The following is a 72,089-nucleotide window of genomic DNA, read 5'->3' as shown; positions in this document are numbered from 1 at the left end:
TAACCACTCGGGAGTGATTTTCAGTGTGAGTCAAAAAATGATTGGAAGAAGGTAACGATTAGGACAATGATTAATTTATAGGGATTGAAGATTAACAAAGCTTAACTTTGTTAATCTCAATCAATGCAAAACGGTTATGGGACATAACTCTATTAATTCTAGCGATTTGGTAGAGTTAGTTAGATTGAAAATTCTATTAGGTTAGTGTGTTTCTGTTTAATATATTAAATGAATTTGCTTTGTGTTAATGTTAGATGTTAGTCCATTGTTAGTTGATTTGAATACTAGTTAGTATAGTTAGTATAGTTAGTATTGTTAATGACCGTTATGTGATGAAGTTAGTTATGATGTGCTCAAGTTAGGTTTATGTTAGTACAAAGTTAGTTAGGTGTTAGAAATTAGTAAGGGTTATTTATTATCAGTTGGAAATGAAGTTAGTTAGATTGGTTAGTGATTCAATTGTTAGAGCACTGGAATTCTGTTAGCAATTAGATGCATTTCGGTTATGACAGTTAAAATTAGCCTGCTATTAAGTGAAGATTAGTTTAGTTAAAGTCAGTTAGGTTAAAATCTGTTGGATTGTTTTCCTGCTAAATGAATTTATGGTGCAGTTAATTCTAAGTTATGAATGCATTGTTGTTTTATTATGTTTCTATTATGCAGTTTTCATGTTAGCATGAGAATCAGTTAGTGTAGTGATGGTATGCTAATTATAATGAATAGTAATTGCATGCTTAACTTTGTTGTTAGTTTTGAACTATTGTGGATTTGGAGTAAATTGGTCCATGTATCAACTGTTTGGATGGAGTATGACAAATAGTGTATGGCAATAATTGGTATTAATTTTGTTAATGATTGATCAATGATGTTTTTTGGACTTGTGTGTTCATTGTATGTGGGAGCTGTTATGACATTTAGTTTGAATCTTTAGAGTTAGTATGTTAGCTAATGGAATTAAGATGAATTAGGATAATGGAATGAATTTGTCATAATGAATAACATGTTGAAATATGCAAATGAAACATGGATGAAGTGTGATGTTTGAATCATGATTTGTTTGATTGTGTATTGAGCTTATGATATCATGGTATTGTGTTTCCTAATTGTGTATATGTGTGAATGGTTTGGTATGCATCATGTGTGACCATGTATGGATTGTAACTAATCACGTCATGTTAGATGTTGCATTTGGTTTAAATTGACTTATAAATGGATGAGATTGTTTACCATGCTGAATCATTTTCATATTGTATACAATGGATTGTTATGATGTGCTTGGTTTTGAATTGATGTGGATGGTTCTTTTTGCAGGTTTTATCATATCAAGGGTTGGAGGATGCAACTTTGGGTATAAAGTCAAATCATGGTTCATGGACAAACATGAAAAATCAAGAAGAAAATGAATGTTACGGGGATTCAAACAAATGAGATGTCTTGTGGGAGAAGTAAAACAAGAATTATGGTTAGGATAGTTAGAAACTTAGTCAGTTAACTCTGGTCAATTGATTGACCAAAAAGTCAACAAATGGCAAAAGTCAACTTAGGTCAAAGTTGTATTTTTTTTTATAGAATTGGATTTGATTCTTGTAAGGACTCATGATGTAATGTAATGGATTGATGTTGCTTTTGAAATGGAAATGGATTTTGAATGAAACATGACTTAATAATGTGACTTATATTTTAAGTGACATATGTTTCCCTCTAAAACAAGGATTTTGAATTTGAATGATGAACTTGCACAAATAAACCTTGCCATGTCATTGAAATGAATTTGAATCAAATGAATTGAACCTTGTAATGGAATGAATATGAACCATGCAATTTAAATTATGGACTTGAATGAATGAACTTAAAATCAAATGTAATATAAAGGAATTTAATCACGCAAATGAGTCCCTCATAGTTGACCAGGTGATCTTGATTGATTCTCAGCCCCAAATGTAACACGCAAGAATCAAGGATGCAAAAAAAATCAGAAATTAAGGTTTATGGCCTTGGTTGAGCACACCTTAAGATACTTGGAAACTCGTAGCTTTCATCAGGTACAAAGCAACAACACCTTGAATCCATGATGCATGTCTTCTTGTTTTGAACAATGCTAATGTAAATGAAATGATTAAGTATGGATGTATGCACATGAATTAGGGTCATGGACCAGATGAAAATTGTGAGGGTATGGTAAATTTTGGGGTATGACAGTTGTCCATATTTAATCTTCTCATGCCTAAATATATGAATAGTAACGACTTTCAAACATTCAAGGTAGAAAAGGATTAAATACCAGAATATCCAACAAAATTCCCACTGGGAATAAATGGATCTAATGTGAGGTAAGGGTGTTGGTGAGAAATTGATTGTTGGATGATAGATAGGCTTTTGTGTGTTTATTTGCTAAGGATTAGCTGACATATCTGTGGGGAAAGTAGGTTAATATTTTACAAGAATGCAATCATAATGTTGGTGTTAAATATTCATATAATTTATTTAATTTTAATTTAATTTTAATGTTGGTGTTAAATTGTGGCAAAATATTTAAATTTATTTTTAGAATATTTAAAAGTGTTTTTTAAATTAATCTGAAAATTGTGCGACTAATACAATTGTGTTTTGGCTAATACCAGTATTAAATTACATGATTACGAACAATGTACTTAGCATAAATTACCGACGAATAACTTGTAGCTATTTATTTATATGTAAATAGATGGTGTTTGAAACCGTCATATTTTCAATTTAATAACGCCACTTTGAACAATGTATGATATGGAGGTTTGCTTGACGTTTAATTTTAACCCGCCACTATTATCCTTGCGCAACAAAAATTACGGCGTTTTTAAAAATGTCGTATTTATAATTGTTTTAAATTAACCGCCACAATTTACGCGTTATTATTAATGTGTTCGGTTGGTGATGATGAATATGAAGGTAATTTTTATGATGTATTATTGGTTATGTTAAATTGTTGAAATTAGATGTTAATTTGTAGGTTTATGATATAATAATAGTAGATAATTGATATAAGATGTTAGATTTTCAAAACAAATTGTTATAGCATGTTAGGGTGTGCCTGTGTGGATTTTAGAAATAATTGGTTTTGCTGAACGTGTTGTAAAACTGGTATTTTTGGAAAAATAACTTATGTCAATCGATTGCACCATAATGTTAATCGATTGATCCTTTTAATTCTTTTTTGAAAAATTGAAAGCAATTAATCATTTAATTGGGATAATCAATCAATTGAATCAAACCAATATGTGAAAAATAAAAGAAACAAAATGTATAGGAAAGTGAGAACAAACGTTGATGGTCCATTTCCAGGGCCGGCCCTATGGGGGTGCGAAGAGTGCTACCGCACAGGGCCTCCGATTTTTTAGGCCTCAAATTTGATAGATGTGATCAATATAAATATAAAACTAACTAATATATATCACTAATTCCGTTTTTAAAGTAATGTTGTAGTGTAGCCGAGTGGTGGTCATATTATTTTGATAGTAATATGACCTGAGTTCGATTTCTTGTTCTTACATTTTGTGTATATTTTTACTTCTATAAAAAAAACGTCACCACATTGCTTTTAAACTTAACTTAATGTTGCAATTAACTTAATCAATATTTAAAATTTATTGAAGTATATCATATCCAGCATCCTACAATCTAAATAAATTATATTTAAATTTATTTAAAATTTAATACTGCAATTAACTTAATAAAAAAAATTCTTTATTAATATATTATATAGATCTATAAAAAATTATAATTTCACATTTTTGATTGTTTATTAAATAAAACACTTTATTACTAATATTGTGGAAATTGTTCGAAGATTTTTTTCCTTTTATTAAATGGTATGAACTCTTTTTATAAATCGAAGATAGTAAGAGAAAAAAAATGTGAATAACTAAACTTCGATAAATTAAGTTTCTACATAATATTTTTTTATTATCTTTGTCTCTATATATTTAATTTTATTTATAATTAAACGAAATATATCTTTTTTATTTGTTGTGTTTTCATCTATTAAATATCTAATTTTAAAATAGAACAGGGCCTCCAAATTGATTGGGACGACCCTGTCCATTTCAATCTAGAATGTTAAAAATAGGACTGAGAGTGAGAACAATTGATTTATGGTCCCTTTCAATCAATTGCACCTGTGTAATTTTATTCAAATATTATTTTAATCATAACTTGATATTTGTGACTTCGTTTGAGGCTGATTCGAAGTGTTGGAAAGCTAATGCGTAACACTTTTCCCCAATAATGTTTTAGGGAGCTGAATATGAATTAATGATATGAATATAATATTTTCTTTAGGTGAAATGTTATGAAAGTGTGATTGATTCAAGATGAATTGTTATGATAAGTGAGGATTAATTATGTGGATAGTATATAATCGTTGTTTATTATGGTGGTAGTTTCAAAGAGGGGACTACATTGTTATTATGTTTCATGTTGTTTATGGTTCAAGGGGGATCATAAACATGTGGTTGTTATTGTTGCATAAATTATATGTCATACATCATTTGTGTCGTTATTGTGAAAGATGCGAGTTACGAGTCTAGAAGTGTAGATGAGTAACTTGTCCCGAGTCTAGAAGAGTGGACTCGGGGTTTAGGAGGGTGAACCTAGTTCATATAAAGGACCATCGCTGATTGGTACCACATGCATAGTATCAATGTCGTGAGTCATATTGCATACATATGTATATATTATGATGGAAAATGTGTGAGATTGTAATGGTGTAGTTTCACTACGCCAAATAAGGGAAAAGAGGGCGCTTATTTTGGCCTATAACAGCGCTTTTAAGCACCCTCTAATCTGGCGCTGGCATAGGTAAAGACAGCGCTTTGTTTTCCTGGAGAAAGCGCTGTCTAAAGTGGCCACATTATAGTGCGCTTTAAGACAAAAGCGCCCTCTGGAGTGGTCCATAAAGGGACACCTTAGAGGGCGCTTTCTGGAGAAGCGCCCTCTAAAGTTGTCAATGTAAAGTGTTTAGAGGGCGCTTTCAGGAAAAAGCGCCCTCTAAAGTTGTCAATGTAAAGTGTTTAGAGGGCGCTTTCAGGAAAAAGCGCCCTCTAAAGTTGTCAATGTAAAGTGTTTAGAGGGCGCTTTCAGGAAAAAGCGCCCTCTAAAGTTGTCAATGTAAAGTGTTTAGAGGGCGCTTTCTGGACAAATCGCCCTCTAAAGTGTTAGTTATTTTAAAAAAATTTGTTTGAAAAACAGTGGATATATATTTAATTGGTAACCTGTTCGCATGCTGCAAAAGTGTAAAATTCATATTGATTTCATCCTTTAATCCAATGTTATACACCATTAATCCATTGATATATACAACATGAATCCATTTATATACAACATTAATCCTCCATATATACAACATTAATATATGATTCTTTGATCAACAATATACAACAACATATTCTCAAAGTACTACAATTAAGAGAATAAAACATAGCAACCAACACCCAGTGACCACTGTATCCAAAAGCTGTCTAGTAGTTCTAACCAATACTAAACAAAAACGCTCATCCACCCATGGTGGCAAACATGTTTTGTATATCCAAAAGCTGTCTAGTAGTTCTATCGCACATCCATACAAAATAAGGCTCAACCAAAACAACAGATGGCAGCATAAGTAGTCCCCTGCAAAAAGAACACGTCCAAATGCAAATAACACAGAACTGTCAAAAGGCGATTGAGCAACAAATAGTAAACAATGGCATAAAGTTAAATGACATAGCTAATATTACCTGAATTCCTGCATGGCTGTTAAGGTAAAAATCAAATTCCCTAGGGTGACAAATGCTGGTGTCTACCACGGTTCCTTTGACAATTTAGAACAACAAAATCAGCAAAAAGTGATAAATTCAAATGATAATATATACCAGCTGCGTTGAGAAATATATTGAAAAAACCTGGCATAATATTTCCACTTCTATCGGTCTCTTTGGGGTTGACAGGAAAGAGACGGGTGTGATGTCTCTTTTGGACCACTACAAAAGTAACTTTAGGTAGATACCCATCCTCTATTGAGACACAAGCCTGATGAAAAAAAAATTAAAAATTAAATGCAGAGAATTTAGTGGTGTATTTTATGAACGACAAAGTAACAAGAAATCAACTTTGAGAAGTCCTAAATTCTGCCTACAATACAGGGCTGCAAAGTTGATGCAACAAAAAACATATAACAATATATGGTAAGTACCTGTATCTCCGACCATATTTTTTCTTTGCCAACCTTCAAGTCCGGACTTCTCCAATTATCACATGTAATCGGAATATGTTGTCGAACAAGGAAACCAATGTAACTTGCCAACATTGAACCCTTATCTTTTGAAGATAGAATTGATATATGTTTAGATGGACATGTTCCATTGTCGTAGAGGGATACTTTCAAATATCCAGCATCATCATCTACGCGAATGAGGCTTGACGACAATAGAGCATCTCCATCTAAATAAATATCAATTGATACTTTCGAGCATCCCTTGCCCTTTGCACGAATGATTGACTTCATAATAGCCATTTTACCTGTAAAAAAGAAATCAATTAAAATCAGATGACAAATGTAAAAACAATTAAAATCATAAAAGTCATTTTACATGTAATAAAGAAAACAATTAAAATCATTTGACCTGTACCTTTTTCACTAAGTTCTCTTTCTTTTCTTGGTTGGAATATGTTCTACATGTCTCTTAACAACACGGACGGTTGGATTGATCCAAATACCCTCATTATGATCATTTCTAATATATGAATCATTTGATATAATATTCTCATCTTGATCATTTCTGGTAAACGATTCAATCTCAACATCAATATCACCTTGATCTCCAGTGTTTTCATCAATTACTTTGTTGGAAAAAAGAACTATAGACCATTTCGTACTTTTCGGATCATTGACATAGAACACTTGTCTAGCTTGAGAGGCTAGAATAAAAGACTCATCTTTGTATCCCACCCTATTAAGATCCACTTGCAAAAATCCTGACTTATCCATTTGAATGCCGTTATTATTTTCAACCCACTTGCAACCAAATATAGGAATCTGAAACTTCTCATAATCAAACACCCAAATGCGCTCGATAACACCAAAATACGACAGATTTGCAAATTTGGGGTTTAAGTCCTTCACACTTGATATGTGCATTGCTTCAGCTACCACGGTGACACCACTATTCTGCATAGTACTTTTATCATCTTGTTCTTTGGTATAAAATGTGTATCCATTAATCGCGTATGCGCTATAAGAAAAAACATGGAAACTTGGACCATATGCTAAGCATCTCAACCTTTCTATTATTGAAGCGGGATCTGAATAATACTTTGAATAAATATGATCCTTAAACCAAGGTATAAAACATCGATTGTGCTCTCGTACTATCCAATTTTCATTTCTATTGGAATTTAAACCTCGGAGAACATCCTTGTGAATTTCAACATACGGCTCAACCTCATTCTCATTGTGCAGAACATACAAATGCACTTGATCCCGTTCGACCCTTGATACTGCCACGATTTTATTTCCAATTAGATTTTTTCCTTCTTTCTTTTCGACAAGCTGAGACTTGGGGAGTCCGATTGACTGAACATTAGACAAATATTCAGTACAAAACTCAATCGCTTCTTCAACAATGTATCTTTCAACCATACAACCTTCTGGTCGACTTCGGTTCTTCACGTACCCTTTTAATATTTTCATATAACGTTCAACAGGGTACATCGATCTCATATAAGCTGGTCCACACAATTGTGTCTCTTTCACAAGATGAACAACTAGATGTACCATTATGTCAAAAAATGATGGAGGAAAAAACATTTCAAGCTCACACAAAGTAATAACGATTTCTTTTTGCAACATTGGTAAGATCGCAGGATTGATCACCTTACTGCAAATTGACTTGAAGAAAGAACACAACTTAGTTATAGAGCTTCTTACTTTTTCTGGAAGAATAGAACGTATACCTATTGGGAGAAAATGTTCCATTATAACATGGCAATCATGGGTCTTTAAACTCTTTAACTTGAGGTCTTTCATAGACACAAGTCTTCTAATATATGAAGAGTACCCTTCTGGAACTTTAACTTCACTTAGAAACTTACACAATGTTTTTTTCTCCTTTCTAGATAGAGTATAAGCAGCAGGCGGTAGATATGTTCGTTTTCCTTTCTTCAAGGGTCCTAATTCAGTTCTTATTCCCATCGCTATCAAGTCCTTTCTTGCCTTAAGGCCATCCTTAGACTTTCCTTGTATATTGAGTAACGTGCCAATAACACTTTCAAATACATTTTTTTCAATATGCATAACATCAAGAAAATGTCTCACATACAAGGACTTCCAATACGGCAATTCAAAAAAAACTGACCTCTTCTTCCACCCACTTTTGACAAGTGTGTGGGCAAAAGGCTTGCCAAACTGAGTATCCAAATCTTTCACCTTTTCAAAAATTTGATCACCCGTCAATATAGGTGGAGATCTGCCTTGTTCTGTCTCTCCATTGAACGCCTTTCTCCATCCACGGTAGTGATGATTTGAATTTAAGAATCTCCGATGACCGAGAAAGACATTCTTCTGACCAAACTCCAAGCGCTTCCAATCTGTTTTATCTTCACAAATAGGACACGCACATTGACCTTTTATGCTATACCCTGATAGATTTCCGTATGCTGGAAAATCATTAATTGTGCCAAACAACATCGCCCTCAAGTTGAAACTTTCTTTCCTATATCCATCATAAACCTCCACACCGGTCTCCCACAAAATCTTTAAATCTTCGATTAAGGGCTTCAAGTACACGTCTATGTCATTCCCTGGTTGTTTAGGTCCAGAAATCAACATAGACAACATCATGTACTTACGCTTCATACATAGCCATGGAGGTAGGTTATAAATCATAATAATCACATGCCATGTACTGTGTGAGATACTCTGGATACCGTGTGGGTTCATTCCATCAGTAGATAATGCCAAGCGAAGGTTTCTTGATTCTTCTCCAAATTCAGGATAATCATTATCAATTTTCAACCACTGTGGTGAATCTGCCGGATGTCGATACTTTCCATCTATAATTCTTTCATCTGCATGCCAGGTCAAGTGTCTTGAATCGGTTTCACTACGAAACATGCGTCTAAATCTCGGAATAACAGGAAAATACCACAAGACCTTTGCTGGAGACAACTTGTTCTTATATCGCGAGACACCGCATTTAGGACACTCATTTAACGATGCATACTCATTTCGAAACAAAACGCAATCGTTTGGACATGCATGTATCTTATCATAGCTCATGCCAATAGAGCACAACATCTTTTTGGTCTCATATGTTCGATTGGGAAGAACATTATCCTCAGGAAGCATATCTTTCAAAAGGGCTAATAACTCTGTGAAACTTTTATCCGACCACCCATTGCCCGCCTTTAAGTTGTACAACTTTAATACCACAGACAATCTTGTGAATTTAGTGCAACCATCATACAAAGGTTTCTCTGCATCACTTACCAACCTCTCAAACATTTCGGGACAATCCTTAAGATCTCCTTCAAGTGCTTCTGCAATCTCTTCAACTCGATCACAATCGTATGTATCTGCGCCACTATAGTTTGAGGCATAGGTCGTACTATCCCCCGGTTCAACATTCTCGTTACTTTTCTCACCATGCAAATTCCAACATGTATAACTTCGATCAATTCCATGCCTCATTAGATGCGATGTCAACTGAACTGCGTCAACCCGTTTCCCATAACAACAACCCAAGCAAGGACATATCATTCTACTGGGGTCTTCGGCGTGCGCAACGGCAAACTTAACGAATTTCTGATACCCCATTCTCGTACTCTCTCGACAATCGATTGGAAGACATCCATGTATTATCCATTACTAATTAGAATAAACAAAAAACAATTTCAGAAGAGTTCAAACACATTCGGACCTAGGTTTCTAATGATACTGGTGTTGACACAAAATCATATGTTCATAGGTCGTATAACCCATTGCATCTGCTATCATGGTCACTAAAAACCAACCGTCAATTTCCTATTGCATCCGCTATCATGGTCGAAACAAACGTAGAAGGAGGAAACGCGTAGTAATAAGGTAAAACAGAAATTGGGCAAAGCTAAAACAAAGCAATAACATAAAACAGAAATTAGGAAAAGCGTGTACCTTTGATTGGTAGAAGGAGGAAACGCGCATGTAGATCTAACAGAGGTGGAAGGAAAACGCCTCAGAACCCTAACGTGAAAAAGAACGCTAATAACAGATAGTGAAATAACAAAACGCGCATTATGTTATAATTTTAATGTTTACTAAAGGGGACATTAGAGGGCGCTTGTGGAAAAAAAGCGCCCTCTAAAGGGGGCCTAAGAGGACGCTTATGAAAGCGCTCTCTAAGGCTTTCCAGAAGCGCTTTATAAGCTGGAAATGCACGTGGACTTATAATAGCGCTTTATTAAAAGCGCCCTCTAAGGGTAACCTTAGAGGGCGCTTTCTAAAAAGCGCCATGTATTGTTGTCCCTCTATCTCCTCCTTATTTTTTCGTTTCACCTTAGAGGACGCTTGTGGAAACAAAGCGCCCTCTAAAGGGGGCCTAAGAGGGCGCTTATGAAAGCGCTCTCTAAGGCTTTCCAGAAGCGCTTTATAAGCTGGAAATGCACATGGACTTATAACAGCGCTTTATTAAAAGCGCCCTCTAAGGGTAACCTTAGAGGGCGCTTTCTAAAAAGCGCCATGTATTGTTGTCCCTCTATCTCCTCCTTATTTTTTCGCTTCACCTTAGAGGGCGCTTTGTTACAAAAGCGCCCTCTAAAGTGCGCTGTCTATTGCTCCTAATTTTTCGCTTCACTTTAGAGGGCGCTTTTGTAATAAAGCGCCCTCTAAGGTGCGCTGTCTATTCCAGTTTTTGGCGTAGTGTTTGTGTATTGAATGCGTGATATTCAGTATGTTTATCTACCCTCACATTATTTATGTTGTTTTATATTGAAGTTTATTCTCACGCATTTGCTTTATTTTGTCCACCACGGACCTTTTACAAATAATCAGAAGTAGAGTTTTGTTGGTGTGAGTGGAAGATAGTTTCTTAGAGCTTACATTTGTTTATTTATCGTTCTATTGTATTTTTGTGGTTTAGTGCTCTGATTTTGTAATATCAAGGACGGGATGTTTTTGTTATGTTTTGAATTAGTGTTAAATTGTGATGTTAAAGTTTAGTAATTTATATTTGAAGTTGTTATTATGTTAATTTCAGCTGCATGTTGTTAAATGTTTTTGAAAGTTTTGTTAGTTGGTTGTCGAATTGGCGCCTTAAATTATTGAATAATTATTTTTATATAAGTTTCAGGGTTTAGGGGGTTACATAGTGGATCAGAGCAGGTCGGTCCATCCAACCAAGTTTTTGTAATATCATCTGTTACCTGGTAGGCGACAAGTGTGTGAACATTGTCGGTGTAATGTTTCTTCTAATAATTGTTTGTTGGTCTATGAAAATATGAATGGAGGAAGAAATGAACAAGCTATTGTTGATGCTTTGGAGGCAATGGCTCATGTACTACAGGGTCAAAAGAATCAGATTGACAATGAATTTTATGGATTGGGGAAGTTTCAAAGAAATAATTTGTCGATCTTCAAGGGAATATATGATCTGAAGGTGCACATGCATGGCTCAGAGAGATTGAGAGTATTTTTGAGTGATGACTTACACGGATGAACAAAAGGTGTTGTTTGGCACACATGTGTTGTCGGTGGAGGATGAAGACTAGTGGGACAATGCGTGTTAGAGAATGGAAGATGAAGGTACCGAGGTTACTTAGGATGTGTTCATAACTAATTTTCTAGAAAAGTACTTTCCAGAGGACGTGGGTAGTAAGAAAGAGATCGAGTTCCCCTGCGCCACTATCAACAAGGATCAACATCATAACTCCATGGACCTTCCCTTGAAAACAAATAGTTTACGGTGTTTCACTATGCTTTGTTAGATTATTCAAACTCAGCATACTCATATCACCCTCAATTTTATTATCTAACTTCACAACCAATATCTTACCATCAGAGATCTCCTCATCCCCCTTTTATACTATTAACATTCTTAATTGCTTCTCTGGGAATTGCTAATTCTTCATTTGGCATGTGATCTCTAACAATGCCTTTTTATTAAGAATTAAAGTTGAGGAAGAGTTAATAGAACAATATCAAATGTGTATGAGATTATTGCAACTTTTAACCGAGTAAGAATTAAGATGGTTTATATCAACATGAACACAAATTTTGCAACTCATATAGATGTTTCTATTTCATTTGGTTTTAAAGAAAAGAGGTTTAGAAAAAGATACATTAATAATGTTATGTATGATATCAACTATCTATCCATTAAAATAAACAATCATAAGACTTTCTAATATATTATTTTCTTTTTAAAAAATTGTACTAGCAAAATGACATATTTGGAATTAACAAATACTAAAAAAATTGAAACTACCTCCTTTTGGCACCTTATTTATTTTCCACATTTTACTTTTAACTTTCTCACTCTTTCTCCTCATCTCTTAATTCAAATTTCAAATTTCTCTCACATTTCTTTTTCTCACACTTCTCACTTTCATTTTAATTTTTTCTCTTCATTTTTTCCTATTTTTTAAAATATAAATAACAAAATTTGAACCTCCTTTTAATTTAATGAAGAAGAACGCAGAAAAATGTTAAACTTTTAAAACACGAAATATATCTAAAATAAAAACATAATTATTTTATAATTATATTATATAAAAAATATTCATGATTTATATGATTGTTGTTCTTTTTATAATTAAGTAAATGATTAATTCACGATTTTTAAGAAAATGATTGAATGTGTTGGTTTTGATGATAAAACTAATATCATTTACTAGAATACCCCTATTAATTGTAGTTTAAAAAGTGGTTAGATAAAGTGAAAGTTAATAAGTAGGGGTATGATAGTGGAAAAATAATAATAAATGCTACATTGACATTGTAAAAGAATAATTATTTTGAGATAGATAAAAAATGCAAATGAGACACTTTTTATGAGACAGATGGAGTCACTAATTTGAAATTGACATGTTTATCTAAGTATATTGTATAATGTGTCAAATTGAATATCACGCAATGACCGTGCACACAACTAACTTTCCATTTCACGGGTTACTATCAGGATAATATTTATTTTATTTTAATCAACAATTGTCTTTATTTGAGAGACAAATATTTTATTTTCAAATGTGATTTTTCTTTCTTTCTCCATCTCACGAGTCTTTTTTTATATATAATCATTTAATACAATTGAGTTATATGATAATTGTACATCTTACAATTAAGTAACCCATTATAGTTGATATGTGTATCTAAAAATATTTTATATTGTATCAAATTGAATATCACTCAATAATGGTGCACACCACTAACTTTCTATTTCACGGGTCACTATCAAGACAATATCTACTTTATTTTAACCAACAATTATCTTTAATTGAAAGATGAATTCTTTATTTCCAAATATAAATTTTTTCTTTTTTTCTCCAAATTATTTGTTTCATATGTTCATCTAAATATATTTTATACCGTATTAAATAAATTTATTCATGCGGACGCACATGTATCTTGGTAGTAGTCTTCAGAAAACTCATAGTTGATAACAAGAAAAAGAATAAAAAGAATGGATAATATGGTCTAGAATTTAAGTTTTTTAGGAAAAGAATTTGTTATTTATCCCCTAAGGATCATATTTCATTTAGTATGGACTATTATAACTTTGATTCATCATGATCCAATTAAATTTAAAGTCATTCGTTTAATATATTTAATATTGAACGACACTAAGTCCATTGTACTGTGTATACGAGGTATTGTATGAACACATTGCATTTGATTTAAGGTGGATCAAAACTCTTACAATCCAAAATTTATAATAATATCGTTATTTATATCAAATTCTTAGAATCAACAAACTAAAACCTTTTATTAAAGGTTAGGCTTGAAACAAATATCTCAAACACTATTTCTCAAATATTATAACCAACTACAGTGATTTACCTATTCTCTAATCTACACAATGTAACATTCATATGTTACATTGTTGATCAGGTCAAAGCATGGTGAAAGGTCATTTCTGTAGTAGTGCTTTGTCAAGTTGACAATGGTGTCACCCAAGATTTTTAGCCATTTGATTCCCAACACTATGTTTGGACTATCAAGTTCAAGCAAGTGAGGAGAACACCTAATTATGAATTCACCTACTTCTACCTTCAGTTCTTGACAACACCCAATTGTTTGTATCTGTAAACCATATCCAAGTATAATATTCATGTTAGGGGTGTCTTCTACTGCTCATCTCATTCTTGAAACTAATTTATGATCGATAAAGTTATGAGTTGCACCACCATCAACAAGGATAAACACCATAACTCGATGGATCTTCCCTTGAAAACGAACAGTTTACGGTGCTTCACTATGCTTTATGAGATTATTCAAACTCAACACACACATCCCACCCTTAATTTCGTCATCTCCTTCATCTAACTTCACAACCAATATCTTCCTATCAGAGATCCCCTCATCCCTCTCCTATACTACTAACACTCTTAATTGCTTCTCTGGGCATTGCTAATTCTTCATTTGGCATATGATCTCTAACAATGCGTTTTTTACTGAGAATCAAAGTTGAGGAAGAGTTAATAGAACAATATCAAATGTGTATGGGATTATTGTAACTTTTAACCGAGTAAGAATTAAGGTGGTTTCTATCAACATGAGCACAAATTTTGCAACCCATATAGATGTTTCCATTTCGTTTGGTTTAAAAGAAAAGAGGTTTAGAAAAAGATACATGTTTTTATAAATTTCAACAATGTTATGTATGATATCAACTATCTATCCATTAAAATAAACTATCATAATACTTTCTAATATATTATTTTCTTTTTTAAAAATTGTACTAGCAAAAAGACATATTTGTAATTAACAAATGCTAAAAAAATTGAAGCTATCTTATTTTGCCACCTCATTCATTTCTCACTTTTTACTTTTAACTTTCTCACTCTTTCTTTTTATCTCTTAATTCAAATTATAAATTTCCCTCACATTTTTTTTCTCACACTTTCTCACTTTAATTTTAATTTTGTCTCTCTTGATTTATTTTTTCCTATTTTTTCAAAGTGTAAATAACAAAATTTGAAACTCTTTTTAATTTAACGAACAAAGAAGAACACATAAAACTGTTGAATTTTTAAAACACGAAATTTATATATAAAAAATATTTTATAATTATTATATATAAAAAATATTCATAAATTATATGATTATTGTTCGTTTTATAATTAAGTATCTCATTTGAAATTGACATGTCTATCTAAATATATTTTATACTTTATGAAATTGAAAATCACTCAATAACCATAAACATAACTAACTTTCCATTTCATTGGTCGCTATTAGGACAATATTTATTTTATTTTAATAAATAATTGTCTTTATTTGAGACACAAATTTTTTATTTTTAAATGTGATTTATTTTTTCTTTCTCCATCTCATGGGTTTCTTTTTTTATATGATTATTTAATACAATTGAGTTATATTATCATTGTACATCTTATAATTAAGTGACTTATTATAGTTGACATGTGTATTTAAAAACATTTTATATTGTATCAAATTGAATATCACTCGATAATGGTGCACACCACTAACTTTATATTTCACGGGTCATTATCAGGACAATATCTGTTTTATTTTAGTTAACAATTGTCTTTAATTGAGAGATGAATTCTTTATTTCTAAATGTGAAAATTTTCTTTTTTTCTCCAAATACTTTTTTTCATATGTGCATCTAAATATATTTTATACCGTATTAAATAAATTTATCTGTGCAAACACACATGTATCTTGTTAGTAGTCTTCAGAAAACTCTGAGTTGATAACAATGAAAAGAATAAAAAGAATGGATAATATGGTATAAAATTTAAGGTTTTTAGGAAAAAGATTTGTTATTTATCCACTAGGGATCATATTGCATTTAGTTTGGACTATTATAATTTTGGTTCATCATGATCAAATTCACTTTAAAGCCATTTATTTAATATTAAACGTAAAGTTTTAAAAATTGGACCGAACATGCATATGAATCCGGTTGGGTCAATCTTTCAAAATCGCTAGTGTATCAAAATCGGAGTAGAATCGGAAAAATCGGATTGAACCGTCCAAAATCATTCGAACTAAAGAATCGGAGCCGGTTTTATAAAATCGTCTGGTTCAAAAAAAATTCATCAAATTGTCCATTTTAATTTTTTTTATAAATTTTAATATGTCAATATCAAAACTTAACATACATTTCCAATCACAAAATTTGTTTCCTTATTTTTTTACAACCATACAATCTTCTAAGTTTTGTCACTCCATTATAGTTTTTCTTTCAACCATACTCCATCATCATCGCACCGTCTCTTTCAAACATAGTCACGATATCCAACTCAATATTGATTGTCGTTCAAGTTAATATTGTTTGTTGTTGTCAATTAAGATTTATTTGTCGTAATTCAATTCAAATTCGTTTTTTTTTAATGAAGTATATTATATTATTCATTTTTGGTATTTTATCTTATTTAATTTAGGTATTCTTAATTATTTGAACTTTATTTTAGTTATTATATTCTATTATTTCAATTTTTGTTTGAATTAGTTTAACTTAGTTTATTTTAATTCTTTAATTTGATCAAATTGTTCTTAAATGAATGTTGAAATAAAGTGTAGAACTATGTTATGTTATTATATGTATTATCTATATTGTTGTATTAAATTTGTAATTAATTTTTAAAATATTTTATTTTATTAAGTTGTGAACATATGATTATAAGTGACATATTTATGATATTTATTTTTATATTATTATTTTATTTAATAAACGATTCGACCGTAACTAGTTGAACTAATTGAACCTTAAATCATAAGTTTCATCGGCTCGATTTCCGATCCGATTTTTAAAACATAGATTGAACGACACTATGTCCATTGTATTGTGTTTAAGAGGTATTATATAAACACATTGCATTTGATCTTAGGTGAATCAGAATTCTTACAATCCAAAATTTATGATAATATCGTTACTTATACAAGATTCTTAGAGTCAACTAAGTAAAACATTTTATTAAAGGTTAGGTTCGAAACATATATCTCAAACACTATTTCTCAAATATTATAATCAACTTCGTGATTCAAGCGTTTTTTAATAAGTAAAATATAAGAATCATATTTAAATTATTGAACAAGTCAAAATGTGTTTATTATAAAGTAAAACACCAATATGATTGTATGATAGCATCACATCACATGCCTTTCTAATGTCTTTAAAGTCTATGCCTATATTTTTAGCGTCCTTTTTTTCTTTCTTTCTAACATATTTATTCATATATACCCTAATGAAACATATTCCATGTTTAATTTGAAATTTGAAATATATATTGTCAAAATGATTTTAACTTTACCATTTCAAATACATTGTTGTAAAAACTCATTTTAAATAACATGTGTATCTAAATATATGAAAGAAGCACAATAATTAAAATTGAATAAAGTCAAACTGTTTTCATGTTAACTATAAGTAGTTTCTTAAGCTATCTATTATGAAGAGGTTATAAAAACAAGTCAGAAAAGAGTTTTCTATACATGTGATAAGCTATTTTCATAAGCTTTTCCAAAGAGCGAGTGTTACAGGTGATTAATGCCTGGTACATAAACTCAAATGAGACTATCCCAAGAGTGCCTTTGCTTTTGAAGAAGTTGCTCGTGCCGGTTGTGTTTATGATGATGATCTTCAAGTGATAAAAAATACTCTGTCAATTATCACAAGTCTTTTGTTGGATGCGGAAGAGAAGAAAAAACAGCAACATGCTTTGCGTGAATGGCTAAGGAAGATTCAAAACATTTACTCCAAACATCTCACAATTTCTTTTGCTGTCTTTCCTTTTATCAACTCGTCTACTTTGCTCCATGTTAGCTGCTCCAGACTCTCGATTTTCATGTAGCATGCAGATGTTGTAAGATCAAGCAGAGTTCTAGGGTCAACTTCCACATAATAGCTTCTGTGCTTCTTGCAGTATTCAACAATCATAGTCAATATTTTGCTACTCACTTATTGAACAGATTAAGACAACAAAGTGACTATTACAGGAAAATATTCCGATCAATCTGGATGCCAACAAATTAAGACAAAACAGCTACTATTACAGGAAAATACCAAATGACTAATTTGGATTCAATATAGCAGCATTATGAACATAAATTTATAGTGAGAAACATATAGTAATGAAAAATAGAGACTACCACAGAAAATATAGCATCCATTATTTCTTTATTCATCTTTCTTGGGTTGTAACGTAGGTGTAGTTTCACCGAATTGAGTAAATAATTGATTATGTTGTTTATTGCTTTTCTGCTTCATCATCTAGTAATTGTTATTATAGTATTTTTGGCGTATCTCATCGAACCTGTTGTCGGAGCATCGTGTTCGATATTTGTCCCCTGATGAACATAATATCAATTAGTATCAGCGCGAACACCCTAGCCTGTTGGGTTTGCTCCAGGGAAGATAAATTCTTCTCAAATTGAGACAATTAAAGATGGAGGATCAGTCAACAAACGACCTATTTTGAATGGCATAAATTATTATTATTGGAATGTGGTGATGATAGCCTTTTCTCAAATCCTTAGGAAACAAAGCATGGAAAGGGATGGAAACATCCAATGATTACCTCTGAAGATGGTACAACCAACGTAAAACCAGAGGCTGATTGGGCTAATGCGGAAGATGATGAAGCCCTGGGGAATTCTTAGGCATTGAATGTGATTTCCAATAGTATGGATAAGAACATGTTCAGGTTGATTAACACAATTTCAGAAGCTAAAGAAGTATGGGAAATTCTGAAAACTACACATAAAGGCACATGTGCTTTTTGTAGTAGTATCCAATTCAATAAAAACTTATCTAGTATAGAGGAGAAGTTCTTTGACCCACTATCGATTAAGAGTATTTAACAAAAATATATATATAAATGAGTTACAATTAAATTATTCTCCAAGTTAATGTAGACATCTCTAAGTGTCTATCCAATTTATTACCTAATCTTTTCTCTTCTCAATAAATGAATATTGAGAAACTCAATTTATTGATATTTTCATTGTATTCATACCTTGTTTACAACTAATAAAAATAGTCCTTATATATATAAACTAATTAATAAGAGTTTATAAGAGCTTAACTGCTAATAGAAAGCTAATTGTACACAATAGAATTCTAGTTGTTAGTAATAAAAGTATAACAAATTTTAATAAGTTTTCAGTGAGAAGTGATTAACTCTGTTAGTTTATGCAATAATCTAATCTTTACTTGGTATTTTGATTTAAATATAATACCCCCCCACAAGCTTAAGGGGTTTGTAAAAATTGACCTTGGTCTTGAAAAGTTTTGGTGCCAAATGATTTTGTCAATGTATCATCAAGTTTAATAGATATTGGAACATATTAAATAACAAGTTTCTTTGAAACTACTCTTTATCAGACAAAATGGATATCAAGCTTTATATGATTGGTGCATGCATGGATAATGAGATTAGGGAATAGCCTGACAACACTCATATTATCACACAATAATGTATTTGTATAAAATGGAACACCTAATTTAGATAGAATGGACTCCAACCATAGTAACTTATAGGTAGTATGAGCTAATGCACAATACTCGACCTTTGTGCTTGATTTGGAAACTAAGGATTGCTTTTTAGAACTCAATTCCAAGAGATCTGATCCGAAGAAAAAACAAGAACCTAAAGTTGAACTACGATCATCTGGATCACTAACCCAATTAGAGTCATTGTAAGCTCTTAGAGAAAACTTACGAGTTTAAATGGAATCAGATAGGGTTAAACCATTTGGAGTTGGGAGCGCATTCCTTGACATCCCGTGCCTTCTTTTTAGCGTTGCTCTTCTCTCTCTTTATGTAACACTCTGCTTGGGTGACCACTCGTGCCAACGAAAATGCCAGCTTCTGGGAGAGGGATTCATTAAAATGACTTGTCTCGAATCCATTTTGAAATGCCCCCACAAATATTTATTGGTTTGGTGGGACGAACATGATGGTGGCCTTATTAAAGTGGGCGAGGTAGTCCTTTAGTGACTATGATGAACCTTGGCGTATGTTAAACATGCTTGTGGTGGACATCTTCCTATGGTGGCTGACAACGAACTTATGTACTAACTTCTTTACCAGTTCTTGATAGCTGTTGATGGAGGCACCGAGTAATCCCATATACAATTGAAGGGTTGCGTCCTAAAAATACCAGACAATAACTTGCATTTCAGGGAGTTTGGTGCTCCTATGATGTCCATTTGTGTATTTATGGAGGCGGCATGTTGGTAGGGGTCACTACACCCATCAAACTTGGCCAAATAGGGAGGTTTGGAGCCCTCGGAGATAGACGCCCCTCATATCTTGTCTGAGAGTGACTTGGGATCCAACAATTCCATCTATTATGAGGGATTGGACTCTTGTTGGCTTTGTAGGATGTTGCAGACGTCGTCTTCCAATGTCTGGTTATGATAGCGTAATTCATCCATGGAGACACGCATCTCCGCTAGGGCGTCGACATCACCGATACCGTCGGTACCTTCTAATGTAGGGATGCAACTATCTTATTAACCATGGCTAAAAGTTGATAGGTGAAGGGGTAATGGGCAATACCGGGAAGGGTGATGATGATAAAGACGGTGTGAACCAGGTTAGTTTTATCAGAGTCCCACAATGAGTGCCCTTATACTAGTAAAAAAAGTACAAGTGTGTGTTCCTCCTTTAAGGGTAGGGGAACTCATAGGCCTTTGTAGGTATATTATGCTGTATGGTGATTAGGGCTTGCACACGGCGATGAAAAGCCCTATATGATGGTGTTTTACAGTGGTTTTAAGAGTCCTACCCACATAAGGTGAGAGGATATATGGATGGACGATATGATTAGGTATAATCTGGCTAAAAGTTATGCTTTATGATGTAATGATTTGTCTATCCTCCCTTAATATGAGGAATATTCATAGAAACCCTTTGGGCATAGGGTATGGATAACCCTGAGTGACGATAACTACTCCCTCATGATCAGGAGAATTTATTGACCACATATCCTTTGGGGGATATTAGATGACTCCCTCTTTTTGACTAACGACAATACATGTCATCAGTGCTTAAGGCAAGTCCCTAAGTTGTCACTTAGGCAATACAACTCTTGGGCGATGGCGCCTTAGTTTATAACCTTCACAAATATAACACTACAATGATAATGATGTATATTACCCTTCGACCTGAAACCACTATGGACCCTAGATGTGGAGTCGAGTACTTTATTGTTGATTAAACATTGTTCGTAAATGAATGACCATAAAGACAGTTGATGGATACTCCACAATTCATGTTGAGGGACATGTGTGACCTAAATGGAATTTTCCCATCATGCGTAACATGATAAATGTCTAAGTGCTCAATGTTAAACTGAACAAGGGTGTCACGGTCTATGTCTTGTGTTCAATATAGATACAAGGGCAAAATGATATTTGTACACACAAGCATTATCACATGAATTTTTTTTCATATGACGTGACATTTTCATGACTTAGATAGTAATGATGTTGCTAGATACCGTTCACTATTTATTATATCAAATGTGTAATTTAATATAACTGCCAACGTTAAATGTGTTGGTGTAAGCCCTAGAGGCTAATACTTTTGATACTTGTATCGAATTATTTATTAATAATAAAAGACTTTTTCTTTATTATGTTTGTTTAATAAAGTCCCTAGAATATCTAGTCCGTTTAATGTATCAAGTGTGACTTAATCATGAGATCCTATTAAACATAAGGACACTATTCTTAAAGTATTCGTAGTCGACCTTTGTTGTGAAGTGGGATACCATTAAAGCATTAAGACTATTATGTATATAGTTTGATGATCACATCTCATGGATCAAGGATAAGGAGTTATCAAGTCTTAAACATAAGTATGAATATTGAGAGTAATATTTATACTGGATTGACCCGCTATGAGAATAATATATAGAATGTCATGCTAAGTGTCATAAGTTATTCTCATGGTGATAATGGTGTATACCACCCTTTGACCTGAAACCACTATGTATCCTAGATGTAGAGTCGAGTGTCTTATTTCTGATCAAACATTGTCTGTAACTGGATGACCATAAAGACAGTTGATGGGTACTCCACGAAGCATGCTGAGGGACATGAGTGACCTAGATGGAATTTGCCCATCCTGCGTAACATGATAAATGTCTACGGGCCCAATATTGAACTGGACAAGGATGACACGATTTATGCCTTGTGTTCGATATAGACATAAGGGCAAAAGGGTACTTGTATACATAAGTATTATCACAAAAGGATTTGTCAGATCACATGACACTTTCGTGTCTTGGGTAGCAGTGATGTGTTGCTAGATACCGTTCACTGTTTATTATGTTAAACACGTGATTTAATATAATTGTCAATGTCGCGAAAACCTACAGGGTTACACACAAAAGGGCAGATTGATGAGAGATAGAGTAACTAAGGAACACGATAAGGTATGATGCACTTAAGTGAATTGTAGAACATCCCAAGGTACGGTGTACTTAAGTAGAATACGAAATATGGTAAGGTATCGTGCACTTAAGTGATTTTGGCATATTATAAGATATGAGCCACATACACTTAAGTGGGATTTTTAGCTTGCAGCTCACACAAGTGGTTCTATAAATAGAACCCTTGTGCAGAAGCATTTGTATAGTTGCAATTTCGTCTCTCTCTCTCTCTCTCTCTCTCTCTCTCTCTCTCTCATTCGAAGCCTTCATTCGTAGCAGTTAGCACTTGTTTACTGTGGAAATTGGTAAACAACCACTAGTCCTCCCTAGGCCTTAAAAAAAGGGTTACTTGCAGGATCGATCAGTTGATCCTAGAACATGTGCTAGTGCAAGTGAGGCTTGTCCAACTCGACGAAATAACTCTGTGAAGAATCGCTCCTAACAAAGTGTCGAACAAGCATAGGATTTTCCACACGAACGGTTTAAACGATGCTACAACCTATAGGTGACTCGTGACCGACAACGCTTATAGCATTCAAAAGATGTACACGACGAACACGCTTTTGGTAAACTCTATTATTGTAATAGAATCAGTGTCGACAGCATAAACGACAACGTAAAATGATAACTCAAAAGTAAATGAAATTAAGATAAAATGTTCAACGGGAACAATTGAAAAGTAAGGAAGTTGCATTGAAATAAATGTGGTGATTCACGTACATATCACTCTTAAAAAACTCTTGCTTCCTCGCGCTGGGAATGGGAAGTTTTCTTACAAGTGATTTTTAGTACAAAGTGAACATCCTGAGTCCCTTGTGGGACATTCTATTTATACTACACTAAAGGAACTGCTCATAAGCTAAAACTCCTAGAAACTAGCAGACGTTATGTCACACGATCTGCACAACCGTTGCACCCATGTCTTGCTTAAAGGAGAATTGCCATCCAAGGCGCAGCGGAATTTAAAAATTTCTCCATTTAGTGATCCTTACGAATGGGCATGATCAGTGATAGAATCGTTACCTCTTGTGGCGATTCAAACCTTTGGTGCAGATCTCTTGTAAGGATCAAAACCTTGGATACAAATCCACGGAGCGATCACGAACGCTGAACGATGACAACGCCTCTACTCAGTCCACACGAACGGATTCCTTCAATCTCAGTGCTAGCTGGTACGAATGAAAGCTTTAAGTGAGAGAAAGAGAGATACGAAATTCCAACTCTTCAGTTGTGTTGTATTCCCATACAATGCTTCTGCACAAGAGTTCTATTTACAGAACCACTTGTGTGGGCTTCAAGCCAAAAAGCCCACTTAAGTGTATTTTGGCCCATATCTCATAATATGCCAAAATCACTTAAGAATTTGGTACCTTACCATACTTCGTATTCTACTTAAGTATATCGTACCTTACGATATTCCTTAGTTACTCTATCTCTCATCAATCCGTCCTTTGTGTGTGATCCTGTAGGTTTTCGCGACGTTGGCAATTATATTAAATCACGCATTTAACATAATAAACAGTGAGCGGTATCTAGCAACACATCACTGCTACCCAAGACACGAAAATGTCATGTGATCTGACAAAACCTCTTGTGATAATAATTATGTGTATAATTACCCCTTTACCCTTATGTTTATATTAAACACAAGGTATAGACCGTGTCATCCTTGTCCAGTTCAATATTGGGCCCATAGACATTTATCCTGTTACGCAGGATGGGCAAATTCCATCTAGGTCACTCATGTCCCTCAGCATGCTTCGTGGAGTACCCATCAACTGTCTTTATGGTTATCCAGTTACGGACAACGTTGGATCAGCAATAAAGCACTCGACTCTACATCTAGGATCCATAGTGGTTTCAGGTCGAAGAGTGGTATACACCATTATCACCATGATAATAACTTATGACACTTTGCATAACTTTCTATATAGTATTCTCATAGCGGGTCAATCCGGTATAAATATTACTCTTAATATTCATACCTATGTTTAAGACTTGATAACCCTTTATCCATGATCCATGAGATGTGATCATCAGTCTACAAACATAATAGTCTCAATGCTTTAATGTTATCCCACTTCACAATAAAGCTCGACTACAGATACTTTAAGAATAATGTCCTTATGTTTAATGTGGTCTCATGATCAAGTCACACTTGATGCATTAAACGGACTAACTATTCTAGGGACTTTATTAAACAACCGTAATAAAGAAAAAGCCTTTTATTATTAATAAATAATTCGATACAAGTACCAAAAGTATTGGCCTCTAGGGCTTACACCAACATTGCTAACTACTCCAGATTCTGACGCTCTTATTCTTCTTGTAATTGCTGGTTATTTTTAAATTTCAAATTTCTCCCGCCCAGACGTTAGGGCGATGCTGTCTTCTACGCATTTGGCTATAATTCTTTTAAGTCTCAAACTTCACCTCAGTCGACGGAATGGCCTGTCGACCCAACAAGTTCTCCCGTCGGCTTCACCATTGACTTGTGTTTTTCTCACTCTTACTTGCCTCAAACACCTCTTCATCCTTTGATGGGGTATAACCCCCAAATTCACAGGACTCTATCACTAACTATGATTTCAGCATGCCTTAGAGATTTTCGTGGTAACAACACTGAGATTGAAGGAATCCGTTCGTGTGGACTGAGTAGAGGCGTTGTCACCATTCAACGTTCGTGATCGCTCCGTAGATCTGCATCAAAGGTTTCAATCCCACAAGAGGTAACGATTCTATCACTGATCATGCACATTCGTAAGGATCACTAAAGGAGATTTTTTTTTAAAATTCTGTTGCGTTTTGAATCACGCTTCTCCTTCAAAGTGAACCTACATGATCACACATATAATGACAAGTTAATGAGATATACAATAAATAAGGGACACCGTAAGGTACAATGTACTTAAGAGAATTAGAGAATCCCGTAAGATACAATGCACTCTTAAGTGAATTGTAGAACAACGTAAGATATGATGCATTTAAGTGGAATACAAAATACGGTAAGGTATTGTACGCTTAAGTGAAAAATGGTACACCATAAGGTATAATGCACTTCATTGAATTTTTTCGCTTGCAATCCACAAGTGATTCTATAAATAGAATTTTTGTGCAGAAGCTTTCACTTTTGATGAAATTCGATTTGTGAAACCTTGACGTTAATTTCTCTATTTCTTTGTCACTCAAAGTCTTCATTCGTAGCAGTTAACAATGAGATTGAAGGTACTTTGTTAGTGAGGATTGTGTATAAGCGTTGTTCTTCATTCAACCCTTGTGATCATTTCTCTGATTCTACATCAAATATGTTAATCGCCACAATAGTAATCATTTTATCACTAATCATGTATCATTCATAAGGATAAACTAAAGATAAATTTTTGTTTTCCAGTATGTGCTGTATCATAATTTCCTTTGATATGTGTAGTTCTATTCCTGAAATGGTAAGTTGTTTACTTCAAGTTATGTCTCACTAGAAAAAGACAAAAACTATACTATTTGAAAAAGAGACATATACAATGCTCCACAGTTACGATATTACCGTCATGTTATAATAGTTGGAAAAAATCATCCTATTTGAAAAAGAGACATATTTTGGATATTTTGATTATAGGTGAATTGGATAATGACATGAGATGCACTGATATTTACTCTTAAAGAAATGTGAAAATGATGACTACATATAAATATATGTTCAAGTCATGCATTATCAGATACAGAATTTTTAACACATTTACTCGTGTCAACACTGAATAATTAAAACTATAAAAATAAATGATAAATAACTCGACAACAAAAACTCATCTAATCTTACAATAATAAATGAAAATTAATATAAAAAATAATTGTTCATATATATAAAAATGTTTACTAAATTAAATATGTATATTAATTGTTTGGTCCTAGATTGAATTAAGTTGTAAACTTTTTTTTTTTCAAAGATGAAATTAGGTTTTTATTTATATTTTATACTTTTCTATCTCCTCCCACAGTCATTTTTTTCTTATAGTTGATCCGAAGCTACGACTGCGCATTAGCCAAACGAATCAACGACACCGTCCACCACCTTCTCTCTCTGCAACCTCTCATCACTCTCCGCCATGTATGTTTCAAAGCTTCTCTCTTTCTTTTATTCTGTTATCTATTTCATCTACTATTTATATTCGATTCGATTCCGATTTCATCTTATGCCCCCGATTTTAAATCTAGGGTTTTGAAACCTTGCTTCGATTAAATGATTTTTTATTCGGCGTTCTTCATGATTAACTGATTGTTATAATTTTGGAGTGTAGCTTCTCGAGAGATTGATTGAGTTAATCTAATTCTAGAAATTATAAACAAGGGGTGATTCTTGTGTTAGATTTCTGTTTCTAACCGATGTAATTTATTGTTACCTAGTTGATCATAGTCCATTTCGTTATTTTTGTTGAAATACTGAAAAAAAATCATGAGTTTGGTTTGATCAATTTGACACCCTTGTTTCCTTTACGTATACTTTTATTCTTTGTAATAAGTAATGCTTTTGTAGCCCTTATTTTAATCTTCTACTTTAACAATTGTGGTGTAACAAAATGTAGATTCATGACTGCTTGTAAAAATTTGGCATGTTTTGAACATCTGTTATGTATTGCTGTCTGTAACACCGACACCTCTTATAAAAAAAAGTAAGTCAGTGTCCAAATCCGAACCGACGCTGACACTTGTGATTACATTTAGTAGGTTCATTTTTTCAAATTATTACTGGTGTCGACGTATCAGTGTTGGGGTCGTGTTTCCGGTGTCCGTGCTTCATAGGTTTTGCTCCTAAGGTCATTTTTTGGTTTTGTTTTGAATTCAGGGCTGACGAGGAACCTGTTGATCAGAAGAGGCTTCTTGAAGAATCTTGCAAACCAAAGTGTGTGAGACCGTTACTTGAATATCAGGTGTGTGAATTTTGATATTTTAAAGAATAGAATTGTAGGCTGAATCAGTTATAAAGATGAGTAAGTATTGTTCTTAGTTTAGGCGACCGGTACAATTTTGTATTTGCAAGGTTTAAGAACTGATAGTTGATGGACATGCCTATTGGTGAATTTTAGATTTATTTATTAATTATATTGTCCCTTTTTCATTCTTGCATTTTATTATGATATTGCTTACTGAAGAATGTGATTGGAGAATTCTATAGTAATGAGGAGCGAGAAAGGGAGAGTACTAGTAAGGTGAAGAAATGTTAATAACAAAGAAATGCAATGTAGTAAAGGAAATGTTAGATGTGTTATCTTGCAGGGGATATACAATGAGTGGCTAGATAGTCATGAAACTAAATTATTATGCTGAGCTTCAACATGACTGTCTAATTTATAACCTCTAAGTGCTTTTCTTTTAGGCTGACGCTTTTGCTGTTCTTTCATCTCTCATTCTATCGAAAATATAACACTTCTGCTTTAGTCTTTTTGGGGAATTTTAGGATTCTGTTCTGCTTCAAGGAAAAAATATAAAAGTCCAGGTAGATGGATTATGGCCATGAGAGTGAGTGTTTTCTATATTCTTTTGAAGATTTGACACAATGGAGCTTGATATAAACCAAGGCCTCATCAATATTGCATTCTTGGGGTATGCAGGAATAGGGTAGAGAGATTATGGTTCCTGTTTTGCATTGATTAATAGTTTATTTTTGAGTGGGCTGCGTCTTATATTCACTTCCTTCTTTTGAATTGAGAGTACCAACATTGTATAACATTAGCGAGAAATCCTCAGGTTCTGATTTGTTTAGTTGGATAGTAGATGCATGCCTTGGAGAATAAAGAGCAACTCCATTTTGGGTCCGAGGAAGGGTAGCCCCATTGTGGTTCTATCGTAGTTTCTTTTATAGTGCCTTATTATGAGGCTGATTCCACTCCAACTCACATGATAGCAATTACGATTGAATTCTAAGACAAATTTAGAATAAATATAAATGTCTGCAAATTTTTCTTCTAAGTTGTTTTTGTTTATGAAAGAAGTTTTGCAAAGAAAACTTATTCGCTAAATTGCTACAGGCATGCATTAAAAGGATAGAAGGGGATGATTCCGGGCAGAAACACTGCACTGGACAATATTTTGATTATTGGTATTGTGTTGACAAATGTGTAAGTATTAATGTTTAGTTTGTAAATAACCATTGACCTCCTTGATTTTCTTTTGTATTGTCTGATAAATTATAATCTTGCAATGCAGGTTGCACCAAAGGTATTCACACAACTGAAGTAATATGGAAGAATATTTCGGTTTCATAAGGTTTTTCTGTTTTGTCTTCATTCCCAAATAACTGCCCTAAACATGTGATTTTGAAACCAAAACGCATGCCCTGTGTGGTTATTATTTTTGTTATTGGGAGTTTTTGATCCCATGGAGACCTCGGATGATAATTAATAATAATACCATTATGCCAATTTTTAACTGAGACTTGGCTGGAAACAATTTACTTCAATCACTCGTGGCATATATTGCTCTTACACAATACCCATTCTTTTTTAGTTCCCCCCACTTTTGTAGATTGTAGATGGTGTTTTCAATGTTCAATGCATATACTCTGACCTCATCTGGCAATTTGATCCATCATAAAGGAATTTTGAATCAATTCAAATCAATCTTAAATCTAACCGAATTTTCTTATTAATTCTTTAAGCAACTTTGCCAAAGCACAATTGTATTTTCATTTTGGATACTCTCCTTCATTTTTCCCTCCTTCTCTTCTCTCTCCTTAATATGTATCTCTCTCTTAATTATATTTTTGTTTTTTAATGATGAGTGAGAGTGAGATTAAGAGAGAGATGGAGAGTTAGGAGATGAGAGGAGAGAGAAATGAAGGAGAGGATTCAAGTCTGGTTCTCAAGCCATTTTCTAAAAATAATTGATTATTTTTAGATTTGGATTGGATTGGAAAAACTTGTTAATTAATCTTTGATTTTCTTTTTGTACTCTTATTTATATGAGAAGTTCGATGAACTTTACTATAGTTTAAAAAAAAAAAACTGTATTGCATTGTTAGATAGCTCAAAATGCAAATTACTTTGAGATGGTTAGGCGTCGAGTGTTGTCCTTTTAAATTCACAAAGATCGGAAGGGTGTTGGACCCTTTTTACATTGCCACTAACTGAAGTGACAATTTAAGGTGTTTTGTGTGAAAGGAGGGGGGACATTTATGATATTTTGTGTGAAAGGAGGGGGACAATTATGATATTGTGTGAAAGGAGGGGGACATGCGGGAGTAGAAGAAATAAAAAATAGGAGTCTCTCATTTTTTTTAAATGTCACTTTTTTGACATTTTATCTATACCAAGAAAGTTAATAATTATATATTTTTTTACATAATGATGATTTTTCCCCTATTTTATCCTTAATTTTTAATTAATCTATTGATTTTCTCTCTCTCTCTCTCTAATAAATAATTAGGGGTTGTTATGACAAAATCACAAACAATACTACTTTGAATTTTGAAACGATATTTAAAAATAAATATTTATTATTTTGAACTTTGAAATGACATTTAAAAATAATTTTATTTATTTTAAAAACGACAATTAAAAAGGAACGGACAAAATTAAATAGGAACAACGGGAGTACAAAAGAGAAACCATCAGGCAAACAATCAAACAAGACTAGATTATTTCAAATAATCAAAAATTTTGAATTTAATATTCAAATAACCAATATTTTAAAAAATATATTAAAATATTTATGTTTCAAATAAAAAAATTGCACATTAGAGGATGTGTCACTTAGTGACGCATGCACAAGCATCGTGTCTAATGGTGCATGCATCTTGGACAATACCTATGGTGCATGTATTGTTGCTCTAAGAGGATACACCATTTTCACCGGCGCATTGTATTTTTTTAAAAAAATTAAAGTTATAATTAATTAAAATATATATTTGTATTAAATTAAATAGAATTACAAGGTAGAAGATTTGTAAACAAATTTAACGACATGGTTGATAATAACGGCTAATCTAGTGGTGACTTTCGTTGTTGAGACTGCAGACGATGAGCTTTTGGACTTTGTTCTTGAAAGCGTAACAAGCCTCTATAGAATGCCATATGTGTCCTACATGATATCCACATGTGGCATTAGGATAATAACAATCCTCTATATAATGCCCTATGTGTCCTACATGATATCCACATGTGGCATTAGGATCATGTTTGGGCAAAATTGCCCCAACATTAATTAGTATAGGCAACAAATGCGTATAACATATTGAGACTGGATCATAGCGCGAACGTCTCATTTCTTGATCGTTGTTGCCTTTGCTGATTTGCTTCTGCTTCCATTTCTGATTGCCTTGAGCGGACTTTTGATGCGGTATGAGATACTGCTCTTGGGAGAGGAAGTGGCAGAATGCCTACAGTTGCATTCTGTATGTAATCCCTATTCAGTCCGTTCTCGGTTCGTTTACCAATTGCAACTCGATCTGAGAAATCCATTGTTAAATTGTCCAAAAATAGTCCCAAGATCATGTTAGTTCTGCCTTGGACGTAATCCAAACTCTTCTTGCACATGGTGCTCTCATGATTACTCTGTTCCATGATTCTTTGGCAATCAACGTTGGAGAATCATTGTCTTTCTGGATGAGGAAGGGAAATAGTGTAAGCATTTTGTTTTGTTTTTTCTGTATGAGAGGTTATAAATGCATGAATGAATAAGGTGCATGCAAAAAGACATTTTTATGTTTCTAGGGAATCCCAATTTTTTTGAATCTTCAACAAAAACTAAAGCTTTTTGGATTCCCTAGGAATGCACATACTAAAATTAGTCTAGATATGATGTAATGAGATGTAACATCATGGATTCAAAGGTCTAGAACATATGAATAATCTGTATACTCCTCAATATAGTTTCAAAGGTCCGACATACCGAGGTATGTAGTGGTCTGGTTTCCTGCATAAAACACATATCCCCTCATTGGTAGGTTCTAAGGCTTTATGAAGATTATCCTGAGTTGAAAATATCGTTGTCAACACAAAATGACTTGCGGGCCAACGATACTCTCAGGAGGATCCACTCTAAGTGAAGCCAACCATCAACTTCAAAAGCCACATGTTAATTAAAGGTTTTAGAGTCATATATCCCCACTGAAAGAATGGTTTTCAATGCAAAATGACGTACGTGCCAACAAAACTTCAAAAGGAATCTACTATAGACAGAGCCTTCGCACTTTTTCATCAAGACAACTACGCCCGACAAGTCAGTACGGAGCCCCCAATCCATCTCAGATGTACTCTCAAAGTCGTGGTATTGAACTTATCACTCAATTGCATAATGAAACCCATCACACAATAGAGAAATATAATGATATATCCAGGATATAATATATGAAAGCAATAAAGCATGTGATAAATGAAATAATGATAAGGCAAGTAAAAACAACAAAGATAAACACCTAAACGAACAAAACTAACCCCGACTCCTACTTGCAAGAGCAAGAATTCCCCAGTAGAGTCGCTAGTTGAAGCCACACGAAAAGTATCTGAGCGCATTGAACTTTATTTATTCCCGAAGGAAAGGGAAAACATCGATAAAACTCTGGGGAAGAGAAAATGGGTAAGGAAGTCGATTATGCAAGGGGAAGAAGGTATTAACACCCCTCACGTTGTACTCAACGAGAATCATTTTGATTGTTCTTTGTTTGAATGGGTGTTATATCTAAAGATTATTTGCAAAAGATCTGAATAAGATGGGGAAAAATTTAATAATTAATGTGCTCGATAAGGATTGAGATCCTCGTGCCTACGTATCCTCATAGTGCAATAAGAAAATCAAAGCTTCATAGTTCATAGAACTAAGATGGAAAAGAGAAAGAAAGAATTGATTGATAGAGAAAAGAAATAGAGAATTGCTTGAAATGCAAAAGAGTGTGGCGTTAACCAATAAATGGTGTGGCCAAACATAAAAAAAGGATGTGGCGTTAACCAATAGATGGTGTGGCCAAAGAAGGAAGAAAAAGGAATATTGTGATTTGGATAGTGAAATTATGGTCTGAACCAAACGATGCTAATGCGAGGATGTAGGATTTTGCCAGAGTCTGTAACCCTATATGGCAAGAAGAAAGAATGTCAGAGTCTATAACTCTACAGGGCATAATGAAAGATTGATAGGGTTTGTAACTTTATGGGCAAGGTGCAAAGATGTTTTCCAGAGTCTGTAATTCTACAGGGGAAGAAAAAAGAATGCCAGTGTCTGTAACTATAAGGCAGAAATGTAAGGATGTGCCAGAGTTTGTAACTCTATCGGCAGAATGAAATGTTGCTAGAGTCTGTAACTCCATAAGTCATAAAGAGATTTCCAGAGTCTGTAACTCTACAGGGCAATGAAAGAGAATTTGCCATAGTCTATAACTTTATACACATAATGAAAGCAATTGATTAAAGATGGGTATTCAACCACTAGGTGATTAACCCAAAGGATGTGTGGACATCAAGGAGACTATGATACATGATCCAAAGAGAAAGTGTGGTTGATGAAGCAATGATATTGCAATGTTGAGGTGTTGAAAAATTTGGATGTTGCCCTAAGGCAGAATAATATATTGATTGTTTTATTTATGAAATTTATTTGACGATTTTAATTGTTGGTGCTTAGAGGGAGACAAGCGTCTAACCACCGACTAAGTACGACCGACAATCAAAATACTCGGGAGTTGAGAGGGCACTTGCATCCTAACCACTTTTTTCGTCCTAAGAGGACCAGATTAAACTCATTTTATTGTTAAGTGTTTTTGGGTGGATGTCAAGTATCAGGCCACAAGCTAGGTACGACCGACAACCCAAGTATTCGAGAATGTTATGCACAAGTACGTACAACCCATCTTTTTATCCCATTTATTATAAAAAGTATTTGATGATAGGATTATGAAAGGCATGAGATGTGGAAGAATGAGATGGATATATAAGTGAATGGATGTAATGGAATGGAAGTGAGATGGAAATGAAATGGATGAGATACTTGACGTTGGGTCAAGCACTCACGTTGCTTTTGATTGTATTTGATTTTGAAAAGCACTCGATGTTGGATCAAGTGTGTTTTTATTCTTTAAAAAAAAATCTTTTTATCTTATTTATTAACATGCAAAGGAAAGCAATAAAGAAAAGGAAAGTTATATGCTATTACATGTTCATGGGAGATGAGAATATTTTATCCATAATAGGGGGATGAATCATAAGTCATACAAGGAATATGTAAAGATCCATACAAGCATATAATAGTACCATGCCCTAAAATCAATCAAGTGTCAATGATAATAATAGTTCACAATCATCATCATGGTTCATGCATCACAATATAATTAAAAATGGGTACAAAAAAGAACGATAGTTCTAATGGATTCAAATTAAAGACTAAAGTCTAAAATTAAACATGCATCGAAGTGGAGAAAATAATGTGATCATGAATTTTAATCAAGAGGTAGGTTAATGACTAAAATTCGATTAAACTCCAAGCATCAACCATTCTATTTTCAAAACATTCTCAAAGTGATTAAAATCAATTAAAGTCTAATTATATTCTAATTGTTAAACATGCATCTTTATTATTTTCCTAAGTATTCATGTAAAAACATAATATTCAAAATAATTAAATTGTAGTAAAAGAAATGATAGAAAAAATAATACAAAAGAAATAAAAAAAAGGATGGAGGCAGGGGGTACGAAACCCAAACAATGATGCTAATAGAAAATAGGGTGCATGCCCATTCAGACCAGACCCAATGCAAATGTTTTTGGTTTGGATTACAGGATGAGGAGTGTGGACAGAAAACATGGGTGTAAGAGGCATTTTGGATGGGCCAAGAGGCCTAAACGAACACAAGGGAGAGAGGAGGAGAATCAAGTATCAACTCCCAAAATGTCAGAAGCCAAAAGAACTATGAAACTTCAAGCCTTCGCCTCAGAACCACTCCGTTGCCCCGAAAATGGCCTCCTGCGGCGGCGGAGGGCTAAATATACAAATAACATAAACAAGGATAAAAAACCAAGCAATAAGGCTCTGCAAGCAAATCCAAAACAAATGGTCCTCAGTGGTCATGAATCAAAATTATGGTTTCATGCCCTAATTCATAGATATGCTTTCCCAATTAAATGCAACACCAGAATCTCTAGGGTTTCATCCTTGTGAAAACCTTAGTCCTTGTTAGGTATAAATACCACAAACCTTGAATCTATGATGACTTGTTTGAAAGTGCTAACATGAATGAATGATATACATGTAGTTGGCATGAATGAGTGCAGATGAATCTCAAACCAAAATTCAGACGAAAAGTGAAAAAGGAATGGCAAATTTGGGGGTATGACAATGATGTTTTACAGTGGTTTTAGGAGTCATGCCCATGTAAGGTGAGAAACTTTATGGATGGAAGATATGCTTAAGTATAAGCTTCTAAGGGGTTTGATATGTATGAGTTATGATCTGGCTAAGCGTTATGCTTTAGGGTGTAATGATTTGTCCATCCTCCATTAAGATGAGGAATATTCATAGAAACCTTTTGGGCCAAGGATATGGATAACCCTAAGTGATGACAACTGCTCTTTCATGATCAAGAGAATTTATTGACCACCTATCCTTTAGGGGAAAATGTAGGACTCTCTCTCTCCTTTTACTAACGAAATTACACATCATTAGTGCCCAAGGCAAGTCCTTAAGTTATCAATTGGGCGATACAACTCTTGGGCGAGGGCGCCCTAGTTTAGGATTTTCACAAATATAACACTACAATGATAATGATGTATACCACCCTTCGACCTGAAACCACTATGGACCTTAGATGTGGAGTCAAGTACTTTATTGCTGCTAAACATTGTTCGTAACTGAATGACCATAAAGACAGTTGATGAGTACTCCACAAATCATGTTGAGAGACATGAATGACCTAGATGAAATTTGTCCATCATGTGTAACAAGATAAATGTCTAAGGGCCCAATATTAAACTGAACAAGTGTGTCATAGTATATGCATTGTGTTTAATATAGACATGGTGGTAAAATGACAATCTTACACATAAACATTATCACATAAAGGTTTTTGTCATATCATATGACATTTTCATGACTTGGATAACAATGATGTGTTGTTAGATACCGTTCATTGTTTATTATATTAAATGTGTAATTTAATATAACTTCTAACATCACGAGAACCTACAAGGTCACACACATAAGGGCAAATTGATGAGAGATCGAATAAATAAGGAACCCCGTAAGGTACAATGTACTTAAGAGAATTACAAAACACTGTAAGGTACAACGCGCTTAAGTTAATTATAGAACACCGTAAGGTTTGGTGCACTTAAGTGGAATACATACACGATAAGGTATTGTGCGCTTAAGTGAAATACGGTACACCATAAAGTACGATGCACTTAAGTTGACTTTTTCGCTTGCAACCCGCACAAGTGGTTCTATAAATAGAACCCTTATGCAAAAGCTTTCACACTTGATGAAATTCGACTTGTGAAACCTTTGTCGTAATTTCCGTCTTTCTCTCTCACTTAAAGTCTTCATTTGTAGCAGCTAGCATTGAGATTAAAGACACCTTATTCGTGTGAGTTGAGTAGAGAAGTTGTTCTTTATTCAACGCTTATGATCATTCCTTTGATTTTGCATCAAATGTGTTAATTGCCACAAAAGATAATTATTTTATCATTTATCATGCATCATTCGTAAGGATCAGCTAAAGAGAAATTTTTATTTTCCGCTGTGTTTTGTATCACAATTTCCCTTCAAATGTGTGGTTCTATTCCTGAAATGGTAAGTTGTTTATTTTAAGTATATGTCTCACTAGAAAAAGAAATAAGCTATACTATTTGAAAAAGATACATGTCCGATGCTACAAACTTCCACATTAACCATGCTCTCGTCATGTTATAATAGTTGGAAAAAGCCATGCTATGTGAAAAAGAGACATATTTTGGTTGCAACCGGAATTGGATAATGATATGAGGTGTGATGCCTAAATGTGGTTGGAACTAATTCATTTTTGCAAAATGTATTTATTGAGCGTAGATTGTCCCCACTTATAAATACATATTCATGTCCAATGCAAGATTCTTAACACACCCCTCACGTCTAAGATTGGACAATTGATAACATGAAAATAAATGATGAGTGACTTGATAGCGAAAAATTGATAGCAAACGATCCCAAAGATTTTAAACCAAACAAAATTATTTAAATTATTTTGGTTACAAATAAATATTTATATTAATTTTTGAGGATTTCTTAATGCACCTTTAATATTTCTTAGCCACCATGCAAAATTATTTAAATGCCCCTAGTTTCCAGAGATGCATCTTCGGACGCACCAATTTTCGAATAAACGTTGAAATAATTCGGAGTTGCATATCTGGAATAATTGAAAACATTTAATACATCCCACTTAGAAGCCATTTATATTTGAACTGTATCGAGGATTCATCTTCATGCATATTTTGGAGATGCATATCCGTAATGTCCGAGAACTTAGCTTTCATATTATATTTTGTTTATCTATATTCAAATGAAGATTTAAACCACATCATACGATCGAAAAATAAAATAGAAAGACCAATAAATGTGATACATAAATAAAATACATACCATAATACTACTACTATACATACCATAATAAATGTGATACATAAATAAAATACCAATAAATGTCAAAATTCCATACAATTGCGACCAATAAATTATCAAGACCGTCAAAATAAAATACATACCATAATACTACTACTATATACTAAGACATCACTGCGCATGTCTGACCACCTCTCCTCTACCTCCTCTGCCAGCCCTGCCTCCTTGGCCATCAATCACACCTGTCCCCTGGTGCTATCTCCGATACATCAATTCCCCCGTGCCTTCGTTATGATGGCATCTAGGACCTGCCTTACATCAGACCCATCAGGGAAGATACCTATGTGAATGCCTTCATGCGCAATTTCCAATATACGACACAACTAGGCAAGACATCCTCAACATGATCTAGTTGTGCCTGCTCCTTCTCTAGTATCTCCCGATGAGCTGGTGTGAGCAGATCTCATAGAGCAGCCTGCACCATGTACGAGTGTGACACCCTGAAGAACCATTTGATGTACCTTTCGACGTAGCTCCATTCGCTCTTAACTATGGTAACCCTTGCCTCCTCCAGTACCATATGACTTTCATAATCATCAAACATGGCATCTATCTACATATGTGTTGAGGAAGGAGGAGCAGAGACAACATGGTGTCTGGAAATGGTCTGAGTGTAGCTGAGCTTCCGCATGATGCGCTCAGACAGATAAGGAGCAATGAGACGCGATTCACATGCCAACCATCCAGAGCATAACACTATCTCGTCAAATGGCCACGTTTTGCGGTGATCAACATAAGGAGCAAATGACCACGATTCGCATGCCAACAGACAGATAAGTGCATGTCCTTAACAACCAAATAATCAAGATATACTCTATAAGGCTTTGTCTCCTCGTCCTTCAGGCTAGATAAGGGCAAAAACAACTAAAATCATTCCTCATTCGGTTGAGGCAATGCAACAATCTTCCTCCCGTGGTTAAGAAACTTCTGCGGATCACACTTCTAAAATTTGCCAGAAATAATCAATGTCAAAAATTAAAGTTATTGTAAAAATAAATAAAGAATCCAACCAATGCTACCTCTCCATCCCAAATATGTCTGGTAGTATAGTTTGGATACAAAGGCAGTAAGGATAAATCAATTGGACCACCTCCAAAAGTCTCTGGCTTAACATACGTAGTAGCCTCACCCTCTAGAGGTGGCACTGGATCAACAACATCATAAATAAGAGATGGGACTGGATCAACATCATCATCGGTAGGAGGTGGCACCGGTGAAACCTGAGGCATGCGAGAGGATGGAAGAGTGATGCGTCAGATGGTGAATCCCGTCTCCTACGGGAAGAAGAAGATGAAGTGGCACGAGGAGAAGCACGAGCCCCAAAAGTAGACGACTCTGCCTGACCAGAGAGACCAGGAGCCTCCAGAACTTGCTGACTCTTCTCCCGCCGAACGAATACGTGCTGAAAAACTCTGCCATGCCTCAATCTATAATTTATATTGGCCATTATGCATATAAGTTAAAGTAAGGCATACCATTAGTGTAGACAAACAACGCAAGTAAGAAAAAAAAGACTGAGAAATTTCCGGAGATGCATCTCCAATTATTGGAAAACTAAACCGCTGAAAAATTCCAGAGATGCATCTCCGAAATTTTCTACAACTCAGAGGTCGCGACAATGGCATAATGTATCCATTGCAAGCTTAAAAAAATTGTTTTCATCATCAATTTTAACCAACAAACAACTATTACACTATGCATAAACTATCTTAAATGTAATTTCTGCTCATTTCTAACCATAATCATTGATTTCTACTCATTTACACCAAAACTCAAATATTTATCGAAAACTCGAAAAATTTACAAGAAATTAATGCTTTTGTTGAAGATGGATGATGTTACAGATGAAGATAGATGTTTCCTTGAGCTTTGTTAAATGAAATTTGATTTGATGTAGAGAAGAAATTTGAGAGAGATTCAAGTTGAGTTGAATTTGAGTAATGTGAAATGTGAAAGGTGTAGAGTCTGACCTGACTTAACCTCCAAAATATTCCGGAAATACATTTCTAAAATATTTTAACATTAATGGAAGACATTTTAAAATTGTGTGTACATCATAAAAAAAAAACATGTATTAAAAAATTCTCTAATATATTATTTTTTCCCGATTGAATTAAGTTGTAAACTTTTTTTTTTTTTTATAAAAATGAAATTAGGTTTTTAGTTATATTTTATACTTTTCTCTCTCCTCCCATAGTCATTTTTTTCTTATAGTTGTTCTGAAGCTACGACTGCGCATTACCCAAACGAATCAACGACACCGCCTACCACCTTCTCTCTCTGCAACCTCTCATCACTCTCCGCCATGTATGTTTCAAAGCTTCTCTCTTTCTTTTCATCTGTCATCTATTTCATCTACTATTTATATTCGATTCGATTCCGATTTCATCTTATGCCCCCGATTTTAAATCTAGGGTTTTGAAACCTTGCTTCGATTAAATGATTTTTTATTCGGTGTTCTTCATGATTAACTGATTGTTATAATTTTGGAGTGTAGCTTCTCGAGAGATTGATTGAGTTAATCTAATTCTAGAAATTATAAAAAAGGGGTGATTCTTGTGTTAGATTTCTGTTTCTAACCGATGTAATTTATTGCTACCTAGTTGATCATAGTCCATTTCGTTATTTTTGTTGAAATACTGAAAAAAATCATGAGTTTGGTTTGATCAATTTGACACCCTTGTTTCCCGTACGTATACTTTTATTCTTTGTAATAATTAATGCTTTTGTAGCCCTTATTTTAATCTTCTACTTTAACAATTGTGGTGTAACAAAATGTAGATTCATGACTGCTTGTAAAAATTTGGCATGTTTTGAACATTTGGCACCAAAACTGACACTTGTGATTACATTTAATAGATTCATTTTATCAAATTATTACCGGTGTTGACGTGTCAGTGTTGGTGTCGTTTTTCCGGTGTCCGTGCTTCATTGGTTTTGCTCTTAATGTCATTTTTTGGTTTTGTTTTGAATTCAGGGCCGACGAGGAACCTGTTGATCAGAAGAGACTTCTTGAAGAGTCTTGCAAACCAAAGTGTGTGAGACCGTTACTTGAATATCAGGTGTGTGAATTTTGATATTTTAAAGAATAGAATTGTAGGCTGAATCAGTTAAAGATGAGTAAGTATTGTTCTTAGTTTAGGCAATCGGTACAATTTTGTATTTGCAAGGTTTAAGAACTGATATTAGATATACATGCATATTGGTGAGTTTTAGATCTATTGATTAATTATACTAGTAAGGTGAGGAAATGTTAATAACAAAGAAATGCAATGTAGTAAAGGAAATGTTAGAGGTGTTAGAGGTGTTATCTTGCAGGGGGACATACAATCTTAGATAGTCATGAAACTAAATTATTATGCTAAGCTTCAACTTGACTGTCTAATTTATAATCTCTAAGTGCTTTTCTTTTAGTCTGACGCTTTAGCTGTTCTTTTATCTCTCATTCTATCGAAAATATAACACTTCTGCTTTAGCATTTTTGGGGAATTTTAGGATTATGTTCTGCTTCAAGTTAGAAAAAAAATATAAAAGTCCAGGTAGATGGATTATGGCCATGAGAATGAGTGTTTTCTATATTCTTTTGAAGATTTGACACAATGGAGCTTGATATAAACCAAGGCCTCATCAATATTGCATTCTTGGGGTATGCAGGAATAGGGTAGAGAGATTATGGTTCCTGTTTTGCATTGATTAAGAGTTTATTTTTGAGTGGGCTGCGTCTTATATTCACTTCCTTCTTTTGAATTGAGAGAACCAACATTGTATGACATTAGCGAGAAATCCTCAGGTTCTGATTTGTTTAGTTGGATAGTAGATGCATGCCTTGGAGAATAAAGAGCAACTCCATTTTGGGTCCGAGGAAGGGTAGCCCCATTGTGGTTCTATCGTAGTTTCTTTTATAGTGCCTTATTATAAGGCTGATTCCACTCCAACTCACATGATTGCAATTACAATTGAATTCTAAGACAAATTTAGAATAAATATAAATGTCTGCAAATTTTTCTTCTAAGTTGTTTTTGTTTATGAAAGAAGTTCTTGCAAAGAAAACTTATTCGCTAAATTGCTACAGGCATGCATTAAAAGGATACAAGGGGATGATTCCGGGCAGAAGCACTGCACTGGACAGTACTTTGATTATTGGTATTGTGTTGACAAATGCGTAAGTATTAATTAATGTTTAGTTTTTAAATAACCATTGAGCCACTTGATTTGCTTTGGTATTCCCTGATACATTGTAATCTTGCAATGCAGGTTGCCCCAAAGCTATTCCCCAAACTGAAGTAATAGGGGATAATATTTTGGTATTATGATATTGTTCTGTTTTATCTTCATTTCCAAATAACTGCTCCTAAACTTGTGATTTTGTATCCAAATCTCATACCCTGTATTGTTAATGTTTTGCTTATCGGGAAATTTTGATCCCATGGAGACCTTGGATGATAATTAATAAGAATATTATATCAATTCGTAACTTTGAGACTTAGTAGGAAGTATATGCTGGTATAGAGACCCGACATTTTTATCATGTTTAAAATACTAGTGTAAGTGTTTTTTTTTTTGAATTTCCTGTTGTGCTTCAGCTATCCCTTAACTGCAGTTAGTTGAATTCTGCTTGTTCTGTGAATCTCTGAACTATGAGGCTCAAGTTCGTGAACCTTGAGCAAAGTAGCTGGGTTGCCGGTTGCAGCCTGTAACCTGCACTAGTACCAAGCTTCTAGGTTTTCTGCCAACTACCAAGCTTCTAGGTTTTCTGTTTGGACTTCTGAACATTACTAAATAATCCATTTATTACAACATGTAATCGACCCTAATGTCTGTCCAACCACTTCCGAGCACGAGGAACAACAGAAAGAAACAACTTTACACGACAAATTGGTGTCTTTAATTGATGGTTCTTCCAAAAATACAATAGAACTTAATTTAACAAGTTATCATATGGCATTTGGCTTTTCTTCGGCATATGCAAATATCACAATTCAGATAATTGTTGTTTGTGGAACCGTATTACTAAAGACTAAACTAAATTGTATGGCAATTTCCATTTCGGCTTTGACAAAGGAAAGTCACAACTTAGTATTGTGCTGGCAATTTTGCCTCATGTGCCTTCATCAGTATATTCTCCAATATTGAACATCTCATTTGTTTCTGTTTGATCAACCCTAGTACCAACTCTGGATACAGTATAACGTGACCTAGTGTGGATTGAATTGTATATTTGTGACTTTAGTTTACATGTTTTCTATTTTTGGATGAATTATGTACTTTACACTCTGCTTGATTATCATTGGAGTTCCACCTTTGACATCACCATTCTCTATTTGCTGATTTAGTATTATTTTCATCAAACAGTTCATTTTCAGAATTCAAAAATCAAATAAGTTTGGCTATCCTAAGGAAAATTGATTTTATCTCAGACTTTGATCTGACTATAATATAGCTTTTTTTTTGTTCAAGCTCATGAATTGCTAAAAAAAAACATCCGAGTTAGAATATGGAAATTGAGTTTTATACATGAAATTTAAAAACAACATTAATCAATTTAATTTAAATTCAATTCTAAATTGACCAATTTTTATAAGATTAAGACTGTTTGGTGTTAACAATTTTTGTATTAAGGAAGTTTATACACAACTTTGTTTTGATTTTAAATGAAACTTTCACAAGTGGATGATGGGTTTAATTTTATTAATCAGATACATGCAGGGATGATAATTTGATCTATCTCTAATGGATATCCACAAAATTATCCATAATAGATAGGATCAAAATTCACAAAAATGGATACGGATTCGAGTAATAATCCACAAAAATAAACGGATATGGGTGCAGGAATGACCATCTTGATACTCACTCCATATCTAAACCCTATCCATTGCAATCCCTAATTACATGATTGAATAATAAGATTTTTTTTTTTAAAATTAAGAGTGAATATCTAATTAGGCCTACCTCTTTAATACATGTCATATAAAATAATAATAATAATAATAATAATAATAATAATAATAATAATAATAATAAAATTAAGTAGTTAAAATTCATATTTTTAACACCTAGAGTAAATGATGTTTTCTCGTCAATTTATAACAATTTAAATATGGACTAACAAAGCTAATTTTATATATTTTAAGAATATTTATCATTTTTATATACTTTAAAAAGTAAGTAAAATATGAAAAATTGTGAGTTATAGATCTCAACTCCACACTATTGCGTATGAGAACTATGGTTCATTTTAGGTCTTTGTGTGAGTGTGTCCTGTTTTTAGTGAGAGATTGTTTTTATCGAGAGTTTCTTTACGTATACTATAAGTTTGTTACTGCACCACGAAATTTTTTAAAATGTCATCTGTTTTCAGAGATATATCTTCGGAAGCACCTTAACACACACTCAAGTAAGACTATTGAGAGTGACGCCTTATTCTTTGGTTCATTTTATTCCGGAGATGCATCTCAATTTTTTTTCCGTACTTACATTTTTGTAAGTCAGACACATCAGTATCAGACCCAAAAAATAAATGATTTTTTCAAATTAAAATTAAGATTCATAAAATAAAATTAGGATTACATATACGAGTTCAATATAAAATGCAACATTATACTTCAATATCTAGGTGGACGCTTCAATATCTCTAGAATATCTTCGACGAATCTCAAAATCGTCGCTTCCAACTTGAGCAAAATTTTTGTTTCAAAACAGAGAAACGTATTCCACATAGCCCTTACATCCGTTTGCGTGTTAAGCTAAAATTTGCTAAACCCAATCTTTCTTCCGTTGTCAATCGACGGTGAACAGTACTCGAGCTTTTTAATCTTTCGATTATTTTTGTAAGATATGAGATAATGAATTTCGTCTTTGAAATCATCTAGGGAGGTGAAGTCATTGAGCTTGAACGTGCATCCGAGAGCTCTGTTGGAGAATGGAACATTTGCAACATACCAATAAATGTTTAGTGACCATATTAAAGATATTTTTAGTTTGTGTGAAATATAACATAAGAACACCTTAATTTATATAAGCCACAAATCAATATGGACCACTCAATGACTGATACGTTGATTTCGGAGATATATCTCCGAAATCGCAACCTATTATCTTGTTCCGGGGATGAACTTTTCCTGAACCAATTTCAAAACATAACCTATAAGAAAACCTATAAATCCTCATCATAAAATCACAAAATATTTCGGAGATGCATCTCAGGAATAAAAATAACCCAATTTATAGGGCACCTCTCATAATGACCTTTGTTAAGTAGGTAAGAGGTGCGTCCGGAGATGCATCTTCGGAAACAGGGGACATTTTTAGAAATTCGCATGGCGCGGTAGAAACTTATAGGATGCGTTAAGAAACTCTCTTTATTTTATTGTGGAAAGTGTTTCTGTTGAATTGAGATGTATGAATGCTATATACATATTATCTATGGTCTCGATTCTTAAACATTGTCAACTTTTTAAATGTATTAGAATAATAATCTTCATTTGAGGTTATGAGATTAAGGGTCTTGTATTGGAATAATAGCTCCCATATGATGCCATGGGGATTGAGGGTTAGGTTCTCGAGTTTGATCCCTGTATTGAGAGATTAATGTTTTGATCTTAAGTGTATAACACCACACTTATGAGATATAAATTTATAACTTTGCACTTAAGGGTATATTTGAATTGATGGAATGTAATGAGATGTGATGAAATAGAATAAACTTAAATTTAGTTGCTTGGATTAATAAAAAATGGATGGAATGAAGCGGAACTTGATGGAATGCATTCCATTCAATTCCATCATTTTCAATAACTTTTTTACCCTCTAATTTAGACGGAGTGATAAAATTGCTCTCTTCACTCATGAAATATCCAAACAATAAAATGATATCTTTATTTCATTCCATTCCGCTCCAATTCGTTTCGCTCTATTCCCCTCTGTTCGTTTTACTGTATTCAAACATAGTCTAAGAGATGATATGTGAGCATGTTGGGATGATAAATAAAGTTTGACCTAATTTAAAATAAAGATTTAGCCTCTATTTAGTAGAGGAGAAATAAAAAGAGAAGTTGAAGATATATAGATAAGTGTCCTTGACTAAAGAAATAAGAGATAAAGACAAAAAAATGTAGCGCTCCCAGAAAATTCTTTTTCCTCAAAATCAATTATTTATCCATTAAAATAAACTACAACCAAACTTTCTAATATATCATTTTCTTTTTAAAAATTTGTACTAGCAAAAAAGCATATTTGTAAATAACAAATGCTAAAAAAATTGAAACTATCACATTTTACCACTCATTCATTTCTCACTTTTTACTTTTAACTTTCTCAGTCTTCCTTTACTTCTCTTAATTTCCTCCATATTTTTTTCCTCACAACTTCATTTTAATTTTTTCTCTCTTTATTTTTTTTCTATTTTATTTTTTTAAGTATAAATAACAAAATCTGAATCTCTTTTTAATTTAATGAAGAAGAACAAAAAAAATATTAAAATTTTAAACATAAAATTTATCTAAAATAAAAATATAATTATTTTATAATTATTATATATAAGAAATATTCATAATTTATATGATTATTATTCGTTTTATAATTAAATAATTTATTTGAAATTGACATGTGTATCTAAATAAATTTTATATTGTATTAAATTGGATAACACTCAATGACAGTGCATACAATTAATTTTTTATTTCACGAGCCAGTATCAGGATAATATCTAACTTTATTTTAGATGATTTTATTTTTATTTTTATTTTTAAATGTGATTTTTTTTTCTTTCTCCATCTCACAAATCTATTTTTTATACGATTATTTAATACAATTGAGTTTATATGGTTATTATTCATTTTATAATTAAGTAACACATTATAAATTAACACGTGTATCTAAAAATATTTTATATTGTATGAAATTAAATATCACTCAACAATGATGCACACCATTAACTTTCTATTTCAAAATTCATTATCAGAATAATATTTATTTTATTGTAACCAACAATTGTCTTTAATTGATAGATGGATTCTTTATTTTCAAATGTGAAAATTTTCTTTTTTTTTTTCATTTCAAATTTACACGTGTAGTCCAAGGGTATCTTGCTATCTAGAAAAAAAAAATCAGAGGGGTGATTTTTTTCTTTCTATTATATCCCTAACCTCGCATTTTATCTCATTGGTTTTTGTGTTTGCATTATATTAAAAAAACAATAACAATATAATTTTAATTGAAGTGAATTTTTGAAAAGTGTCATTTTATTGTGAAAATAATGTCATTATATTCGTAGCATTTTTTTTAAAAGTGTAGATAGATTGTTTTTTTAACAAAAAATACATTCCTTATATTTCATATTTTAAAAAAATATATATTTATGTTTATTAAAAATAAAAGGGTGTTTGGTTAGTTTGATTCTAGGATACTTTTAGGAAAATGTGTCCTCATATAAAAATTATTTAAAATTTAAAATTTTTTACAAAAATAATCCATTTTTTAAAGGGAATTCCCAAAATATCCCTGGTTTAATTTTTTTTCTCCAAACTACCCCACTTTTAGGAGGAGTCGCCAATTGAATTGGAGACTCCTCTTAAAAATTGAATGGAGACACCAATTGGATTGGCTAGGGCAGGTGTCCTAGCCAATTGGATTGGCGCCCCTGTGTAGTACTTAAGAGGATGCGCCAATTCAATTGGAGCCTCAGTGTAAAATGCATTTTTTTTTGTAAATGGTATACGTGATAGATAAATTTGATATAGGACCAATTGATATTAATAAAAAATTTCGTTTACACAAAGAAACCTAATGGTGATGACCGGGATCACCTAACCGACCTCCGATCCCACATCCTCTAGCTACCCTAACCCATGACCCTAATCCACGTTGATGATTCGGTACCGGTGTTTGAGCATCTAAGGGGCTAGGAGCGTCACTTCCAACTACAGGAGAAGACTTATTGAGGTAGTCAGACAAGTCGGCATAGTCTTCAGTATGCATCAATGGTGTACTGCCGTAGCTGAGCTCATGACCCATGCCAGAGAAGTTGGATTGTGGTTGACTCATTAATGAGCGACCAGGACGGTTGAAGGGAGACATGGGTGTGAACGATGCGTCGAGGAAAGGTTGGAAAGGTTGTTGGGGTGTTTGGTAGAGATAGGGTTGTTGGATGTTTTGGTTTTGTGAGGTTTGGGCTTCTTGGCTATGGTAGGAGGAGGGGCGGTTGGTGTTGAATGATCGTTGGATGTTCTGGCTTAGGCGACTTTGGTAGGGTGATGGGGTGGGTGCGAAGCGATGTTGAGTCTCAGGTTGATGGTCAATTTGTTGGTGGTGGTATGTGGTATGCTCTTGGTATTAGGGTTGGGTGTATGGTATGTTTTGGTTGTATGTTTGTGTGTTGGTTGAACAGAACGTTTAACGGACAGGGGGTTGTGTGTATCCGGTCTGACATTGTTGTTGGGGGTTTGATGTTGAGGTGTCAGGTGTGTAAGTCATCTGGCGTGGGTAGTACAAGTACATATCCTCGACGATGAACTGAAAACCAACCGATCTGTACCAAGCCATATAAGTACGACTTGGTTTTTCTTCAGTTGGCATGACTGCGTCAGTTAACACATGGTCATGACGGTGCTTCCATTTACAACGCTCCGATCTTGCGAAGGTTTGCCATGGATTGAAGTTCCATTGGTCGTTAACTTTGCGCAGATGCCATTCTCCTAGGCTAGCTGGGGGATTTGGGATGTTTTGGGGCATACCGAACTGCAACTTCACACGATCACTGTTGTGCATCTCCACAGTTGTGAACCGTATTATCAGTGTGCATGCAATCCATACGGCCGTGTCTTCAGCGTTGACCCGATGGTCATGATCCAAATTAAGGTATGGACGCCAAATGAACTGAAATGTGAAAGAAGATATGATTATAATCTAGGTAGAAGAAGTTAACAAAATATAACAAAATTATTAGGTTATTTTCCTTACGTATGTCGGTCGAAGGTGATCTAACATGTTGCGATACTTAGTAATACAGTGTCTTGGACATCTGTTGTAAATCATACCACGTGCAGATTATCACACTGAATCATACCGCGTTTTTGACTCGGATTTCACATGTTTATTAGGTCTTTATTATCATTTTGCTTGTGTTATGCTCTCTTTTATGTTGTTTTCAGATATTTAGCTCTTTCAGGACCTTTTTAGAAGAAACGAAGCAAAAAGACCAAAAATTAGGGTTTTTCGGCAAATATTGTACACATCGCGTTATGCATGGCGGCCGTTATAGGAGAAGCCATGACTCATCATCCCTCAACCAGGAGGTAACCGCCACGTTCCCATGAACTTTCCCACTCACACACATGGCGGGCGCCATGAAGGGGTGGCGGACACCTTTGCATTTCACGTTCCCACTAAGGAGAAGTTGAAGGGTACCATGGTCTTTGCAAGCTACTGAATTCCTCTATAAATAGGTCGTTCTAGTTCATTTCCACATCATCCAACTTAGTTTACAACACTAAGACTATATTTATCATCTGTAAAAGCGGTAATCCGTCACATCGAGGGGTTATCGCACCTTAGTGAGATTGAGTTGGAGCACTTTGATTTTGCTGTCGTCTTTATCTTCAGAATCAAATGTTTATTTTCCTTGTACCTGATTTAAAGCCTCCGTTTGGAGCAGGTTCTAATTTAATCATTTTTTACTTGTCATGCTTTACTCTATTTAATTTCTTGCTATGCTTTACTTTATTTAATTCCTGTCATGCTTTACTTTATTTAATTTCTTGCTATGCTTTACTTTATTTAATTCCGGTCATTGTCTTTACTTTATTTAAATTTCTCGCCATTATCTTTATTGCTCGTTTTAATTATTTTACACGCTTTACTTGTTCTTTACGCCTTACATTCTAAAACAACTTTTCATCATGATCAATATCGTTGTGTTTGTTTGTATTACCATGTCTGGCTAAATCTTTCAAAGGTTAGAATGTAAGGATTGCGGTTAAAGAGATGTTTCACATATTGAATTTGTAGAAATGCTTTAAAGGCTGTTTTGATTTTTAATTCGAGTTTTCTGAAACAAACTTGGTTAGTTTTAACTACTGAAGGAGTGCGAAAGTACCCTGGCTTAGTTAACTAGGAACTTTTATCACTTTAAGGAAAAACGATTTTTGAAACTGTTTTCGGACACGTTGATAGATTTAAAATCAGGAAACTCCTTGGGTAAACTTTTCAAATCAAAATCACTTTTCAACTAAGTTTACGAGTCTTATTTCTTAAAAATAAGTTTACTACTTTAGCGTTCTGCGCACCTTTTATAAGTGACAATAAAATGCCTTAATTTAAGGATAAACTCGGTTCTGAATACGCGAAAGCGACAGTTCATATTAAATGGATTCTTTTCAAGAGTAGAAAATATTTCTCCATAAATAGTTCTATTTAGACAATCGAAACATCGTTTAACTGACGTGAAATACATTCAAACCTGTCTTTATCTGCAATGTATTTATTATTTTCCTTATTTACTGTTATTTTGCAACATCAATATCTCTTTTATACCGCCTTAGATAAACATCGTAACGATAATAATCGATAGATTGACGATTTGGTCTTTGTGGGATCAATATTCTTTTATGTTACTCTGATGCGATTCGTGCACTTGCGAATAGAGTGATCAGCAGACCATCTACACGAAAAAGTAAAAAAATATTAGTTAGAGATAATAATCTTTAAATAAGTAACTAAAGATATAGAAATTTAAACAACTTACTTTTGTGCATACAGAAATGTGAAATGGTTGTTATTAACTGGTGCTAGGGACGATAGTCTTGACCCGTGCATCAAAGGTTTCGCATTCTGCAAACCTATTATTCAAATTGATGGCACTTGGTTATACGGAAAATACAAGGGTACTTTGCTCATGGCGGTTGCACAAGACGGCAACAACAATGTCTTTCCCATTGCCTTTGCTCTTGTTGAAGGTGAAACGGCTGGTGGATAAGGTTTCTTTCTTCGACATCTCAGAACGCATGTGGCTCCACAAGCCAATCTCTGTTTGATTTCTGATAGACATGCTGCCATTGAGAGTGCCTACAACAACCATGACAACGGATGACATGATCCTCCTTCTACCCATGTCTATTGCATCAGACACATTGCACAAAACTTCACGCGTGCTATAAAAGATAAGAATCTTTGCAAGAAGGTGGTGAATGATGGGTATGCTCTAACTCAGCCGTCATTTCAATATTATCATGATGAAATTAGACTGTCTAATGAAGACGCAGGGAGATGGCTAAACAACATACCAATTGAGCAGTGGACAAGGGAATTTGACGGAGGTTGTCGATGGGGCCACATGACAACAAACCTTGTGGAATGCATGAACGAGGTATTCAAAGGAATTCGAAATCTGCCGATAACCGCATTGGTAAGATCGACCTATTATAGGTTGGCTTCTACGTTCGCAACCAGAGGTGAAAGATGGAGTGCGATGTTAATGTTCGGGCAAGTATTCAGTGAGTGTTGCATGAAGGTCATGAAAGAGGAGAGCATCAAAGCTAGCACACACGCTGTAACAGTATTTGACCGTCATAGGCAAAATTTCAGCGTCCAGGAAACAATGGATCACAACGAGGGGAGACCAAATTTAGCCTATGCTGTTAGACTAAACAGAAGTTGGTGCAATTGTGGAAAATTTCAGGCATTTCGCATTCCTTGCTCCCATGTCATTGCAACATGCGCTTATACTTGTCAAGACGCTTACAGCCATTTATCTGATGTGTAGAAGACCGTCACCGTCATGAATGTATATAATCAAAGCTTCTCGGTACTACCAATGGAGGAATACTGGACTCCATATGAAGGTGATATAGTTTGACACAACGACGAGATGCGTAGAAATAAAAAAGGAAGGTCAAACAGCACACGTATCAGGACAGAGATGGATTCCACAGATAAAATGATAAGATTATGTAGTATCTGTCGTCAACCAGGACACAACAAGAACAACTGTCCCAATCGAGGAGCATCATCTGGGTCTTAAGCTTTTTATAACATTGTATTTCTGTAACCTTCAATCATTATATATCATTAACTTTCTGTTACAACGAGGTTCACAACAAACATCAGTACAAAATAAGCTATCTAAAAACATAAATCTTTTTAACTGATTACAACAATCAAATTGATGTCATCTCGACCGAACATCATTTTCTTAGCATCCTTATCAGTCTTCATTCGCACTCAACCAAAGATACCGTCGAGTCTCTCAATACTTCTAATTTTTTCCCCTTCTGGTATTTTCCCATCTAACCAATGAACCAACTCCCTCTTCAGTTGATCGAACGTAGTGATGTTCCAGAACAACATCAGCATCTGAGGTTTGTCCATCGCATAAATCACCTTACCATATCGGCGACGAACACCAAACATGATTGCCAAATGATTAATTGAGATGTGGAATAATAACTCACATAACGCATCTATTTATAACACAAAAATTGCATTTTACACTGAGACTCCAATTGAATTGGCGTCTCCTCTTAAGTACTACACAGGGGCGCCAATCCAATTGGCTAGGGCACATGCCCTAGCCAATCCTATCGGCGCCTCCATTCAATTTTTAAGAGGAGTCTCCAATTCAATTGGCGACTCCTCCTAAAAGTAGGATAGTTTGGGATTTTTTTTGAAATCAGGGGTATTTTGGAAATTTCCTTTAAAAAATGGATTATTTTTGTAAAAAATTCTAAAATTTAATGGGAATGAATATTTCTACCTTCTTACATAGAAATAAACTAAGTATGAATAACTGGTCATTTTTTATGCTTAATTCTATGATGATATAATAATGTATTACACAATATTAAATATAAGTTGAATTATATATAATAGAAGAGTAGCATCCGTTTGTTAACAATTTATGTAATACATCAAAAATCAAGAATCTGATTTAATTAAAATTGCTCAAATTCCCTTAAGTCATTTGAAAAGATCTTTCTTCCATTTTAAAATTGAATATAAAAAAACTTTTATTTTAATTACTTCATTTAGCAAGTAAGTGCTAAAAATGCCTTATATCCGACAAAATAAATAGATGTGTTTATTGGTTCGGGCAAATTCGAATCAAACTGGAATCCAAATTAAACAGTAGTATATGATACTTTTTTTAGTTCGCGAAAAAACAGAATTAAACCAATGAAATCTGATATTAATTGGTTTAAATAATGAATTTCTAAACTTTCAAGTCTGTATCTCCGAATCAATCATAATTAATTTATATATTTTAATTTCATTATCATAGAGACTAGTATAAGATATTCAATTTTTAAAAAAAAGGAAGTATCATTTGTGACATTCACAATCTATACAGAGAAATGAAAAAATTAGGAATTTTATTTTTATTATAGAAAATTAATTGATGTAAAATAGATTTATTTAAAAGTATTTTTTGCATATTTATTTTTAATTATCCGATCAATCTAATCTAAATCAACCGGTTGTTTTCCAGTTTAGTTCAATTTAGACTTTATCGATTTTTTTTGTTGCAAATCCAATCCAAATCAATATACATATGTTTGTGATAGAAGACATCCAATATATATAATTCGACCAACAAAAATATTTTTGGACTCTTTGAGAAGGGGAAAACATTTTTGAAACAATTTTTGACTCTTTAGAATCTAAACGTATGTGAATTAGACGAACAACTAAATTGAGATCTAATCCACATTTATGTACACCACAAATCATATAAATTTCCAAACATATTTCGCTATATGGTATTAGCGCAACTTAAAAGGACATTCATATTTCCTTATTTCAGTGTCATCACATTTCAACTTTCAGACAAGTTCTTTATACTTACCACTTCTTTTACATCTCATCATAGAAAATACATGTCTTTTATCAGAAGCAAAACCAGACCTCTCGACCATTATCCCAAAACTTAATTTGGCAGCTTACATACAAACCCATGCAAGCATAGAATTATATAACGTATACTCACATTCAATGTACATTCATTTCCAATATTAACTTTTATAACATTAGGTTGAGGATCTCCCCGCACACCGTCCTCTAGTACATTTACTTGGTTGACAACATCAGGCTTCACCATGTTAGAAAAAAACAAACATAGAGAAAAAAAGGAACACAATAACAACGCAAGAGATTAACGTGGAAACTCCAAAAACCAGAGAAAAAACTACAATCGTTGTCAAATGACAACCAGCGAATAACACTATGTGAAAATTATTACAACACATAAACAACCCTCAACCGTCCCAAGACCCCAATACACCCGCACTCTCCAAAGCAAATATTTAATTACCCCTCACAATACTCAATACCAAGAGTACATGAGAAAATATAAAAAGTCAAATACAAGCTTAAAGTGCTTTTTAATGGTACATCTTGGAATGAAGAACTTGAATCCTATATATAGTCTTGAACTCCCTCTTCACAAAAAAAAGTTATTTGGGACTTGAAAGAACTTGTATCGTATATATAACCTTGCACTCTCTCTTCATTCACAAAACTAAACGGTGTGAGACTTCTATGTATATTTTCAATCAACTCCAACAATCTCTACCTTGATTGAAAATAATACATAAGCTTTCATTGTCTTCACCGATAATCATACTCCACCATAAAGAGTATAGTCACATGAAGCTACACTACTCAAAGAATTTTCACATTGTCTTCATCGACAATCATAGTTATTAAAATATCATAATCCACTTAAAGAAGAGTATTTTTCACTTGAAGTTAAACTACTTCAAGATTTTTCACGTGTCGAAAATAAGGTTGAAACTTTTATAGTGCAACTTCCATGTTGGTCGGAAGCTCTTCAACCATCGACATAATCTCACAACACACTTTGCATCAATGCCCATGTGTTAATCCACTAGCAATAAATCGTCCTTTTTCATGACAGTGGAAATGTCATGAGGGCTCACTTCTCAATTTTCAGAGAAGATCATCCTCTCTCACAGTGAGAGAGACATTGCTAGCATTTGACTCAGAGCCCTTCTCTGACGCTGCCCCATCAGGACACTTATACTTTATATGTCCAAGCTTTCCACATTTCCAACATCTCACACTTTCATTATTTTTCTTCACATATGACCTTCCTCTGCAAACCAACACTGAGTTTGATGAAGTGTTTTCCTCACCATTCAATCTTCTTTCTTCAGAAATAATTTTACTAGAAACTTCTTCAAAGCTCAAAGTTTCATTCCCATATATTAAAACAGGTTTAATATGCTCATAGGAAGATGGAAGAGACCATATGACTCTCAAAGCTTTATCTTCATCATCAATCTTAACTCCAATAGTTTCTAATTCATAAACAATACCATTTAAAACACTTAGATGATCAAATACTTTCGTATGTTCATCTATACACAAGCTATGGAATTGCTCCTTCAACAATAAACAATTTGATATATCCTTTCCTTGATGTAATCCTTCATGTTTCTCCCAAAGCTCTTTGGATGACAACGTACCAAGAACATTTGCAAGAATATTCTTCGGTAAAGACATGTGGATCATACTCGAAGCTCTCAAATCCAGTTCCTCCCACTTCTCGTTGTCCATGTTGGAAATGTTTCCTTTCAAGGAATTGTGTAATCCTAATTGTATCAAAACATCTTTTATTTGAATTTTCCACAAGTCAAAATTAATTCTTCCATCAAATTCCTAAAGTCAATCTTTAGTGCACTTGAAAAACTTGACATTGTTGTTGGTGTAAGCCCTAGAGGCCAATACTTTTGGTACTTGTATCGAATTATTTATTAATAATAAAAGGCTTTTTCTTTATTATGTTTGTTTAATAAAGTCCCTAGAATAGCTAGTCCGTTTAATGTATCAAGTATCACTTAATCATGAGATCACATTAAATATAAGGACACTATTCTTAAAGTATCCGTAGTCGAGCTTTATTGTGAAGTGAGATAACATTAAAACATGAAGAGTATTATGTTTATAGACTGATGATCACATCTCATGGATCATGGATAAGGAGTTATCAAGTCTTAAACATAGATATGAATATTAAGAGTAATATTTATACTAGATTGACCCGCTATGAGAATATTATATAGAATGTTATGCAAAGTGTCATAAGTTATTCTCATGGTGATAATGGTGTATACCACCCTTCGACTTGAAACCACTATGGACCCTAGATGTAGAGTCGAGTGCCTTATTGCTGATCAAACGTTGTCCGTAATTGGACGACCATAAAGACAGTTGATGGGTACTCCACGAAGCATGCTAAGGGACATGAGTGACCTAGATGGAATTTGCCCATCCCGCGTAACAGGATAAATGTCTATGGGCCCAATATTGAACTGGACAAGGATGACACGGTCTATGCCTTGTGTTCAATATAGACATAAGGGCAAAAGGGTAATTATGCACATTAGTATTATCACAGAAGGATTTGTCAGATCACATGACATTTTCATTTCTTGGGTAGCAGTGATGTGTTGCTAGATACCGCTCACTGTTTATTATGTTAAATACGTGATTTAATATAATTGTCAATGCCGCGAAAACCTACAGGGTCACACACAAAGGACGGATTGATGAGAGATAGAGTAACTAAGGAACACCGTAAGGTACAGTACACTTAAGTGAATTGTAGAACATCGTAAGGTACGGTGTACTTAAGTAGAATACGAAATATGGTAAGGTACCACGCGCTTAAGTGAATTTGACATATTATAAGGTATGAGCCACATACACTTAAGTGGGCTTTTTAGCTTGAAGTCCACACAAGTGGTTCTATAAATAGAACCCTCGTGTAGAAGCATTTAGCAGTTGCAATTTCGTTTTTTTTTTTTCTCTCTCTCTCTCTCTCTCTCTCTCTCACTCAAAGCCTTCATTCGTAGCAGCTAGCACTAAGATTGAAGGGATCCGTTCGTGTGGACTGAGTAGAGGCGTTGTCATCGTTCAACGTTCGTGATCGCTCTGTAGATCTACATCAAAGGTTACAATCGCCACAAGAGGTAACGATTCTATCACTGATCATGCCCATTCGTAAGGATCATTAAAGGAGAAATTTTAAATTCCGTTGCGTTTTGGATCGCACTTCTCCTTCAATTGCAACCAAAACCTTTCCTGCAGCAAAACAAAAATTTCCCAACCAACACAGAGTATAAAATTTCTTTTCTGATGTGGAAGATCAGTCAAAACTGTAACCACAAAGCATACTAAATTTTTTTGCACCCCACCAAACCAAGGCTCTTGATACCAATTGTTAGAAAAAAAATAAAGCGTAGAGAAAAAGAGAAACACAATAACAACACAAGAGATTAACGTGGAAATTCCAAAAACCGAAGAAAAAACCACAGCCGTTCTTAAATGACAACCAGAGAATAAGATTATGTGAAAATTGTTACAACACATAGACTACTCTCAACCGCCCCAAAACCCAAATACACTCTCACTATCCAAAACAAATATTTAACTACCCCTCACAACACTCTATACCAAGAGTATAAGAGAAAATATAAAAAGTCAAATACAAGTTTAAAGTGCTTTTGACCAGTAAATTTTATAATAAAAAACTTGAATCCTATATATAGTCTTGGATCCTCTCTTCCTTCACAAAACTAAGTGATGTGAGACTTGAAAGAACTTGTATCCAATATTTAGCCTTAAACTCTCTCTTCATTCACAAAACTAAATAATGTAAAACTTCTTCGACATGTATATTTTCAACCAACCCCAACACACTATCCATAAAACAATTGAAAATTAAAAAAAATTCAACCAACCTTTTCATGTATTCATAAGTTATAATCCAAAGAAATTTTATAATTTTCTCAATGATACCATCCTGACAACTACCACAATGAATAAAAAATGTTGTTATTCAATGATTAGAAATACAAATGCACATTACTTAGAATGTTTACGATGTTAAAATACAATTTAATTATATTACTAACACAATTATTGAATAAAAAAAATATTTTTTGAAAGAGTATAAGAAAGTATGTTTAAAAGGTCTTGAATGAGAGAATTTATAAAATTGATTCTCCTGTAAACGTGTTTCACTAGACTATGTAACTTAATGTCCGGATATTATTATTGGGATATATAGATTTCTTTATCATATATATATATATATATATATATATATATATATATATGAATAATTTCTAAAATTCATACAAAATTTAAGATAAATATAGAGTGTAAAGACCCCTATTAAGACCACTATATCTCTTATATTTGCTATTTGCTAATTTAATACACCATTATCATAATTTTTATTATCTCAAATTCTACCTCATTTATTAGTTGCTTGAGCAGGAACGCAACTAAATAAATTAGTTTTAATCCAAGAAATAGCATATCACCGAATCTTTATTATATCTATCTCTATATTTGTATAACAAACGTACACATGATGTCCCAAAGTCATAAGAAACCATAATAATAGAATCTTACACAACAAAAATTCAATCATATCTCTCTGAGCACATGATTTTTGACTTTTTGCAGTAAATTAATTAATTAAAAGCTTAATTATAAAAACAAAAATTCGTTTCACATAACTCATGTGCTCATAAAAATTGTCAAATAATTACAAAAAAACTTTTCAATATTTGATTTCACATAGCATGTAATAAAATGATATATGGAATTGGAGATGCAATCTGATACAAAACCGAAAAAAGTATGCAACGATAAAAGGGTTGTGAGAAAGTCTATGAGTACGTAGATACTTTAAGAAAGTTGCGTGACTATAGTTTGTTTATAGAATTAGAATCTCAGCAAAATCACATTTATTTGAATTTTTCTTCCTTTTGTAATACTTTTGTTTAGAGGTGTAAATATAGCTTGTGTTATTAATGGCGTATTTGTTGTATTTACACTATCTTTTGCCTGTGAAGTTTAACTTTACTAAAATTCATTCTTTATTTTTGCAAAAAAAGAAAGAATATAACATGACATGACATGACACAAAATGAATAATAAAATTCTTTATTACCGATATATTCCTTTCCCATGCTTCACATTTATTTATTTTATTTTTAATATATATATATATATATATATATATATATATATATATATATATATATATATATATATATATATATATATATATATATATATATATATATATATATATATATATATATATATATATATATATATATATATATATAATCTTTCTAATAAAAATATTGAATTACGAGTTATTAATTTTAATTCAATAATTATCAAATAAAAATTTAATTTAGATTTTATCATTGAATTTGGAAATGAGTCAAAAATTTGTTTATTTCTTTTTTCTGAAAAAAGAATTTTTTAGAATTATTTTATTCTTCAAAAAGTAATAGATACAGATAAAGTAAATACTTTTAGTGTGTTTAAACTACTAAACTAAAAAATATGTAAAAATAAAATTATTTAAAATGATAAATAGATAAAAATGCTTTAAAATTTGTGGTACTAAAGAATTTACAATAGTAGAATTTATAAGTCATATATATTAGTATTAAACACGAGTCTTATTTTCAAAACAACATGATCAATGGAGTTTAGTTGACTAATTATGCAGATAATAGGTGTTTTTACTACTTTCTCTCTTTTCGACCACATTTTTTTATTTTTTTTATTTAACACCATCTTTCTTCAAACACAACTATGTAATTATTAGGGGGTGAAAATAAGCTAGAGCGAATCTTATAAGACTTGAACTTGACCTACGATAAATTTTTAAGGTTTGAGTCTCATCTATGGTCTATTATAGACTCTTTTTTGGGTTTGATATGACCTTTTTAAAAGCTTGGCCCGACCTAAAAGTCTATTTAAAAGTCCGTTTCATATTAAAACTTTCAAATAGTCCATTTTATCTATTTTTTTTACATAGACAACAAGGCTTCATATATACTATTTATCCCAACTTTTAATATATAGGCATATATAGGCCGACCTATAAGGCTTCATATGTTTTTTTAATAGTCTAAAGTTTTCCTATTTAGTTAAATAAGCCTGTATCACATTAAGGCTTTCAAATAATCTATTCGCCTATTTTTTCACATGGACAATAAGGCCTTATATATACTATTTATCCTAATTTCAAATATATATATATATATATATATATATATATATATATATATATATATATATATATATATATATATATATATATATATATATATATATATCGACCTATAAGGCTTCATATATTTTTTTAATAGCCTAAATTTTTCCTATTTAGTTAAATAAGCCTTTAAGAAAGTCTAAGCCTAACCTTTTTATTGAATAGGCTAGAGCGAGACAAATCTTAAAAAGGATAGGCCTAGCTATAGGTCCATGTAGGCTAATCTAGCCTATTCCCATCCCTAATAACTATTAGATATGTAACTCAGTTTTCAGAAGTTAGAATGTGGTTACTGAAAGTTATACACGTGGTTAGTGATAGTTTCAAATGTGGTTACTAAAAGTTATATATATTATTGTTGGTTACTAAAAATTATATATATTATTGTTGATAAACATGCATGTAGTTGATGCTAGTTCAATATTTGGTTACAACTAGTTATGCATGTGATTACTACCAGTTACACATATGCTTATTGCTAGTTATGCACATGGTTACTCTGTATGTGGTTACTAACTAAAATTTAGTTAATTAGTAATATGATCCTATATAAAGAATATAACATATGTGTGTAATATACTCAATTCAATTCCAATAATATCTCTCTCTCTCTTAATTTCTCTTTATTCTTTTCTATTCTCCTCAATTTGCAAATAACTTGTAATTCAAGTTATCCAACAAATTGGTATCTAGAGTACTGCTTCGATTAAAAAATCTCCATCCATGGCAAATGGGAGTGCAACCTCGAATTAGTTCCCGACCAATCTACCCGTTTTGAAGGGAGAAAACTATGATAGATGGTGTGCATTTATGAAAGTGATATTGTGATTTCAAGATGTAATCGAAATCGTGAATGATGGTTTCTTGGCATTATAGGCAAATTCTAATGAGGCACAGAAGCTAATAATCGTGAAATGAGCAATAAAGATGGGAAATGTTTAGTCTTGATTCATTAGTGTCTGGATGCAAATGTATTTGAGAAGATCATTGAGCAAGAATCATCAAAGATGTATGGGGTACTCTCAAGAAGTTATATGGTGGGGATGAGAAATTGAATAAAGTAAAACTGGAATCTTTGAAGTCATTAGTGAGTTATTCTCAAAGTTGGTGGTTTTTATAAACCAAATGAAGTCTTGTGGTGAGAAGATTTGTGAACCACAGAAAGTGGAGAAGGTTTTAAGAGCTCTTCCTGCAAATTTGATTGGCCATTAAAGAGTCCAAAGATTTTTCAAAAATGAAACTTCAAAAACTGCAAGCATCTCTTGAAGGGTATGAGTTGAGGATGAAATAGAGAAATTTGGAAAAGGTGTCTGAACAAACTTTGTAGGTAAAATTCTTCAAGAAAATGAAAGAAGACTCCTTAAAGAACAACAAAGGTAAATATAAATGGAAGAAGAAGTGGAATCAAATTGATGGTGTAGTTAAGAGTTCAAGAATTCAGGGTGAGACAAGCAAGAACGGTGTTTCTCATAATCAGAAATTCAAAAAAAAGTTGAGATGAAAGAAGTTAAATGGTTTTATAGCCAAAATTTTGGACATTATGCTAGGGACTATTACTTCAACAAAGAATTGAAGGAGAATGACAAGGGTGTAATGTAACACCCCGATTAATTAATTTATTTAAATAATTATTCTTGTGAATGTATGAAATGTTTGATCGGTGACGATATTTGTGATGATTTATATTAATTAATTAGTTTAGTGAAAATTAATTAATTAAATAATTGAAATTTAAGAGAATAGGAAGAATTGTGCTAGCTTTGTGAATTGAGAGCGTTTAATGGTGAGTGGAGAGAAGTGGAATTTTAATTGGGCAAAACGTGTAATTAAGAGAAATTAATTAGAATCATATATATTCTAAAAGCTAGAGAAAAATTAGGGTTAGAGGATATTTTCTGTCAGTACGTGAAAACAATGAGGCTAAAGAACAAGAGTGGAGACCTAGGGCTTAGAAGGAGAAACCATTGAAACTTGCTTTTGTTAATTTTTGCTATAATTACAGGGTAAGGGGGGAAGGGGGATTCTTAATCTAAGGGTGCTTATGAAATGAAAGGGTATAGAGGTTTCCTTAACTTCTAATAGGGTTTGTATGATTCTGTCATGAATTGTTGTTGTTATCTGTCAATCTGAAATTTGATAATCGATTGTGGTAATATTATGTTTTCATGGACGAATTCGTGTTAATTGATTCGTGTAATGACCTGTTGTGTTTTGCTTGATTGTTCCTCCATGGATGCGTTCTTAAAGCTTTTAAACATAAACCCTAAAGATTTGTTAATTGATGTATATGATATGGTATTAGTGGATTAGATGGGGTATAAAGTTTGATTTTTGAAATAAGTTGTTTTAGCATGTTAAAGTGTGTTTGGGTAGGGTTTAAAAGTGATTAAAGTTACTGAAACGTGATGAAAAACTAAAATTTGTATTAAACCAATCTATTGGAGATGATAAACAATCTATTGGTTCCTTTTCACTGAAACGTGATGAAAAACTAAAATTTGTATTGAACCAATCTATTGACTATAGTAAACAATTTATTGGTTCCTTTTTAAAACGAAAAGAATTTTGGATAAAAACTTTGGAACAATCGATTGGCCAACAATGTAGTCAATTGGTCTGTGTTAAAAATTGGAATTCTGGGGCGAAATGAAAGGGATAATCGATTGGCCTTAGGGGTGTAATCGATTGGTCCATGTTTAAGCTTGAAAAATCAGTAAAATAGAATGTTAACAACAATTGATTGGTCTGCGACAATAATTGATTGGTTCACTGTTTATTTTGACCATAACTTGAGCTACGTGACTCAGATTAAGGCGCTGTTTGAAGCGCTGGAGTGCTAACATGCATAACTATCTCATGGTAATGCATTGGGAGATGATTGCAGAATACATGAATGATCATGTGTAAATATATGTTGTGTATCGTATGTATAATTGTGTGATAATTGTACATGTTTATTGATGATTGATGAGGCGAGTGGTTCAGAGTGAGAACTACTCGTATTATTTGAGCACATGATGAATTACAATCATAGTGGGGCTGTATTTGTTGTTGTGTTGCTGGAATGTATGGATAGCCTTATGGATCATTATGTTTACTCAATGGTGAATTGATGTTAGAATGAATTGGCATGTTTGGATAATGTGTGGATGAATCTTAAAGGTGTGGATGTATGACTAGTTATGTGAATTTTTATACACGTTGTCGATGATTGATTACAGTCAGACTGAGGCTATACTCTTTGATATGTGTTGTTGTGCGATTGTTTACATTCGGAGTGGGGATATATTCCTATTTTTTGGTTGCATGATCATGTACAACTAGAGTGAGGTTGTATTGTATTGTTTAATGTCATGCATCGTATGTTGTTGCCATTGTGAAAGAGACATGTTCATTAGTTCAGAGTGGGGACTAGTGGCTTGTCCCAAGCTCATAGTAAGGGTTTGGAGCTCGCAGTTGATTGGAGCTTATGGTTTGTATTTAATTGGAACCCGGTTCGTATGAAGGACCAAATATTGAGTCGGTACAACATACATATATAGTTAAGTTGTGAGTCCGGTTCAGAGTAGGGACTGTGGCGATCATGAGTCGAGTCATTGTTGCATTATATAAAATGATTATGAGATATTTGTGCAATGATGAAAACTCTTGCATGATCGTGCGCGCACGTGAGTGTTTGTGTGTGTGTGTGGGGGGGGGGGGGTTGACGTGGGTGAGATGTGAATACATGGTGTTGATGTGCATTTATGATATGTGGATGATTTTCTACTATATGAATATCCTGATTGTTTATGCACCATTTATTATTTTAATGCATTCTCACCCATTTTTGTGTTGTTGCATATGTGCTCCTCCAGAGTACAAATAATCATGTACGTGAGTAGGAGCTTGAGATTTGAGGACGATGTTGTGCCTCTTTAGTTGCTTGTCGTTTAAATATATAGTGGAGTCACTCTGATACGTAACATGAGGGGAACGAGTTATTCTTTATTTGTTTATGTTGCGTATCTTTTATTTTGATTTCATTTCATGATGAACCATTTTTCAAACTAATATCATTGTTAAGGCTTTTATGCCAAGTGTTTTTGTAATTCCACTGCTTATCAAATGGTTAAATTTTTTAAATTATGTGGTTCGAAATGGTTTTTGAGTGCGCGAGTAGCTTTCTACTTGGTGATTAATTGTGATATACTTGTTTTAATTACTTATTTGTTGAGTCGGGAAGTAGGGTGTTACATGTAGTACAATTTGGTCATGCTGGAAGTAATGACTCATAAGAGGTCATTTTGATGGCTGATGCACAATTGGCTTAAGACAAAATCAATGTTTGATACCTTGACACATGGTGCAACAATCATATGAAAAAGATGGTGTATGGTCCTCTAAATATCACGATGCTAAAGCACCTATGTGAGAAGTGTTGCATTGCCAAATATGATAGAAGGTCATTTAAACATGACTTGTCAATGAAATCATATCATAAATAGAGATAGTTCACTCAGATGTGTGTTACCCCTTTGAAGTGAAGTTACTAGGAGGTAACTGCTACTTCTTAACCTACATAGATGAATTCACTATATATATGCAGATTTATCCATTGGATAAGAAAGGTGAGATGTTCACCAATTTTAAGAGATTCAAGTCACTGGCTAAGAAATAAGTTGAATGTGAAATCAAAAGGTTGAGAACTAATGGTCATGGTGAGTACACCTTAACTTATTTTTCTCAATTTGTAAAAAGGAAGGGATTGAGCATGAAGTTTTAGTACCATACATACTTCAACATAATGGCAATGCCGAGAGAAAAAAATATAAGTATCTTGAACATGGCAAGAAACATGCTCAAGGAAAAACAAATGCCAAACCATTTTTGGGGGGAGGATACCTCAACCTCTATCTACATCATCAATAGATGTCCAACAAATAACTTGCACAATAAGACTCCTTATGAAGCTTGGTATGGTTTGAAACCAAGTGTTGGACATGTTAATATTTTTGGGTCATTGTGGTACAAACATGTACCTGAGAAACTCAAAAGGAAGCTTGATGATAAAGATCAAGCCAAGCTTTTAGTTAACTACCATTCTATAGATCCCTACAAGTTGTTCTCACCAATTGAGAACAAAGTGGTGGTGCTTGGTAGGGATGTGTAATTCGATGAAAGTAAAGGATGGAGCTGGCTCAACTCAATGTAGAAAGGTGAATATTTAAGTCATATTAGAATCACTATTCAGGATGATGAACAAGTAATGGAAGCTGAGACTGAACCTGCACAACCTCAGGAGGTGAGAAGATCATCAAGATCCATAACTCAACCAGTTAGACTGAATGATTATGAAAGGTTTCAAGATTAAGGCATAAGAGAAAATGGTAACCTAATTGAAGAAGCTATGGTGGCTGAAGCAGAGCCAATATATCATCTTCAACCCATGAAATATGAGAATAGGCAAGGTGCAATGAATTAAGAGATAAAGGCCTTTGAAAAGAACAAAACTAAGGACCTAGTTAACTATTCAAGTAAAAAGGAAATATATGTCAGGTGGATTTAAAAGCTGAATTTGAAGGCAAATGATGAAATTGCCAAGTATAAGGCAAGATTGGTGGAAAAGGCATTTTTCAGAAGACTGAAATTGATTCTAATGAAGTCTGCGCACCCGTTTCTATACTTAAAACCATAAGACTAATTATAGCCATTGAAGCATATAGATGTTGAAAGATGCACCAAATCAATGTAAAGTTAGCCTTCCTCAAAGGACCCATAGAAGAAGAAGTTAATGTGAAGCAACCACCTGGTTTTGAAGTGAAAGGGCAAGAGAATATGGTGAATAGGTGGAGAAAAACTCTGTATGTATTGGAGCAAACACCTAAGGCGTGGAACAAGGGGATTTATGGATTCTTGATCAAGCTAGGTTTCGACGAGTTCACATTAAAACATCGAGTTTATGTTAAAGGCTCAAGTGAACAAGACTGATTCATCTTATGTCTCTATGCGAATGATCTATCGGTCGCAAGTTCTAATGAAGATGAATTGAAAAAGTTCAAGGCATGCATGAAGAATGAGTTTGAGATTCCAGACTTAGAAAATTTGGCCTACTTTCTACGAATGGAAATTATGAACACAAGGCATGAGTTTTCTTGCATCAGAAGAAATATGTAGAAAACATATTGAAAAATTTCAAGATGAGCAATTGCAATCTTGCAAACACACCTATAACGACCAACATCAAATCCAAGAAGGAGTCAGATGATGAACTCGCGTATATCACTTTGTACAAGAAAATCATTGGCTCATTGAGGTATCTTTGCAATACAATGCCTTATATTTGTCATAGTATGAGATTGATTAGTAGATTAATGGAGAAACCAATGCGATGTCAACTACTTGTAGCAAAGAGGATCCTAAGGTAAATTAGAGGTACAATTGCTAGTGGAGTAATCATGCCAAATCAACAAAAGATAAGAATGAAAGGCAATGTCTATGGTTGTTCAGATTCAAATTGGAGTGGTGATCAAGATGATAGAAAGAGCACAACTGGTTAGTTCTTCAATTCTTCATGCTTGGATTAAAACCAATCCCATGGAGTTCAAAGAAGCAAGGAATTATGGCCTTGTCTTCATGTAAGATAAAGTATGTTGCAACCTCATATGCTGCATGTCAAACACTTTAGTTTGAGACGTTGCTTGAGGAGTTGAATGTGAGCAATTGTGAGAAAGTCAAGTTGCTAGTGGACAATCAGTTAGCAATTGATTTGGAAAACCATCCTATGAATCATGGTAGGAGTAAGCACATAAAAAAGAGGTATCATTTTCTTATGGATCAAGTTAGTAAAGAGAGGTTGAGAACTGAGTATTGCAAGAGTGAATTGCAATTGACTGACATGTTAAAAATCCTTGAAGCAAGCAAGAATGGAAGGCCTATTAGGATTAATGAGAATAAAAAACTAAAAAAATCTGAATTAGAAAGGGTATTAAATATGTAATTTAGTTTTCAAAAGTTAAAAATTAATTATACATGTGGTTGCTAATAGTTACACGCGTGGTTACTAAAACTTATACACGTGGTTACTGATAATTACATGTGTGGCTAATGAAAATTATACATGTGATTACTTATATGTATGCATATCGTTACTACTAGTTTAATATCTGATTACCTATAGTTATACATGTGGTTTCTACTAATTATGCATGTGATTACTCGGTTATTATTAACTAGAAATTAGCTAATTAGTTAGTAGAATGAATCTATATATAAAAGATGTAAGACATATTTCTAATATATCTCAATTCCATTTCAATTATACTTCTCAGTCAATTGCTATTTATTCTTTTTTATATCTCTCAATTTACAAATACAAATTATCCAACGGTCACAATAACAGTTTCACTTATAATGGTGCTACAATTAAAAGAATACGACAAAACAATGAAATTATCTTCTTCTACTAGGTCTTAATAGAGTCTAACATTTCTGAAATATCTGTGATGATCTTAGTAATCACTTCAAGTGATGAGTCACTCACTTCATTCTAGATTTAACTAGTTGCAAATTTGGGCTAATAAGTTATCTATGCTTAGGTGTAAATAGATTCCAAAAATAATTTGATACAATATTTGAAAAGAAAGACACGATCTATAATAGTCGGTAAAGTATGAACGCATTAGATTCTAAATAAAAGTTTATATCATGTTTTACGCGTGTCACCCACTATCTTAATTCTATAAATACCTTTATCCCATGGCGTGTGTCTTCCACACTTACACACTTACACACCAATATCCAATATTTATTAGATCTATCTATGGCTGAAATTCAACACCATGCAACTTCATTACCTCGTAGTGAATCAAAAGTATACAACATGGATGTTGAAAAGAATGGACAAGAAGAACAAACTGATGAAAAAGATTATACTCAAAGAGCACAATGGCTTAGAGCAGCTGTATTAGGTGCTAATGATGGTTTACTCTCAACAGCCTCCTTAATGATGGGTATTGGAGCTGTTAACAAAGATGTTAAGACAATGATTCTAACAGGAATTGTTGGTCTTGTTGCTGGTGCATGCAGCATGGCAATTGGTGAATTTGTTTCTGTTTATTCACAATATGATATTGAGTTTTCTCAAATGAAAAGACAAGGAAACACTTCTCAGAAAGATAAATTACCTAACCCTTATTACGCTGCTTTCGCTTCCGCCGTCGCGTTTGCGGTCGGCGCGTTGGTGCCGCTGCTCGGCGCGGCCTTTGTGAAAGACTATAAGGTTAGGTTGGGAGTTGTGGTTGGTGTTGTGAGTGTTGCTTTGTTTGGTTTTGGATTGTTGAGTGGTTTTCTTGGGAAAGCACCTTTGGTTAAGTCTTCTTTTAGGGTTTTGATTGGTGGATGGCTTGCTATGTCTCTTACTTTTGGTTTAACTAAGCTTGTAAACCATGTTGGAGTTTGATCATTTTCATCAACTTTACTTTCTCTCTTTTTAGACTTTAATTATTCCACACATCTTTAATTCTTGTTATATAAGATTAGTTTGATATATGCACATCTTTTGTCTTTGTTATATATTTATATCTAAACTTATGTCTTTGTTATGTATATATATTATATAAAACAAGGTATTGAAGAGTGCTTACATGAAATTTCATGATATACATGTCTAGAAGAGAGTTTGCCGTTGATTCAATCAAGATTTATAAAGTTAGTCATTTTTATGAATTGATTAGAAGGAAATAAATTTTAGAGTTAAAGATATTTTTAGTCTATGAAAGCAAATGCCCATAAGATTTATATACATTTTTAATCTTAACCTTTTATAAAAATGGGTTGTCTTACAATAAATTTAAACTTTTATGTGATTTCATATCTCTCTTTTTGACTGTATGGATTAATTTACTAGAAAATGCTGGGTGTTTCTAAGACACTCTTTAAGAGTTAAAAGAATAAGTTTTTTTTAATGTGTGTATTTAATATATTAGAAATAAAAATAATTAATTTTTTAAAAGATATTTCTTTTTATTTAAAATCTTTAATTGTTATTAATATTTTATATTTTATATTTTACATAATTAAGATTTGATAACACTTTTAATTTCTTAAATATTGCAATAGTGCAATTTTTATTCTCCAACAAATCAAAGATTAAAAAAGAAGTGATAATGACATATATAATAAGAGAATGGACCTATAGGATGGTCAAGTGAGTTGATGTTTGCAAATCCAAGATTATAGGGTTTGGAAATCCCGAATTTCTGTTGGGTTAATTTGGCCATTTTTGTCAAGTAGATATGATATGGGTGTTCGCGGGTCGGTTTGGTTCAATTTTGAAAGAATTTGATGTTCAAACTGATCAAAAATATATGAATTGGATTGGATTTGCACATATTTACGATAAAGCCCGAGCCAAATCTGTTGGGAGGGTTTTTCACTAGGGAGCATTGAACATTGTGAGACTTTTTCTTTTGGAGCAGAACCTTTGTGAAAGACACACGACATATTCACCCAAAATCTTAAGGTAATAGGTGGGTGGGTTCTCTCACTTATAAATGTTCAAGTCTCCACATTTACAACCTTGGGACTACTGCGCCGTTGACTTTCGATACAAGTAACCTGGTCCCTTTCTGAAACCAAAGGCTCGTGATACCATTTGTTAGGGGAATTTTTCACTAGGGAGCATTGAACATTGTGGGAATTTTTCTTTTGGAGCAGAACCTTTGTAAGAGACACACCACATATTCATCCAAAACCTTAAGGTAATAGGTGGGTGAGTTCTCTCACTTATAAATGCTCAAGTCTCCACATTTACAATCAATGTGAGACTATTGTTCATACTACTCACACTTGATACATTCTCAATAAAACCAAACAAAAAAACAACTGGTTGGTTTGAGTTAGATTGATCTATCTATTCGAAACAAATGTGCAAAAATATTTTAAAAAAGATTCATCAATGTCTGTTCCTCTCCCTAGAGATTGCATTAACAATATTCCTCAATGTCAAAGGTCCTTTATTTGGGGTGATTCAAATGAGAAGAAGCATTTTTACACTATCCGTTGAGGTATAATTAACAGAGATAAGATCAATGGTGGTCTTGGTCTACGTAATTTGACTATTATGAATAAAGCTTGTCTTGATAAATTGGGATGGAATCTGAAAACTAAAGACCACTTGCTTTGGAGTAGATTGATGAAGAGTAAATATACTGCTAGGTACCTTGAATCTGGTGATTTAATTGATAAACCCTCTGATTCTTGTATATGGAAGTCGATAATGGATCTTCACCCGAAGCTTGATGAGTTGGCCTACTAGGAAGTAGGCCATGGTTGCACCTTAAAGATTATGTCTGCCAACCTCTCAATTTCAACTTGCAGCTTCATCATGTTTCAGACCTTCTGGATAGTTCAGGTAACTGAAACTGGTTTTTACTTCGTAGTCTCTTCCCATAGCAAATTTTAGACAAAATCAGTGTTATCCCTCCTCCTTTTGTCTCTGGTCTGATGCCTGATTCTTGCCTTTGGAGTGGCTCCAAATCCGAGATATTCTCAATCTCCAGCATGTATGGCATTTTAAATCAAAACTCGGATGTTGACTATTTTTCTCGATGGAAACATATCTGGAAGTTACATGTCCCTGAGCGGATACGTAACTTCATCTGGAAAATAAGTCATCAAGGTCTTGTTACTAATGATTATCTCAGTCGTCTTCAACTGAGGAACCATTTTTGTGATATTATTGGTCCTCACCCTGAAATTATTCTCCACTTCATGCATGATTGTTCTTTGCCTAAATCCTTTTGGAATCATTTGGTCAGTCACAACTTTAAGGAGAAAATTTTCTTTTCTACCCTGCATGACTGGATTGATATCAATCTCTCCCATTTTCTTCCTCATACGACTGACAATTGGTCTGTTATACGGGCTTTTGGGTGCCACCTTCTTTGGTATTGGTGGAATAAAACCATGCATGATCTGAACTTTGTTTTGCCCAGTGGCGGAACTGATGGGGGACGTGGGAAGGCCATGGCCACCCCTCAACTTTTTATTTTTTTTAATTCATATATATTAAATTACTAAAACATCCTTATTTTAAATTTAAATTAATTTTTATTTTTTCTTTTTCATTCAAAGTTAGGTTAAAATACAGATAAGGTAAAAAGCTCCTACCTTTCCTTTCTTTCTCATATGGGTTTGCTACCGGAATCGGAACAGATTAAAGTGATCGGCATCTAACAGGTAAAAAACTTTATTCATTCTTATTTTATAAAAAGTAACAAATTAAAGTGATTGCTTGATTTGTGTTTTTGAGATTTTTAGGATTCTTCTTTCTTGATGTGTTAAAATAATCTATATGAGGTTTATTAAGCCAATTCATAACACTGTAATTTACAAATATAGTTATACACTGTAATAAGGTTTATTTAATCATTGTTGCTGCTAATTTCTAATAGTGAAGTTACCGGTATTTGAAAACGGATTAAAGTTTATTAATTAAGTTTATTAATTTTTTTCTCTTTTAATTTTTATGTTCTCTAAATTGATTTTTGGATTTGATATGATATTATAGGAAGAGTAAAGATGAATAATAGGAAAATTGATTCTTTTTTCAAAAGGAAAGCATGTGAAATTGAAAGAGAAGAGAGAGATGAAGAAATTATAATCCCGACATCCGAATCTGAAACAGTTCTTGAGAATCCAACAATTGAAGAGCATCATGGTTTTGAAAATTCTTTGGAACGCGATCCTGGAAAGCGTCCTCCGATTTGGCAATATCCACAAAATCAAGTGGATGCAATACGAATAGCTTATCTAAAATGGGGTCCATATCAAATTCATTTAGAAAACTATCTTTTGTCCGGTAACGAGGATCATCCGAGGAGGTTTCAACATACTTGGTTTAGCATATTTCCATCATGGTTAGAATATTCACCATCTGAAGATGCCGCATATTGCTTACCATGTTACCTTTTTAGCAAAAAACTAAGTGGACGTCCCAGATCACTTGTCTTTATTTCTATAGGTTTTAGAAATTGGAAGAAAGTTAGGAATGGAAAACATTATTCCTTTCTTAAACACATAGGGAAGGATCCTTGCTCACCACACAACAATGCAATGAAAGCTTGTCAAGACTTGTTGAATCAAGATGGTCATATTAGAAATGTTATTCAAGTGCAAAGTTCAAGTCAAAGAATGAATAACCGGTTACGACTCAAGACTTCAATTGACATTGTTCGTTGGTTAACACTACAAGCATCCTACAATGATGAAGTTGCAAAAGTTGTGTTGGAAAATGCTCCACAAAATTGCAAGTATACTTCACATCAAATTCAAAAAGAGCTCTTGCAAATTCTTTCTAGTAGGGTGAAAAAGAGTATTCATGAGGAAATTGGTGATTCCAAATTTTGTATCATTGTTGATGAAGCTCGTGATGAGTCAAAAAAGGAACAAATGGCTCTTGTATTAAGATTTGTTGATAAAGTTGGTTTAATACAATAGAGATTTTTTGATGTGGCACATGTTAAAGACACCACATCTTTAACTCTTAAGGAAGCAATATGTGATATACTTTCTCGATATAACCTTGATGTTTCTAACATTCGTAGCCAAGGGTATGATGGTGCTAGCAATATGAGAGGAGAATGGAATGGTTTACAAGCCCTCTTTATGAAGGATTGTCCTTATGCATACTATGTTCATTGTTTTGCTCATCGATTGCAACTTGCATTAGTTACATCATCAAGAGAAGTCAAACCTG

At 33.4% G+C, this 72,089-nt stretch overlaps 3 protein-coding genes across 4 annotated transcripts; all 3 read left to right on the top strand.

The window, feature by feature from the left end:
* Positions 1-26,566: 26,566 nt before the first annotated feature.
* Positions 26,567-29,065, top strand: LOC127085039 (cytochrome b-c1 complex subunit 6-1, mitochondrial). The gene is made up of 4 exons (XM_051025608.1): positions 26,567-26,716; positions 27,452-27,536; positions 28,635-28,724; positions 28,813-29,065. Coding segments are annotated over exons 1-4 (210 nt in total). The 5' UTR covers positions 26,567-26,714; the 3' UTR covers positions 28,846-29,065.
* On the top strand, positions 26,661-41,719 carry LOC127085028 (cytochrome b-c1 complex subunit 6-1, mitochondrial). 2 transcript variants are annotated; one of them, XM_051025601.1, is made up of 4 exons: positions 26,661-26,716; positions 40,223-40,307; positions 41,318-41,407; positions 41,500-41,719. In XM_051025601.1, coding segments are annotated over exons 1-4 (210 nt in total). In that variant the 5' UTR covers positions 26,661-26,714; the 3' UTR covers positions 41,533-41,719. The 2 variants fall into 2 exon arrangements, with proteins under 2 accessions (XP_050881558.1, XP_050881551.1); XM_051025594.1 differs by lacking the exon at positions 26,661-26,716 and adding an exon at positions 39,359-39,552.
* A 25,215-nt stretch (positions 41,720-66,934) lies between these two features.
* On the top strand, positions 66,935-67,903 carry LOC127085027 (vacuolar iron transporter homolog 4). The gene has a single exon (XM_051025579.1). The coding sequence runs from the start codon at positions 67,152-67,154 to the stop codon at positions 67,788-67,790; it is 639 nt and encodes a 212-aa protein (XP_050881536.1). The 5' UTR covers positions 66,935-67,151; the 3' UTR covers positions 67,791-67,903.
* The last annotated feature ends 4,186 nt before the right edge of the window (positions 67,904-72,089 follow it).

The sequence above is a fragment of the Lathyrus oleraceus genome, chromosome 1, assembly GCF_024323335.1.
Source record: "Lathyrus oleraceus cultivar Zhongwan6 chromosome 1, CAAS_Psat_ZW6_1.0, whole genome shotgun sequence".
NCBI classification, from domain to species: Eukaryota; Viridiplantae; Streptophyta; class Magnoliopsida; order Fabales; family Fabaceae; genus Lathyrus; species Lathyrus oleraceus.
This window is presented reverse-complemented; position numbering and strand designations above follow the sequence as displayed.

Coding starts and splice junctions, on each gene's coding strand:
- LOC127085027 (XM_051025579.1), top strand. CDS start 67,152: ATGGCTGAAATTCAACACCATGCAACTTCATTACCTCGTAGTGAATCA.
- LOC127085028 (XM_051025601.1), top strand. Junction 40,308..41,317: donor GACCGTTACTTGAATATCAG/GTGTGTGAATTT, acceptor AAATTGCTACAG/GCATGCATTAAAAGGATACA. Junction 41,408..41,499: donor GGTATTGTGTTGACAAATGC/GTAAGTATTAAT, acceptor CTTGCAATGCAG/GTTGCCCCAAAGCTATTCCC.
- LOC127085039 (XM_051025608.1), top strand. Junction 27,537..28,634: donor GACCGTTACTTGAATATCAG/GTGTGTGAATTT, acceptor AAATTGCTACAG/GCATGCATTAAAAGGATAGA. Junction 28,725..28,812: donor GGTATTGTGTTGACAAATGT/GTAAGTATTAAT, acceptor CTTGCAATGCAG/GTTGCACCAAAGGTATTCAC.